Source organism: Pinus tabuliformis, chromosome J (assembly GCF_031772625.1).
Source record: "Pinus tabuliformis cultivar Carrire ecotype Pingquan chromosome J, CPIR1, whole genome shotgun sequence".
Taxonomy (NCBI): domain Eukaryota; kingdom Viridiplantae; phylum Streptophyta; class Pinopsida; order Pinales; family Pinaceae; genus Pinus; species Pinus tabuliformis.
Window position 1 is genome coordinate 1,057,356,861 of NC_142295.1, and position 72,089 is coordinate 1,057,428,949.

Sequence of the window (72,089 nt, forward strand, 5' to 3'; positions counted from 1 at the left end):
TTTGGAAAAGAACTTTTTTCCTGGAGCATAACGTTCAGCAAGAAGTGGCTGTGCGATATTGCCATCAGTCGTCCGATTGAAAGCAAAGCTGACCACCGTCGATTGAAGCCAAAGGTTGTGTACAAGCCTGCAACATGAATATTGACGTGAAGTGAAAGTTTTGAGTTTGACCGCCGGTTTGCGAGTAAAACAATTAATGAAATTAATTGAGGTCGTAGAATGGTTGGTAAAATTTTAATTTTAATGTTTTTATTTTTCACGGATGTAGTTTTGTTATTGTATAGGTAAAAGCGTATTGTTATGTTTTTGTTTTTGTTGCATATGAAAAGTAAGAAATGCGCAACAGTGTGTGGGGAATGATTTTTTGTTGTTCAGTGAAATGAAATGTTTTTACGCACAACAGTGCAGTGAATGTAATTTTTTTGTATATGAAATGTAATGAAAAGAGGGCAAAATGCAGCAGCATGTGAATGTAATTTTTTTTTACACACAGCAGTGTAAAATCTCAGGAGAGACAGAGTATTTTTTTTTATTGCATCTGAAGCAGTTCTCTTGGTGAAATCCCTCTGTGAGAGGAAGAATATTGTATCAACAGTCTTATTAATAAATAGAAATATTTTATCTGTGTGTGGAAAAACTCTGTCCTCTGAAAACAATCTTTTTTTCTTCCCTGTGTTAAGATCCTGTGCTTAAAAATAGAGCATTTTCCTCTGTTTATGTGTTTGGAATTATCAGAAATTCCCAACATGGTATCAGAGCTTGTCCAGGCTCTTTGAAGGTCAAAGAAGCTGAAGGAAGGGTTTTTTGCTACAGCAGCTTCTCCAGCAAAGTGAAGACTCAGTCAAAGAATCCAAGGTATTTCTCAAGTTAATTTTTTGTGTTACTGCAGAAGACAGTCAATTATTTTAATACAGAGTCAAGTATTTGAAGCATAGTTAAGAGTGCAAGAATGGCTGGAGCCAACACTAGCATGGGTATCTTTAATACCTAGCTCCCACAATTTAATGAGAAAAACTATGACTATTGGGCAATAACTATGAAAACTCTGCTTGCTTCCCAAGACTTATGGGAATTTGTTGAGTATGGTTTTGAAGAACCAGCAGATGAAGATGAGTTTAATAACTTAACTCAAGCAGAGAAAGAACTGTTGAAGAGCAATAAGAAGAAGGATTCTAAAGCCCTCTACTTTTTGTATCAAGCAGTGCATGAGAGTGTGTTTCCAAGGATAGCAGTAGCAAAGACATCCAAAGAAGCATGGAAAACTCTCAAGATAGCCTATCAAGGCATGGAGAAAGTGAAGACAACAAAACTACAGTTGTTGAGGAGAGATTTTGAGAATCTTTGCATGAAGGAATCAGATAATATTGACTCATTCTTCACACATGTGATTGGTCTGGTCACACAGATAAGGTCTCATGGAGAGATTCTTGAAGAAAGGAGGATTGTGGAGAAACTATTGAGGATCCTGCCCTCAAGGTTCGATGTGATTGTCACCACCATAGAAGAGACAAAAGATCTCACAAACTTCTCAGTTGATGAACTACATGCATCACTGATAACACATGAGCAGAGATTGAGTAGGAATGAAAACTCATCTCTAGAACATGCCTTTAAGACCCAGATGTTCTTTGGAAGAGGAAGAGGTCAAGGTAGAGGAAACAAGAGAGGAAGAGACAGAAGCCAAAACAGAGGTGGAAGAAACAGTCTAGCAAATGCTCAAGGAAGAGGCAACAATCCAAATCAGAACCAAGGCCAAGGCAGCAGCCAACAAAGTGGACAACATCATTCTCAAGGACAAAGGTATGATAAAGCCAATGTCCAATGTGATTATTGTAAAAAATATGGGCATTATGCAAATGAATGTAGGAAGAAGCAGCATGATATGAGTAATAGAACTAGTGAAAATTTCACTAGAGATAATATCAGCCAAAATAATTTGTTTTTAGCTTGTAACATGGCTGAAGAAAACATTGAAGATGTATGGTTTCTAGACTCCGGTTGCAGCAACCATATGACAGGAAACATAGCCATGTTTTCTATGTTAGATCAGAATGTGAAGTCACAAGTCACATTGGGGACTGATAATAAAGTTTCTGTTATGGGAAAAGGAGAAGTAAATGTCTTAACAAAGAAAGGTGAAAAGAAAACCATAGCAGATGTTTATTATGTTCCTGGAATGAAATGTAACCTCTTAAGTATTGGACAGCTTGTTCAAAAGGGTTACAATGTTTTCTTTGTGAATGATGTATGCACCATCATGGATAGAGCACCTAGCAAACGATGTATTGCTGAAGTGAAGATGACAAGGAACAAGATGTTCCCTCTCAGAATGAAGGCAGATTTGAAAAATAAAGAAGTAATAGCAGCAGTGACACAAGAGGCTTTCCAAAGCAAACCAAAGGATGAAAATTGGTTGTGGCACTTGAGATTTGGACATCTCAACTTTGGAGGTCTTAACTTGTTGAACAAAAAAGGAATGGTAAGAGGATTACCATTGATAGAGAAACCAGACAACCTTTGTGAAGGTTGTATCTTGGGGAAACAACACGGAGAAAGTTTTCCATCTGGGAAAAACATAAGGGCAAAAGCACCCTTAGAGATTGTCCACTCAGATTTATGTGGACAGATGCAAACTCCATCACTTGCAGGTAGCCAATATATATATTAACATTTCTTGATGATTTTACTAGAAAAATTTAGGTTTATTTCCTGAAGAACAAAAGTGAAGTGTTTGAAAGATTTTGCAATTTCAAAGCACTTGTAGAAAACCAAAGTGGGCTGCATATCAAAGTTCTAAGAACTGATAGAGGAGGTGAGTATATCTCCAAAGAATTTCTACGTTTTTGTAGAGAAAATGGAATTCATAAGCAATTTACCACTAGGTACACTTCGCAGCAAAATGGAGTTGCCGAAAGGAAGAATAGGACAATCATGGATATGGCGAGAAGTATGTTAAAGGCAAAGCATTTGCCAAATGATTATTGGGCTGAAGCTGTACACTGTGCAGTGTACATTTTGAATAGATGCCCTACAAAAGCAGTCATGAACAGAGTGCCGGAAGAAGCATGGAGTGGGACAATGCAAAGAGTCACCCACATGAAAGTTTTTGGATGTGTGGCTTATGCACACTTTCCAGATCAACTAAGGAATAAGTTGGACAACAAAGGGGAGAAATGTATTTTCATTGGATACAGTGAGGAATCTAAAGCTTACAGGTTGTATAATCCATCCACCAAGAAGCTTATTGTGAGTAGAGATGTTCAGTTCATTGAGGAGGAAGATTGGGATGGAAGCATAGAGAAAACAGTGAATGTTAAAACCTCTTTGTCACATGATGAAGATGATGAGGAGATGGCTGAAATACATCCCCAAACAGCAGCACCAACACAAGGGCAGCAAAAGACACCCTTGAGGAGAAATGAAAGTGCTTCTCCAAGCACACCAGAAGGAGAAATTCAAGTGCTTCTTCAAGCACTTGTACACCAAATGAAAGAGGTAAGAAGTTCAGAAATTTAAGTGACATTTATGAACAAGAGGCAGCAAATGAATGTATGAACTCTTTGTTTGCTTTATATTGTCATGTTGATGACCTTGTTCATTTCAAAGAAGAAATTAAGGATAGGAAATGGATAGAAGCTATGGATGAGGAGATCAATGCCATAGAAAGAAACAAGACATGGGATTTAGTTGAATTACCAAAAGGAAAGGAAGTCATTGGAGTTAAATGGGTCTACAAGACCAAGAGTAATGCTGAAGGCAAAATAGAAAGACACAAGGCAAGACTGGTTGTCAAAGGATATAAGTAGCAGTATGGGAGAGACTATGAGGAAACTTTTGCACCGGTTGCTAGAATGGAAACCGTGAGAGCAGTGTTGTCCATAGCAGCACAAAACAAGTGGAAAGTTTACCAAATGGACGTGAAGTCAACATTCCTAAATGGAGTATTAATGGAAGAGGTTTACATTGAACAACCTCTAGGCTATGAAAAGAAAGGCCAAGAGCACAAAGTGTGCATATTAAAGAAAGCTCTTTATGGGCTGAAGCAAGCACCAAGAGCATGGTACAGTAGGATAGATTCCTATCTACTGGAAAATGGATTTGAAAAATGTGAGGGAGAACCCACCCTCTACATCAAAGAAAAGGATGGTAAATTACTAATTGTTGTGTTATATGTTGATGATGTTATTTTCACAGGTAATGATGATTATCTTATTGGAAATTTCAAAAAAGTCATGAAAGAAGAATTTGAAATGACTGACATGGGTTTGCTGAGATACTTCTTAGGAATAGAAGTAGAACAAAATGGAAATGGGATTTTTATCTCACAAGTGAAATATGTTAATGAAGTGTTGGAAAGATTTAATATGCAGGAGAACAAAGCAGCAATCACTCCCACAGTGATGGGATTAAAACTCAGCAAAGAAGACAGCAACAAGGATTTTGATCCTAATTTGTAAAAGAGCATAGTTGGCAACCTCATGTATTTGACTGCAACTAGGCCGGATATAATGTATGCTGTTAGTTTGATTTCCAAATTCATGGAGAGGCCAAACGAAGCACATTGGCAGGCAGCAAAAATGATTCTGAGGTATGTTAAAGGTATTAAAAGGTTTGGCATTTTATATACTACTTCAAAATGTTCAGATTTAATTGGATACACTGATAGTGATTGGGCTAGAAGTGTAGATGATCGGAAAAGCACATCCGGTTATGTTTTCACATGGGTTCAGGAGCCATTTCATGGGCTTCTAAAAAAAAGCCTATTGTAGCATTGTCTACAGCAGAGGCAGAATATGTGGCAACTACAGTGGCAGCATGTCAAGCAATTTAGATGAGAAGGATGTTAAGGAGTTTATGCCAAGAGCAAGTAAAAGGAACTGTGATTTTTTGTGACAATAGCTCAGCTTTTGCATTATACAAGAATTCTGTGTTTCATAAGAAAACGAAACACATTGACACAAAGTTTCATTACATCAGGGAATTGGTAAACAATGGAGAAATTGTTTTACAACAATGCAAGACTCAGGAGCAGGTTGCTGATATTCTGACGAAACCATTAGGGCAGAAAAGTTTCGAGTTTTTGAGGAAATGTTTGGGTATGACTGATAACCCAGCAGTTGAAATTAAAGGGGAGTGTTGAAATATTAATTTCAACTGCCGTGCAACATTTAATTCAGAAAACCGCTGAGCCTTCCCGCACAGCTTTTCACAAGTTGGTGGTATTTTCTCAAACGATAGCGATAACATCCATCGATCGACACGTGGATGAGTAGTTTTTGGAAAACAACTTTTTTCCCGGAGCATAACGTTCGGCAAGAAGTGGCTATGCGATATTGCCGTTAGCCGTCCGATTGAAAGCAAAGCTGACCACCGTCGATTGAAGCCAAAGGTTGTGTACAGGCCTACAAAATGAATATTGATGTGAAGTGAAAGTTTTGAGTTTGATTGTCGGTTTGCCACTAAAACAATTAATGAAATTAATTAAGGTCGTAGAATGGTTGGTAAAATTTTAATTTTAATGTTTTTATTTTTCACGGATGTAGTTTTGTTAATGTATAGGTAAAAGCGTATTGTTATGTTTTTGTTGTTGTTGCATATGAAAAGTAAGAAATGCGCAGCAACGTGTGGGGAATTCTTTTTTGTTGTTCAGTGAAATGAAATGTTTTTACGCACAACAGTGTAGTGAATGTAATTTTGTTGTATATGAAATGTAATGAAAAGAGGGCAAAACGCAACAGCGTGTGAATGTAAGAAAATTTTTACACACAACAGTGTAAAATCTCAGGAGAGACAAAGTAATTTTTTTTTATTTCATCTGAAGCAGTTCTCTTGGTGAAATCCCTCTGTGAGAGGAAGAATATTGTATCAACAACCTTATTAATAAATAGAAATCTTTTATGTGTGTGTGGAAAAACTCTGTCCTCTGAAAACAATCTTTTTTGCTTCCCTGTGTTAAGATCTTGTGCTTAAAAACAGAGCATTTTCCTCTGTTTATGTGTTTGGAATTATCATAAATTCCCAACAATCCGGTTGACTGGGGTGATAATCTTGTTGCGTTAGCTGAAAGCTGTTAAGCAACGAACTGACTGAACCTAAACTACCACATGCTCATATATAACTAACTACCACCAGTAAAAAGTCCCAAGGTACACTGAGCCTCTAAACCAAACCTCTAGAATAGAGGAGTCGAAGTCGATAAGGGACGGTCCACTGGCAGCGAAGTATAAAGGAATGAAAGGGCTGTCTATTATATATGTTGCTATACCATTCCTTGAAATCTCGACCCGAGTATGAAGCTATAGTGGGTATCATGCCTTGAAATCGCGACCCAAAAGGAGAGATTGAAAGGTATGAGCTCCTGTGAGCGGGCTTGTGGGGTTCCTTCTTTTTGGGGTCTAATCATTTCTCTGTGAGGCCTTCGATCAAACACTGGTAGCCTGACTTTGTTTCTTCCCAAGAGCTCACTTTCGATAGAAGGAAAGGGGAAAAAACTGGTCTTTTATAACGAAATTGTAGTATTCTCTAGGGTGAGGTAGCGAGGTTACGACTTAGTGAGGTAGGCAAAGGCAAGTAGCAGAATAGTAGGTTCAGAAGCACAGAAGAGGTTCATGTAGCTTCTGATGACCTAACCTAACTATCTATTTCAAACATCAATGTATTGGTAGAGAGGGTGTAGCTGATAAGACCTAGGGGTTCAAGGCAGAAGGAAGAAAAGGGGTTCAGGGAAAAAGGAAGAGAATGTGTGCATCCGACAGCTTTATCTCTCTCTCTCTCCAGTTAGACCAGCCCAATAATGGAAATTCGACATCGAGCAAGTAAAGTTACACTTCAATGGGCCACGTGCCCATCAAGCTGTCAATCTCAAAACATGAAACTAATTATATCTAAGGTGGCTTGGCTTTTGAAATTAATTATATCTAAGCTGACATCTAAGCCAAGCTCGCACTTGTGCCTGGTTCGAAACCCTTATTTGTTTTTACGGAAGACCCAGAAAAGCCTACTGCATTAATGGAAGTTTTATAGCCATGGAATGATGGATTTGTCCTCATGGTGTTTAGAGCAGTGGAGACAACAGGACCACTCTTTATGATTCTTTGTGCATCTATAACCTTACAAAATGGAAAGATTCTCTCAGCCCTCAACTTCAATCTGAACTTCTTTCGTGGTTGTCATCAAGGTTTCCGGTATCTGGGCCACCACAGGGATAGAAGAACAGGTCCAGATCGAGGTTCGATTCTGGACGGCCATGGAGAGAAGAACAATAAATTCGGTAGTGCACGTGTAATGTATGCAGGTGCATCTCGCCATGGTCACCACATTAGTTTTTGTTTCATGGTGTCTTTTATAAAATAGATTTAATATATTTAATATCTTTAAAAATCAATTTATCTATTGCTTTACGGGTTGTCGATTAAATTTCTTTGTGGGATAACAACAAAAATACGATGGATATAGGTAGGGGCAAGGGTTGGAATACATGAGATGGAGGCACACACTCGTAGCTAGAATCACCTATGCTCGGAAAAGTCCCATTCTAGGAGAATCATTGCAAGGGCTAACTAGGTGAACTAGGTTTTGCTGTAGTTGCTTAGAGTGTGTGAGCAAAGGTTGAAGTCGCTGATTCAGTTGATTCACCAATAGAAAAGGCAGAGACACCACCAGATCCAGATTTCATATTTAGATGCACAACGCGATTGGTTAACTCAACAAATCTAAAACTTTGAGACATGGTATTTACCTCGTTGGGCTCACTGTGATTTCAACAAATCAGAACAACTTGTTGTTAAACAAAGGATAGAAATGCATATTGTAACATCAAAATGAGGAACACAATATATTGGATAGAAACCTTAAAGATTGGGGCCTTAAAACCCTCTGAATCTAAAACCTCTTAATTGAATGCATAAGAGGGTACATTTGCTTTTGTTTGAGTTCTTATAAGTGGTAGTTCGTGCAGATGTATACATTGCGCATGCCACACATATGATAGAGCACAAATTAGTTGTGGAACGACTAATAACGATTATGCAATTGGAAGCATCCATATTTCTGGTTTATTTCTACCAAAAGGTCGAGAAGGATAGACAAAAGGCGCCTCAATTGTCCATCTATTTAGAATCCGTCGGAATTTTCCGTCAAAGGTCCTCAGATTATCACGCAGTTGTTCTCAGATTTATATAAGAAACTCCCTTATCGTATTACCAGGTTTTTCACCAGAAACGATCCCAAAAATCTTAGGGTGTGGTCGCTGCAGATGCATGGTCTTTCTTTATTAACCATCATTACTCCACTTAGATTTGCCTATAGCTACCACACAACCGGGAGAACTAGGTTTGAAGGCTGACCTTGCGATTTATATATATAGAAAACCTTGTTGTTCATTGCGGTTCTCCATTTTACCTAGATCATATTATCTAGGCCATTTTGTATCTTCTTCGGCCTTCCTGGGAGTGTTGTACTCCATATTCAACACTTTAATGTGTTTTAAGGCTGCATGAGATTCATCCTAGCTTTATCTATCTCTGGATGCTTCTCCCACTGGGTGGTTTAATGATGGAACATAAAATAACAGTGAAAATCGCTAGCTTCTGCTTAGACAGGTTAAAGATTCCATAACCCCTCTTTTCAAATCTCACAGGGTCAGTTTCTTTAGTGTCTACGAAAGCTACAATCCAATTGGAATACGTTCTTCTCTTCATAATATACGAGGCAGTTTCCCCGAAAATAAATAAATTACCCTTTGCCTAAGGGAAACTACTTGCTTGTCTCATAACCCAACATTTGGAGGTTTCCTAGTGAGGAGGCTTTCATGACTACGCAGACGGATTATGTATACGTGTTAGGTTCAATAATAGAACAAAAAATAACAATGCAAATCACTAAGTTCTGCTTAGACATGTTACGATTTCCATAAACCCCTCTTTTTAGAATCTATAATCTTTTTTTTAGTTTCATCATCAATGAAAAAATAATCTTCTCTCTAGTATAAATTTAGAATCTATCATCATTTTTCTAGTTTCATCATCAATGGAAAAATATTCTTCTCTCCTCATTGTTTGTTGGCTTCGTCTTCGTTTAATAAATAAACTCATAGTTTGAAGATCTAATTCATACATTAGTGATCATGCTTGTAGATTAGAGATATAACACTGGTCCTTAGATTTATATACTAATAAATCATATTTTTTTGTTTTGCATGTCTTTCTACTAAAACAGCCCATTGGCGACTTGTTGAAGATTTACTAGAACAGGTTGCAACATGTTAATAGACATTGACATATGCAGTTTAACAGGTACACAATATACATGTTAGCATTTATGTTCCATTGACATAGTAAGCATAGGCATCGCCATGTATACATCATCTCAAGAACAGAAATTGGAATTTGTATTAGAAAAGAATAACTTGTTTCGAATATTTTTTTTTTCATATGTGATTGGAGACTGCTTGTTTGATAGTTTACAACTTTTACTACATTGTACATATACATCAATTGAATTAAGAAGATGAACAGTTCAATAATTTAGAAAATGTTTAGCATAAAAGGATAAGGAAGCAATTATGTCTTATCAAAATAAGCTCCATGAAGAGTCGTTAAAAGAAATGCACAACATTAGTAGTTGTGATTTGTATTTAGCAAAAATGTCTAAGTCATCTTTGATTGAAATACCTCTAGAATCTCGAGGACTATTGGGGGAAATTTTTTGCATACATTAGCTATCAAATTGGTTGAAAATTCCAATTAGAATTTGGTCTAAAACAAAAATGAAAATGTATTTGCACTTTAATTCAACAATAGCAACCAATACTTATGACATACTATTTCATGATGAGAATCCTATAAATGGCCATTTTGAGCCGTTGCTTCACAAAAAAGACCCTATCATGGATTCTGCATTTTGGCTTCAAGTGAACACTACGTATGAAAAAATCAACCTATCTATCTTTGAACATCAAACATTTAGAACCATGATGAACCTTGATAGGGTGCCCATGTTCAATAGCATATATGGTGAGAGTGCATTTGAAACAATTTGTTATCTTCTAGATAATGAATATAGTGTGCCATGCCTTCGACTTACCATTGCACAAACATTTTGCAATGCAGTTGTTAAAAATGACCCATTTGCAAATAGGTGCATAACAAAGCATATATACTTTAGTTGTATAGAAAAGTACAAAATAATAACTACTTGGCAGGAATACATAAAACAGTTAGCATTTCCCTATAACAAAGGAAACATTGAAGGTGATCTATTTGTCTTTGCTTGGCTAGCCAAAATGCTAAACATAGATCTTGTCATTTGGTCTGCAGTTACAATGTCCATATTGAGGAAAATATCTAGTTCAGAAACATTACTTAGAACTTTTAACATATTGCAATTTGAAACAAGTATAGGTCATGTCTACTATGAACCCTTACAAGAAAAAGACAAAATTGAAAACCAAATAATAACTGAACTTGGGGAAACCAAATTCAAAGCATCTGAAGCAATAGTTGATCTTGGTGCAACCAAATCCAAAGCATCTGAGACAACAGCTAATCTTGAAACAATAGTCGATCTTGGTGCAACCTAGTTCAAAGCATCTCGTAGCTTAAACAAGGACAAGAAAACTCTATCTTTGCGTCTTGTTAAAGACATTATTCGAAGGAAGTTGAAAACATAGAAAATCCAACTTTCCTATAACACAACAACAATGAAACAACAACCTCCTCTGGAAGATTTAGCACATCAATCCACAAAAAGGTCTCATGTTTCAATTGGCATTAACGCTAGCGATAGTGCCACCATTGAATCAATGCATTGTTTGAAAAAAAATTGTGCGAATAAGTCTAAACCAATAAATCAAGTAATTGTGCACAAATTCAAACCATCTTCTTCCATAAAGAAGCAAAAGCAGAACTTGTCTTTACATCTTGTTAAATGTGTTATTCGAAGAAACTCGAAAACACATAAAATAAAACTTGCATACAATAGAACAACAATGAAACAACAACTAGTGGTAGAAGATTTGTGTTAGTTAAGATCACAAAAAATATCAAGAAACAAGTCAACAAAATAATCGTTCTCTGAACAAAAATATTGAGAACATATAAATGATACACCTATATTTCATTGTTCAATATGTGAAAGAGCTTTCTTTAGAAGAGATGTTTTGCCAATGAAACAAGTGAGCCAAAAAAACATGCAGAGAACATTAGCAAATCGCTAGGCTGTTCCCATGAAATTGAAAAGCCCACATTTAAAAATGTCAAAAATAGAAGTTTCTTTATTTGTAGATGTTGCAAAAAACATTTTCAGATGACACAATTCCTAAATATGCAATTCCTGCAAAAATAAGACGAAATAAAGGCACTACAACACTTAGGCAACTTACTGAACTAGAAGAAAGACTAGTGGCATTACGATTGCCATTTTTGCAAATAAAGGAAATGAGTTATCGACATAAAATACCACAACTAGGTCTAACTGGAGGAGTGATCAATGTGCCAACTAACATATCTAGAATTCAATTTGCATTGCCTCGTAACATAAAAGACACTGACACAGTGGCAGTTGTGCTAAAAAAACATTTAAAATTCAAAAGTGCCTATGCATTTGGTTGGGTTCGAGTTCACATAGTCATGAAAGCATTAAAACAATTACACAAAACAGTGCTTTAAAAATTACAAAATGCTAACATAAACGAAAATTGGAAACAAGTGTTCATAGATAACAAAGAAGCATACAACAATACATCTAACATTGAAGACATTGAAAATGATGATCAAGATATTGATCAACGATCACAAAAACATTGGTTCATGGTTTCACTGATCCACATACTATCCATGACCTTGTAAATAAACAAATTAATATTGCACCTACTACAAGCTATATGCCATTAGGTATATTCCAAGATAAATACTCAGAGGAAATGAGTTTTCCATCATTATTCTATGGAAACAAATGCCCAAATGATATGTTGAAGAACTTTACATATCAAAAAATCTGTCAATGGGAAGTCCTACATAAAAATCATGACTTTTCTTACCATACAACCAATCTGTTCTATAAAGCAATTCACATTATCATAAACCAGGTATTGAATATTATGTGGATTAGAATTAGAAAAGGTCAGTTGAAAGGAAGAAAACTACTTGCAAAAGATGTCAAATCCAAACCAAATTTGGATTGCATTTTGAAATCTGACATTGGCTATATGGACTTAAAAACAATTCGCACTTTGCCAGACTATCATCAACAAATGCGTAAAAAATTGTATGCGATGATTCAGCAACTAGGTCTGCCTACTTTTTTTCGTGTCCTTTAGTAGTGCAGAGCACCTTTGGGAGCCTTTAATGAATGCATTAAAACATATAAGGCAAAACACTATGAGACCAAACCAAAATGATTTAGAAGAAAATGAGCCACACTCATTAATAAGAAATGATCCTGTAACTTGTGCACGTTACTATAGATCTAGAATGGACGCTCTACATCAATTAGTAGTTCATGATTACAAGTATTATGGACAAATTGTCGACTACTTCTACGTCACGAAATTCCAAAATAGAGGCAGTGAGCATGAACATGGTTTATTATGGATAAAATCAACACCAATCTATGGTAAAGACACAAACATTGATGTCGAAAATTTTGTTGATAAATACTTATCAACTGATTCATTAGTTCTAACAAAATATCTTAGAACCATCCAACATCATCACCACACAATAAGTTGTAGGAAACATAAAAATTCCAATTGCAGATTTAATTTCCCAATACCTCTGATGAAAACGACAAAAATACTTGAACCTCTTGAATTTGATAGTGCAAAAATGAAAACAAATGTGAAGCTAATATTTGACACGATAAACAATGTCAATTATGATGAAAAGGATACATTTGATAACTTTTTGCATGCCATTGGATTGACAAATGATGAATACATACATGCTATCCAATGTACATTGAATCGCACAACTTTACTTCTGCAAAGAAAGCCAGCTGACACCTGGACAAATAGCTTTGCTCGACACATCCCGTCAATGTGGATTGCAAACATTGACTCCCAATTTTTACTCGATTCATATGCCATTGCAATGTACTGCAATTCCTATATGACAAAAGAAGATAAAACACTTACATCAACTTTTAAGAACATCCGTGAAAATCACCTTAAAACAAAATCTGATATCATGAACACTCTTAATTGTCCGGGGAAAGCTTTAGTAAACATGCAACAAATGTCTGCACAACAAGCAGTGAACATTGTGCTATCGCTTCCACTAAACTGTAGTTCACGAAAATGTATTTTTATTAACACATCTCCTATAGAAGAACGTGCATTTGTTTTGAAAAGAAAAAAGTACATCCAAAAAGAACTAGATGACTTTGAGGACATTATGTGCCCATTAATTATTGACTATTATATTCTATGACCTGTAGCCATTAATGCCATATGTTTAGCAGAATTTTCATCTAGTTATACAAACAAATGACAAAAACGCAAACATGCAGCTAAGCCACATGTCATTCAATTCGTGAGATATAACAAGAACAAAGACATTGGAAACTATTGTAGAGAACAATTAATGTTATACTATATGTATCAGGTCAATGAGACTATGATCAAGCAACACCACCGGAGTTGGCAATCTCCATATGTTGCATTAGAAAAAACAATTAGACAAAATGAACAAAAATTTAGATTTGTTACTGGACCTACATGGGGTGACATAGATGATGCAATCAATGCAATAGAAACACAGATTGAACAAATATTTGACATAGATAGCCTTAAAGCAAATGAAACAAAGAATACAATAGTTGACAAGTATGTTAATGAAACATACGAAAATTATGATTTTCAAAGTGATTTGCAACATTTTCAGCATACAAAGAACTTGACTCTACTATCTACAAGACCGTATGAAATTGTCAAACAACCAAATATACTAGAAGACATAGAGTATTATAAGTTAATGCAACAATTAAACCTGGAACAAGCAAAATTAGTAGCTGATGTGATAGCAAGAAAACTATGTAGGCCAGATGAACCAATTCATTTGCTCTTGATGGGAGGTGCAGGAACAGGAAAAACGTTCACAACACTGGAAATTTTCCAGTCATTGGTATGCATACATAATGGAAAATTGCCTTATAATCCATCACAACTAAAAGGAATAATCACAACATACACAGGAAAAGCTGCATTCAACGCAGGTGGTGTCACATTGCATTCTGCATTCTGCTTACCCTTTAACAACAGTGATTGTTCATCACTAAATAGTGAAAAGTTAGATACATTATAGCTTCATGTAGTTCTTATAGATGAGGCGTCGCTTGTTGGTGCAACAACGCTTTATCAGATTGATAAGCGACTCTGTCAAATCCTGCATACACCAACTTCATATTTTGCTAATGTTGACATGATATTCTCTGGTGATCTCTACCAAGTAGGCCCCGTAAAAGACTCTCTTATCTTTGAAAATCCAAGAATCAACAAAAACATAGTTCCATATGCCTTTTGGACAGAGAAAATAAAATGTTACAAACTATATACATCAATGCGTCAAAAAGACCCGATCTTCATCAATGTCCTAAATAGGATGAGATTAAACACACAGACTGATAAATATATTGCATACATTAATGACAATTGCCATAGGCTACCACCTTTAGATCCACTTTTCCCATATATTTTCTACCAAAACAAGGATGTTCATAATCATAATACAAAAATGCTTTCACTTGCACATGGTCAACAAATAACACTAAATGCTATTGATGAACATGAAATTGCTCAATCAAATTATTTTTCTTTTGAAAAGACAATATCATTACCATCAACAATAATAGTCAAACAAAACATGTTAGTTGAATTATATGCTGGAAACTACAATACCAATGATGGATTAGTCAATGGTGTTGAAGGCATTCTCAGATGCTACTCATCCAATAACAATGGAAATGACATTGTTTGGATAGAATTTCAAGATGTCAACATTGGAAAACATCAAAGAAACAAATTCAAGGAGTTGTATGACATAAATATCTTGTCAACCTGGACACCAATTTTTTGAACTGCAAAAGCATTGGCAATGTCTCACAACAAATCACAAATCACAATACGAAAACAATTCCCACTACAATTAGCTTGTGCACAAACAATACATTGAACACAAGGACTAACATTGTATCAACTTGCATCTGACCCAACGGGTGTCACTAAACACGGGCTAGTCTATACTGCATTATCACATGTTAAAACCATTGAATCGTTATACTTGATCAATAAGCTAGCACCCCAAAACTTTCATGTACAAAACAAGATCTTAGATGAAATGAAACGACTAGAAACAATTGCTTCTTGGAAACTAAAATTTACGAAAAAAAACCTAGCAACCCAAATATTTTATCAATTGCAAGTCTAAATACACGCAGTCTACATGCACATCTTAGTGACATCGTCCATGACCCATACCTATTGGACAATATGATTCTATGTTTTCAAGAAATGCATTTGCACATTCCACCCAAAAACAAACAATTCCTGCCATTCAACTTTGCCATAACAAATTACGTCCATGGCATCCTTACTTGTGTAAACAAGAAGATATTGATCAAAGCAACAAAAACATTTGACATATACTTCCAACAACCAATTTGCTTAATGAACATTTACGCAATGCCTTCTGAACAAGTGTGCACAATAATAGAACTGATTAGAAAAGAAAAATCACAAACCACACATGTTAATTGTGTGTTCTTAATCATTGGCGATTTTAACATTGATATTCAATTAGAAACAACTCGCAGTCAGGCTCTTACAGAATACATGAAAACTAAGAACTTGCAAGAAATAAGGAGTAAGTTATGTCCACGATAAAAAACAACAATAGATCATATTTGGACAAGTTTTCCTATTAAACAATGTGAAATCAATATTGCAAATGCATATTGTTTAAATCATAGCATAACATATGCTTTTCTACAACTCTGATCAAAATGATAATTTATGCTTTCCATCACTCCTTCGCAACAACCCAGGTATAATAACTTGCCTTGCTTTAGATTCATCGGTACATCTGATTTGTTCTTTGTCTTCTAATTTCATTGCTTTCTATTTTCATTAGAAAATTTGCTTTGTCAAAACTAAAATATGTTTAAGTTACACAACAATGTTTCAAATATCTAGCTCTTCTAAAATGTTTTCAATAACTGACTTACAATACATTTGTTTCCTTCTTGTGTTTTCACACATGTACCAATAGAAAAAATGTCAACTCGTAAAGCAAATAGTGCAACAAGCACAAATGAATGCATTCAGAAAATAGATAGTGCAACAAGCACAATGCCAAAAGAAAAAACAACAAAGTGACAAATAGTACCATCGTCCATAATGGACATTTGCATGGGAAGTGTAACAACTATTTTCGAAGGCGATGTGTTAGTGTTATATGGTCCTGCTTCGACTCCAGTACCCTCCTCACCACCGAAGACACAGGTTGTGCACGCCGACCTTGTCGATCTGCATGGCCAACTTACAATAACCGTCAACATAAGTGATAAACTGATCTCTCAATTTGCCTCCTATTTCTCTGTCGGCAAAAGTGTTCGCATAACAAGATTCAACATTACTAAGAAAAGCAAATATGAAAGAGGTGATGCTAGCCACTGCATCTCATTGAATTCAGCATCTCTCGTTGAAACAATACCTGTGATTTGTCCTCAATGTTGGCTTACTCCAGACACTACAATTGCTACGCTTTTAGAAGAAAATATAGATTATTCGGTTGGAAGCTTCGTAACACTTGTCATAGGATGCCAGCAAAACAATCGTCAATTTGAACTATATGTCAAAGATGGTGAAACAAACAATGACTGTGCCACGGTATTGTGTCAAATCTTTTGCTCTATTATGCTTAGCATTTTATATGTCCATTTTTTCTTTCTCTTGCAAAATTTTGACTTGAATTTTTTTCAACTGTATTTGAGCATTTATGTTTTAATGCTTTTTCTGTCACAACTAACCAAAATTTTGACTTGGTTTTTTTTCAGGTGTATCTAAGTGAACAACACAAACAAATATTTGTTGAGCTACAGCAAGATATAATAAGAGGAAACACAATGTTTCTTCTCTTCAAAAACATGGTTTGAAGCGGGCCAAGAGAATCCCATACCATACGTACATGTTTATCAAGTTTCTTTGAACCACTTAATGATCAATTGACAAAATCTTATCTACAGACTCTTGCCAAAACAAACGTTCAGGAAAGTGTTCATTTGCTTTTGAACTACTACTCATTTATAGAATATACCAAAAACAAATGTTCATTTGCAGATGCATTTGAACTTTTTATAGGCATTTCTCTATTTCTTCTTGAACTATTCGCTTTTTATTTTACTATTTTTTCTTTTCCTTAGGTTGTTCATCTACTATAAACATAAAAAAAATATTTGTATCCCATATTGAACTACTGCACATTATTGGAATTCTCAAACCAGCTGATCTGTTTTGTCCACCATACAAGCCATTTTGCAGCGAATGTAAACAACTGATTAGAACAATGGATTGTCCAGTCAATGACATGCTTTATTGTACAAACTGCGGTGACAAAAAGCTATTTTCTTATGAACACAGTCTACAATGTACAATAAAAGATGAAGATGGCAAGCTAGACTGCATGCTTCCGAAAGATCTTCTTCAAATCTTCTTTCCAAGTCTTCTGCAAATACCTTTTGTAGAATATAAACAAAACATCTCTGCAACTGTCTTCATGTTACGTGCATTTTCACTAAAGGGAACCTTCACAATTTCGATGGACAATGTCATTCTCGATATCAAGCAGATCTGATACCTTTAGTTACTATGTAAATCTTATTTTTGGCAATATGCATGTTAACAGTTTTACTAGCTCTCAGTTTTTGTAACATGCATCTTAACAGTTGTAAATATGAAACAAATATTTGTTCAATCAGAAATTGTACATTGCCTTATTTTTGTTTTGAGCTAGTCATTCACATGCTGTGCAATATTTTCTCTTTGTGTATATGTTTTGTTGTAAATATTTTGAACCAGTGCATGGTTAAACCTAGACAGATTCATTGGATTGTTGCAATGCATGTGCTTCGATATTTGAAGGGCATAGTTCATTATGGCTTGAGGCATGTGACAGATGGTGGGTTGACTTTCATTGGATACAAGATGCAAGTGTTCTTTAGGGTTTGTTTGAACTTGATGTTAGGGTGCCTATGCTAGTTTAATAGGAAGTAGGCAGTAGTTGCAGTCAATTCAACAGGTGGGCAGTGGTTGGTAATCAAAACTTTCAGTAATATTCCACTTCGGGATCTTTGTAGACTCTGGTACATCTTTCTTAATGTCTAAGACATATTCATTGGTTTGTTGTAATGGATGTGCTTCGATACCTGAAGGGCATAGTTCATTATGGCTTGAGGCATGTGGCACATGGTGGGTTGATTTTTATTGGATACAAGATGCAAGTGTTCTTCACGGTTTGTTTGAACTTGGGGTCGGGATACCTATGCTAGTTTAATAGGTAGCAGGTAGTAGTTGCAGTCAATTTTGACATACTTTTTTACCACTATTTGGTCTTTCCACAACTCGAGTTGTAGTCCTCAATGTTTTACCCATAGAGAATGGACCTATTTTTATGCAACAAAGGTCATAAGGCAAGAAAAATGCCAACAAAAATTGCTCAGGATCTTTTGAATTTTTTATCATAAAAAAATAGATGTTATCTGCCACCTTGATTCTTTTTTTCCATTTGGAATTATGCCAACTGAATCTCAGAGCTAATACTTTCTTCTGTTTCTTATACCCTTCCCTTTTCTTTCAGTTAATCAATCAGGGATGTCCAATAGTGATCCTTGGCCCCAAGGATTTTGGATATCAATTCGATGTCCAAAGAATGGACTTCTTCATTGTGGACTCAGCATTCAACACCTAAATACCCATGCTTGACCTTTCTTTCTTAAAAACAGAACTCAAGATATTTTAGTCAATTGTACTGACTTAGTCCTTTTCCTGTAAGAGGCATCAAACTTCAGACTGAATCTGTATAAGCTCAGGAATCATGCTTGTTTATAACAGTTTCAAGTTTGAATGCTAACCAAGCTAAAGAAATGGTAAATGGAGTAGGTCAATCAAGTCATCGAAAAAGACCAGTGATGATAATATCGGCGATATATCGCCGAATATCGAAAATATCGCGATATTTTCAGCGAGCCGAAATATTGTCGAGAAAATATCACGATATTTTTGGCTCCCTAAAATATCGCGATATTTCCGAGATATCGCTGATATCTCGGCAAAATATCGTGAGACTACGTAAAATATCGCCAAGCATGTTTTGCCGCAGCTAGAAAAAAAGAAAATCATTTTTTTTTCTTCATTTTTGTTTCTGAGTGTTGGAGAAGGAAGGGGAAGAGTTTTATGGTGGTTGTCAAGGAGGGTTTGAGGATCAAACAATGATCATCACCACCAACTAAGATTTGTTTTTGGATCAAAGATTGAAGAATAATGAGACAAACTTCATTTCTTCCATTAACAGGTATGTTCTTAAAAACCCCTATGTTAATGATTTTTTCATAGATTTAGGGTTATGCTTGCTTGCCTCTTTGCCTACCAACATTTTGTTTCATTGTTTTTTTTTTCCATTTGCTATGATTTTCATGCCCATGAGCCAATGCAAGGGTTTTCTCCATATTTGGACAGCAAGCTTCATTTTTTTTTTCAACTTTCTTATGCACCTTATTATTGCCATTTTTCATTCACATTGCAAGATGCAAATAATGTAGTAATTTTTTTTAAATGAGGTGGTTATTACTTATTATTTTTTGTGTTGGGGGATTTAATGCCAATATTTTTTTTTTTTGTGCCCTAGGTTTGAATTAGTTCACTACAAATGTCAAATATGCCAAAAGCCTTTGACCCATTTTGGGAGTATGGGGAGGCTATTGGTGGGGCAAATCGGGCATATATATCATGCAAATTGTGTGGGACCAAGATGTCAGGAGGGGTTACACGATTGAAATACCATCTAGCTAGACTCTCTGCATATGATACAGATGTAATGCCTTGTATGGTTTCTAGTGCAGAGGTTATACGAAAAGCTCTTGAAGCAATTGTTGAACAAGACAGAAAGAAAGCTGCTAGGGAGAGGCAAATGGTCTCAGATAGATAACTGCTAGTTTTATTTGTTTTGCAACTTTTGCTACATATAAGTTTATAACTCATGATGATCAAATACTTTTAAAGTTTTATATATGTGATGTTATTTTGTTTGAGTACTTCATTGGACAATTATCAGGGATCGACAGGATTTGGTATCACCTTTGAAGTTTGATGTATCATTTCTATTTGACATCGTATATATTAGTGCTTTCTTCATATTTATGTGTCAATGTGTTTATTTCATGTTTTTATTGCTTTATATGTTTAGCAATCTGAGAAAAAAAAATGAATATATTATGCTTTTTTTATGCTTGCCGATATTTGCCGATATTGTCGATAAGATGTTTTCTGGACCCTCGCTGATATTTTTCCAATACGATATTTTCAACACTGAAAAAGACACATCTACAGCCACAAACAGAGCTATAGATCTACGCCTCCACCTTCTATGTAGGTCTTCATTCTACATGCTTCAAACCTTAGTATAGTTAAGACCAGAACACTGTTTTCATTCAATGTTTTCAAACACTGATCAATGCTGTATGAAGCAATGCTCTATGCAACAACCTGTTTCATTCAATGTTTCCAACCACTAATCAATGTTGTATGAAGCAATGCTCTATGTGAATGATGCTTTCAGTTGTACACGGGTTCAAATTCGAATCACTCCTCATTCGGGCTAATAATCAACGCCATTATATAGAATAATCTAAATTCCACCACCACCACCACATAGATGTTATCTGCCACCTTGATTTGTTTTTCCATTTGGTATTATGCCAATCGAATCTTAGAGCTAGTGCCCCTTTTCTTTCAGTTATTCAATCGGGGATGTCCAATAGTGGTCCTTGGCCACTCAAGAAATTCTGGTTTCTCGAGTGGCAGCAGCAACATTTTTTTCTCAAGCATTTTGGTTATCAATTAAATGTGCAACAAGGTGTGGTTTAATCCATCAAGTATTGAGCTTTCCTTCTTAAAAATAGAACTCAAGATATTTTAGTCAACTGGACTGACTTAGTCCTTAGTCTGTAAGAGGCATCAAATGTCAGAATTATAGCTCCCTTGATTTCTGTATAGGTCTTCATTCTGACATATGATAGACTACTCTTATTATGATGATCAGGTAGACTGAATTTGTATAAGCTCAGGAATCATGCTTGTTTATAACAGTTTCAAGTTTGAATGCTAACCAAGCTAAAGAAATGGTAAATGTTTCATTAATGCTTTGAGAACATTATTTTCTACCCAGGTGGAGGTCATATTCTATAGTGGGGCACCCAATCAAGTTTTGTATAGTATGTTGTTTAAGCAGTTGTTTAGCCAGTTGACTAAGCACCACCAGCAGGGCAGGCACTGAAGGCGGTTAGGGGATTCCTAGCAATGGGATAGGTCAATCAAGTCATCGAAAAAGACACATCTATAGCCACAAACAGAGCTATAGACCTACGCCTCCACCTAGTCTTAGATCTTGACCCATCCATTAGGATCCTTAACCTTCAACAACCTACATGCAGCTCATACAATTTCTGTGTAGGTCTTATGAAGAAATGATTAGGCTTCAAACCTTAGTATACTTAAGACCAGAACACTGTTTCATTCAATGTTTTCAAACATTGATCAATGTTGTATGAAGCAATGCTCTATGTCGAATCGCTCCTCATTCAGGCACTTAATAATCAACGCCATTATTATAACATAATCTAAATTCCAAGTTCTTACTCTGGTGTGCCTATTTGACATCATGCAAATTATTTAGAGGCCCTGCAGAGGTTGAACTAAACCATTATTATCCAAAATCACAATACAATCTATTTGACACTAGTAGAGACTTGCTTCTTCACAGCTCGCCTTGTTTATATTTTGAGAAGACCGAACGTTTATTTCAAAACTAATTTTCTGAATTCGATGTAAGTATTCGAGTTAGCTAAAATGTCTTTTTTTTTTTTTTTTCCACTTGATAGAAATTGCGAGCATATATCTTTCATTAATTAAAACGCGCTTCTTCAAAAGGAATGTCACTCACGATCGTTGTTAGTCATTTTGAATTAATGGGACCTTCTGTTCTACACCACCTGTTTACAAACAATTTTATTCACTTCCTTCATGGTTAAGCTTTCGAGGATTTTTAATGTGCACGGTTCATTTTGTTTCGTCCCTGACTGGGTGATATATCTTTTATTTAAAATCTTTGATGTTATATTATAATTATTTTTGGTTCAATACTTTTTAATTTTCAAATTTTTTTATTCATTACATATATTATTTTTTATTTATTTAAAAAAAATTAGACATATATTAAATGAAATTTTAAAATAAATTGTTTTAAATTTTAAAAATATTAGATTTTTAGGCTTCACAGATATCAAGATGCAAATATTATTTTGAGTGTAAAGTTTAAGAAAATGTTTACATGATTTTTTATTTTTCTAAATTTTTGTTAGATATAAAGTTAAAATAGATTTATAAAGGTTTTGACCAAAAAAATAATAAAATGTAAAAAAAATTATTATTTTCATTGCTTTCATATAATAGATACATAGTTAACTTTGGAATGTTTTATTTGTGATTTACTTTCTCTACATTAAAATGTTAATGCATAATTTTTTCATATTCAAAAGTAGAAAACATATCTCATAAATATAAATATATTTTAAAAGGTTTTTTATATATATACATACCCCAAGTACCAAGTACTCTTTCTCTATTTATTTTTTTACATAAAATTGATAAAATATTATGTTATTTAAAATTGATAAAAAAAAACTATGTTGTTTAGAATAGATATTGAAATATTTTTTTTATGGCTCACACTATTTTTTTGTTATTAGTATTTTTTGGTTTTAAATTATTAGATGTCTTTTGTCGTCGCAGCGCGGACTATTGACATCTCTAAGAGTAGGGACAGTCAGGGGAGCGACCCCAGGACGCTGGATCTGAATGATACCAGAGGGATTCGACATGAAGGATCGACTCTGGAGAAAACGACGGACTTAGGGTTACGAATGGACGCATCAGGCCATTTCAGTTTCGATCCGCCAGATCTGGAGATCAAACATATAGATCGGGGCTTGGACAAGGTTGATCCATCAGATTTGAAACAAATTTTTATCAGATCTGTAGAAGGAAGACACCTTTGTATACAGATCAGGGAAGGGATGGACGTCTTAGAGTTAAAAAAGGAGCTCCAGAACAAATTGGGAATTCCAGCTATATATCAAAATCTCTTATTCTCCGGAATCTGCATGCAGGACCACCTCACACTCCAGCACTATGGAGTTGCAAATGATTCAACCATCATACTCAACCTGAGACTAAAAGGAGGCTGCAAGGGAACCAGCTCAAAAACTACAGGATCCTTTCGCGATGCAGTCAAAGGAAAGGAACCACTGAATCACAGATCAGCACCCACATCAGAGCTTCCAGGACCCTACATAGTGGAACAGAAGCTAGAATCGCCTTTACTCACTGTAACACTACCGGAGGTAACAGATCTATACTCAGATCTAATCCATAATGCGGTTATATGCAGATTTAATGGTTATTGGCCCAAAGCTGATGCACTGCATCAATGGGTCTTTACATCATGGTCTACTAAATGTGAAATATATCTATGCCCTAAGGGCTTCTTTATAGTCAGATTTAGCACAGAACTGGAACGAGACAATATCATAGAGCAGGGGCCTTGGTTTTGGGGCAATGCTGGTCTCTTTATCACCCCCTGGTTCCCGGATTTTGATGCCAACACCATGGTCGTCTCAACGTTACCAGTTTGGGTAAGGCTGCATAACCTCCCACTGCATTTTTGGCACCGAAAAGCCTTAACGGCCATTGGGAACTCCTTAGGAAAACATCTTAAAATAGATGAAGACAGAGCCATGCGAGGAATTTTCACATATGCCAGAATATGTGTAGAGGTGGACCTAAGTCAAGGACTCCCAGAACACATCACATTGAATTTTAATAATTCACTGTGGACGCAAAAACTTGACTACGAGAACACGACATTCAGATGCCGCAGCTGCATGCAGACAGGGCACCTTCAATATGCATGTCCATTAACTAGTAAGGAGCCAAAAGGGATCAAGAAACAACAGAAAAAACCAAAAGGTTGGCAGCATACGGAACCACTGGAGGAGGAGGCACTGAACACAGAATCCACAGATGAACAAAGGAGTCAGGAAAAAGAGCATAAAGAAAGCACTGATAGGCCAAATTTGGAGTCACACAGCTTGGTACAGCAGCAAGAATTACAATTGGAAATAAGCGGTGCCAAAAGAGCACATAGCCCCGAAGGATCGGACTCAGATAAAGAACAACCAGTGTACACAGAGGAAAACCAACTTGCTATAACTGTTCCCTCCAACAACACTGGAATTTGGCGCAAAGTAGAAAAGAAAAAGGGCAGGAAAATATAGGCCTGCTGCCACAATTTTTACTATTATCTGTTTGACTTCCTGTCATTACAGGAATCAGTCTTTTGATATTTTTGTGCTTTTTATCTGCTGCCTTATTACAGGTTCAACCATTTGCATATGCTATTAGCATCTACAAAATGTAATTTTATCAACATGAATAAAATTACGATTTTTTCCTTAAGGGAAAAAAAAATAAAATTATTAGATGTCAACTAATAAATTACACATTATATATTATCAATATTATTATTTTTACACACAATCTATAAACTCCATATAAGTAGAGAAAAAATTATATGTTTCTCTCATATTAAAAATAAACAATTATTTTTTTAACTTTCAATTATTTTTATCTCTCTATATAAAGTTGATGTAAAATTAAAGTGGAAATTGAAATATTTTATTTATTGTTGAATTTGAATTTTTTTGTTACTACTAATGTTGTTTAATTTTGTAATACAAATATTCTTTTATTAGTTTAAAATGTAAGGTTATATGACTAGGATGTAGAGAGCCTCTTCACACACCGACTATTTTCATCTCATTTAAAAGTTATTTTTTATATATGTATAAAGAGTAATTTAACTAGGCAACAATTTAAAGAGTAAAAATAAAATAAATCGTTTATATGAACACTTGTGATACTAAGCCCAAAGAATTAAGCCACCTTTAAATCACCTTTGCATGCACTTGATGATGGAAACTATGCACATGTCTCTGAATAAACAAGTGGCCATTGATTCCTAGAACACATTGTTTGATTCCAAGACATATTATCCATATTCAAGGTCTCCTACATAGGTAAAGGGAATTGATCATGTCGCGGAGAAGTTTCTCCAAACATGCTTACTAAAATGAAGGATATTTCTAAGGATTTTGTTGGTAAGACTATGAAGAATGTTGTCAAAGAAACTTACCTCAAGTGGTATGGTTCATGATTAGTGTCCCATGTGGTGTGGATTCAAGCCTCCATAGACATGTTGGCCCTTGTCGCATGTATGAAATATTAGGTCTACCAGGTGGAATAGTGGCAATTGTTTCTATGAAGTTACTGATTGTACCTAGTGGAATGTAATCATTACTATTAAAAAAAGACTATGAAGAATGTTGTTGTTATTGTTTTTTCAAATTTTGATGATTCATAGAGACAAGTGACCAATGATGTTGGTGTCATTACTGTGTTGAATTTGTTGAGGCCATGAATGAGTTCATTGTTGTTTTAAGTCATTTTGGACTTGATAAGATGAAAGAGAGATATTCTATGTCACTTGAAGAGACAATCTTCAAAGTGAAGTCCACTATCAAAGATATTCAATTGGAAGTGAGGATTTTGATAACATAAAGGTAAAACACTTTGTGTAGGAATTCAAGAAGAAACACTATTAGATTGAATGTCTAAGATTAGGGGGACACATAGAAAAGATTATCTAGCACTTCCTAGGTTTGGAAACTCTTTCTTATTCTCTTCCCTTTCGAGGAACTTTTTTTTATACTCCCATGTTGGAGAACTCTTTCTTAATTTACTTCAAATTTTCATTAATAAATAAAGAATACATTAATGAAAATTTTTTATACTTCCATTTTGGAGAACTCTTTCTTAATTTAGTTCAAATTTTCATTAATAAATAAATAATACATTAATGAAAATTTTCACTGATAAATAAAGAATACATTAATGACAATTTTCACTGATAAATAATGTGCATATTTCTATTATGTGTTTTCTGTCTCTTTGGTCATCATTTGTTTACTGTAATTCAAACTAAAACTGTCATCAATATCCTTCATGATTTGGGGCCTTCTCGAGGGTAAAATGAAATTTCAATCTTCTGATTTGTGTATGAAATAACCATTTGGTTTGACAAGAACATGAGTTACCTCATAGCAAGCATGTAAATAAAAAACAAATATGTGTTCTTTCTTAATTACTCTTCAAATATAGATTTGCTACCTTTTCTACCCAAACTTTATATTGGGTATATACTTCATATTTTCTTCGTATTAAATGAAATACGAATAACGTAATTGAAGTACAATTAATCTACATTTTATATGGGAAAATCTTTGGAACAAAAATATAGTCCATAAACTTAGACGAAGAATTGACATTCGAATATGAAAATTATATTGAGAAATTAAAATTGTGGGAGTGACCTGGACTATTTTTCTAAAAACTAGTGACATATAGAATCAATCCCAAAATGTTCTTAACATGTATATCTCAATAGTATCTCCATGAGATATATAATACCAATAAAGGAAATGGATAAAGTATTTTAACTATATAGCAACTAGAAAATGATATACCATGGGTGTATGATTATGATAACGATATATAATATATGTATAACAACAATACTTTGGAAAATGATATGCAAGCCTGTTCCCGCCTTCTTCGTATAGCCATAACTTTATTTCGCCTGAAGATTAAATTACCCTAGCTGCTTACATTAAATTTGAATTCATGAGGCTTAATTTAAAAGAAATGATAATAGTAACATGAAAACCAAAATATCCCAGCTGCTTACATTATATTATAATTCGTGAGGTTTAATTTAAAAGAAATGATAACAGTAACATGGAAACCTACCAGCTTGACTGTGTTGGAAGCAATAATTTTGGCAACAATAGTACCCCAATTTTCGATGCTAATAACTAAAAGCCTATCTTTGCTACCAACACCTCTATTCATGCAGTAAGCATCAGAATTAATTCTGAACAATGGTTAAGGATCAAAACGTTGTTGTTAGACCTACTCTTCTGGTTGGTCCAAGGAGTTTTTTAGTTTTGAAAGCATACGATTTAATATATGACCATCGAAAATGGAACAAATTAAAATGGTTTTGGGAACATATTAATATGAGTTCGAGTATCATAACAATGAAGGAAAGCATGGTGTTTCATTTACGAAGATGATCTTTAAAGAAAATCTAAATGGATTTATGAGTTTGAATTGTACAACAATGGAGGAAAGGAGTAGAGATTGTAGCCGAAAGAAGATGAAGAAAATATATTTTGGAGTTGCTCAGCAATAACATGTTAGACTTTAGGAAACAATTTTTTCGCCTTAATGTAAGAAATTTGCTTTTAAAATTTTAAAGTTAAATGTTTGTTTTCATGAAATTATTTTTACATAATTAATAATCTTAATTTTAAAATAATTGTATGTGAATATTATTAATCACATTAATGGGAATGTAATTGGTAATGGTATCAAATGTTGCAAAAGAAACAACGTAAGTCGATAGCATAGATGAAGAGTGATGTGATATGTTATGTGGTGTAAATGTAGCGTAATTTGAGTAAAAGAGAAATCTTAATGCTATTGCCACTAGGGTAATCTTTTATAATTAAGTGTCCATCCATTGATCATGTACCCCAAATACACTAATGATTGCTAAGAAAGTTCACATTTCCTATTGTTTTTTATATATTGATGTTTTTTCAAATACCCTAACACCTACATGAGATGTTCCCCTCTTAGGTAGAGATATAAAATAATATGGTTTAAAACTATTGGTGAATACTACTTATATCTCATCAACCATTGCCAACTTCCCTCGCCGCAAGGCATCACATTTGGTCACTACATAATCCATTTGGACATAATAAATGGTTCATTTTGTCTCTAGAAACCAATACAACCTTGAAGACATTGTATTTTTATGAAAGGAAATTCCATTATCAATTTTAGATAGGACGTTCCATCTACATTGCAAAGGATGGTAGATTTGAATGTTGTAAACAACTGCTCCAAGAAGAAAAGGTTTGGGGGACTAATATGAATCATATCTATGGATGATTAATCATAACTATGTTGAGTTTATGAAAAAAATTTCATGCTAGTAGAAACAAAAGCGGCATATTTTGACAAATATTGGAAGGTATATAGAGGGATTGCAAGTTAGTAATCAAACATATAGTGCACTACAATGTTAAAAAAATGCGAATGTTTATGAAAATAAATGATGAACATGACATTATGTAAATAGAAGGTGCATGTGTGTTACATATATGTATGGTTTGGACCATAGGGAGTTTGAAGGAACAAAGGAATATTGTTACTGGCATGGAGAGTTACTAGTGTATTTTCAACTTTCAACTTCCTGTTTTGTGGCCTTATGGTTTTCTTCCTATCAATTTCTCTGTGCATTACAATGACATGTTATATATGGTTGACTACCCATCTAATATGCACTTGAATTCCCCATATTAGAGCATAGTTTAGGTATGATCTTGACTTGTGAAAGGAACCCACATCATTATTTATTTTTTATATGCATGATTTTGGGACATTGAAACCAATTGATCCATTATTCAAATTATGAAATTAGCCTTTTTTTTAATGATGGTCTCTTAGAAAACAAGCTATACACATATGTCTTGAGGAATATGGGTAGTTATTTATTTGAAATGGAGGTGTTGTATGCAAACACAGATGTCCCAAATCCCAATTAATAAATAAATCCCCAATTATGTTGTTTAGCAATTAAATAATGGCGTAGTTAATGCATGTTGAAGTAATAACTTGGGATTTACTTATCATTTGGGAGTTGGTACATATGGGTTTTGGTTCTTGTTCATGGTGTCCCTTATTGTTGCTTCCAGAGGTAAGTAAAGGAATGTATTGTTTGCTGAAGGTGAAGATTAAAGTTGGTCATGAAGAATCATCCATGGAACTTTGTAGATGCCACAAGGTCAATGAATGATTATCTTCAAACCCAAGTTTTCTTTTCAATTCATTACTGCCTTTTCTCAACCATGCAAATGATGGAACTAGGCCAATTTATTGCATTGTTTAGCTGTAAAATTAGGGTTGTAATGTTGGAAGCCAATATATAATTTGTGATGGCAAGAATATTTTGTGCCTTGAATTTGTGACATTTCATGATTTTTACCAATCATACTTTGAATTCTATTTGCAGCAACAAAACTATATTACTGTATGCAAAAGGGTTCATTCTATGCAAATTGCATTTGCCTTCCTTTACATAGCATTTGGAGGTATACTAGTTTTTACTTAAGCCATATTGTTTTCTCTGAGAGGTAGGTAGTTAGTTAGTGCACCTAGAATTTAAGGGGCCATGCATTCAAACTTTAAGGGCTATTGTGAAAGACATGCCTATTTATAAAAATTAAATCGAAAGAGGACATAGATGTGCCTTGGTTCTTCCCTATTACCATTGTTACATCAAATTAAACCATTATCACATTAACTTAGATTGGAATAAGTAATTGTATATGGTTCAAGACCTTTGGGCATGCTCATGAACATATTATATGCTTCATTAATCCTCCCAACATTACAAAATCATATATAATAACATTGTAACAAGACACATGAATATCCAACCCAAAAGTTCTCAGTTCATCACAAGCTTCCAAAGCTTCAGCATGCATCCCCACTGCACATTAGATTTTCATTAAAAAGTCTTGAGTACCATGTGGAAGCCCATTTTTACATGAAACATCGAGCTACTCTATTTCCTCTATTGGAATGTCTCCTCTCTTCAAAATAATGCCCACTATTTTGCATGTAGTCTCATTGGGTGAAACCTTAAGTTTTAACATTTTATGAAAAACTTCAGCAGTCTCTCTCAACCTTCCATCTACAATGAACATGCTAATGACACTATTAAAAGAAATAATGTTAGTAACAAATCTCGATTATAACATTTCCTTTGGAATTTCAGTGGCTTCGTTAAGCCTTCCATTCCTTTTTTATAAGGACAACATCATGGCAAAGGATAATTAATTTGCATGCTTTTTTTCCTTCAAGAATTTAGACAATTCTTATGCTTTAGTTACCATATCAACGCGAGTATAGAAGTCAAGCATACAACCTAATAAAAAGGCATCCATATCAACACCCAATTTCTATATACATTTGTATGTTTCTTCTGCTTCCTTTAAAATTCCATATTTACCATAAACCTTAATCAAAGAACTATACACCACAAAGTTCCATGCAAAACGAGTGTTATAGACCATTTTTTCAAATCTCGTCTATGGACCTTCAAACATGATCATTCACATCCTTTGAACACTTTATCATCCTCCCTGCACAAAGCCCAAAGCACAACACTTTCTAATCCGTGAGTTTTTGCCTGAAACTACTTCATTTCAATTTTTTTAAGGACCAATGTACCTTGGCCCCTAATTGGCCAACGTTTACTACTGGGTTTCCCTACTATGCACCTACAGTGATCACCCGTAGGTTGCTCAGTGTTGGGGATGTGCTAATTCTAGAAATTTAGGAAAACAAAAAACAATCTCGAAGCTTCCTCTTCCAGAAGCTTCTAAGATATGTTGTAACTATTTATCTTGGATAAAAGTCTCAGATCCTATCCTTTCCTACCTTCGAGTTTTCATCCCTTATCCCTTGAGCTCATCCTCCCATCAAGAGTGGATCTCAAGCCCATATTGGTAAAATGATAAAAATTCATGAACTACCTCCTTCAACTATATATTTATTACCATCCATAGGTAAGGGGATGGATTTTGGAGAGTGATTATACCCTTAGGTTGTTGATGTGAGAGATATCATTCCATGCATTAGGGTGATTGGAGGTGAACTTTGTGGCAAGGAAAGGACAAGTCAACTTGGAGGAGGTATTCTACAAGATCAACACCTATTTTTGGTTGACACTCACTCCATTTATATTAATGCAAAGAGTTATTTCTTTTCCTATATATGTTGTTATGGTTTCATGTATTTCAATACCATGTTGATCTTTTGAATACAATGATTAGATGATACTACAAAGATCCCGTAGATCGTTGGCTTGTGTTTTTTGACTGCGTAGATTCTAATTATAGAGATTAGAGCTAGGATTGGATCATGCATTCCAAAAAAGGATCGAAGCAAATGGCAGATTCCGGGTAGGATTCATCCCGTTATTTATTTACTTTAAGGAAAACATAAGTCCCTTTGTATTTAAGATACTTCTGTCCGCGGTCATAGGTTCTCTATAAGAAATTGGCGCCCATAATGGGGAACAGTGTATTTTCCTTGGTGGTTTCTTTTTCCATTGTGCTTGTCTTACCTCTTCTTAATAACTTTACTATCTTATTCAGTCAAGAATAGACCTAGTAAGACATTTCGGTGAGTCTCAATTGGAATCCTTATGTCAGAAATCCACATCCCTATACAAATGCACCCTCCGATATTGTGACAAAGCATTGCACCCCAGTTGAGTCGTCTTTGTGTCTGGGTTGCATAACATTGGTTCCTCCTTTGAACCCTCGTTGGCCCCTATTCATGCAAAAATTTACTTTTGTCTTGATTGTTTCTCTAATTAGCCTTGTTCCAGCTGCTCTTCCTTGAGTTTTTTAGTGTCGTGTGGTCTCTCTAAAGCCTCCATTTGGTTTTCTTTCATTTTTTAGTGCCTTTGGTAAGGATTTGTTTAGATTTTCCTTTGTTCTTATCATTAGGTCATTTGCAAATTGATTTTTTTTTATCATTCAGTGCTTAGATGAATTGGTGTTCTAGTCATCATTCCTAAAAATCTTGTTTGAATCAGTGATTAAACTTTTCATCTTAGTTTTCCTAATTTTCGAAAATTAAGTGACTTGAAAAGAAAAATAATTTCATTAGCATTTATCATTTTATGGAACAATTACATTAAAAGGGAATTGTACTTTACACATTGTTTGCTGCATATTATCTGTTGCATACTCTTTGTCCCTTCCCTTCCTTAGATAAATTGTCATTGGATGAGAAAGTTTTCATTTTCTCATGCTAGTTCACATTTTAGGATGTTCATGTGAAAATCACGGTGATCCCCAAAACTGAAAGTTAATTGAAGATAAACATTAAAATTTATTGAATCAACCTAAGGAGCATTTGTAACATTAATGCAAAAATTTAGAGGTCTAGGCTAGAGACATGTTTCAACGTCGTTAAATGTAGGAGTTGTCATTGTTTGCCAGCGTTGTATCTTGGGGGTGAAATCCCATTTGACGTATGAGATTGTATAGGATCGTTCTCCACATACGTTTGGGTATATTTGATGACACTCAACACACGCAAAATATATGGGAATTCTCTCATCTAATGATTACACATTAGACAACACTATTATGGACTACACTTTGACGTACCGTCGAGTATATTTTGGAAGTACCCTATAGGTTTCTATCCTCGCCATAGGTAACCAAGTCATCCTCCTTGTGTACCATCATACACGAAAAATAACATTAGGGGATATTGCTTGCACGTATGTTGAGTCCATGGTTCGCCAAGGTGCATATTGCAGTTCACAATTGCTTGGTACTCCTTTATGCTTATATTACCCTCTTTTTTATTTATTTGTGTTAATTTCTAAGTTTTACTATCCAATGTTGAAGAACAAAATCCCCCATTGCAGTTTTCACATAGAATGAAAAATAAGCTTCCTCTTCCACTGAAGGCTAGTCATGGTCGTCGCCAAAAGCATTAGAAGATACAAACTACCGAATTGGGAAAATTAGGAATTACTTCTGGTCCTCCTCCTAAATCTGATCAACCAAAATGATCTTTCCCTTTGAGTACTGAGTTCGAGATCACCTCTATTCTCGCTGGTGAATATGACACAATAGAAATAGAATTACTGAAAACCTTATTGCCTGAGGTTATTGAACCTAACTTTCCTTAGTCATAAAATTTATTTCCTGTGGTTGTTGAACCTAAGGAACCTCAGCCATGTTCACCTGTTACTTTAGGACCTTACCCTCCTCTTCCTTTGCCTCATATAGAACCACCATCCATATATCTTGGACCTGACGGTGAACCTTGTCCATATGGTCTTGTTAGTATTGAAGAGATCCCACAAGAATATCCTCGTTCTTCTACTCCTATTGATTGGAATGGACTCCATTTTTATAAGACCGACCCTCTTCCTCCGCTTGAAACTCCAACATAAACTTTTTGCTTGGTTCTTTTGACTCACCTGCGGATTTCTCGCGGCAATGTTCTTTGGGATTCTTAACCATGACTAGGTCCGATATGACTTCCCAACCTATGTCCACCACTAGGATTGAGAAATCTAATGTTGCTTCCTCATCCATATATTTGTGAAATCACCCGAGGCACATCTGTATGGTGGCCGGCTTGTTCCACCAGGCTATCAATATTTATCTGGTACCTTCTATGGTGCAGCTGCTAGTCCTTGGACCTCTCCCATGTCATCCATTTCGGGAATTCAATTTTCCACTTCCCTTATGAACGGTACTCATCCTGCTCCTTCTCCTTCACCTACGCCTACAGTTGAACAATAGGATGTCCCTTATGTTGGTGGGAAAGGATATCATCAACAACCTAACTCTCCCTATGTTGGGTTCCCACCATCAGGGGTGTAGTTTCCTCCAGCATCCACTCCTCCTATGGTAGGGGGAAACCTATCATTGGTATAGCTCAAATTGGTAATCAGCCTTATTATAATCCTCCTTATCTTGGGATGGCTTCTAGTGTTTGGAAACCTACTTTTCCCATCCAACCTGGTTTGATTTTGGACCAATTATTGAATTCTCAACCTATGTCGTCTTCATCTCAAACTCCTACCCTTCAACATGTACCTCAACAAGATCAAATACATGTAATTCACCCTTTACAGGTTTCCATTACATCTCAACCTATTCCATCGGTATTTGGTACCCCTCAAGTTCCACTTACCCAACCTTTACAATGTACCTTATAATATCAACTGCTAGGTCAAGGTATTCCTAAAATTCCAATAGGACAGACTCTGTATGGTATGGCACCACCTCAATCGAATCCACCTTACACTGGGATGATGTAAAATTCAATGGGGCGATAGGATAAACCTTATCAAGGTAATCCTCAAGTTCCTTTTCAAGGCCAACACATCTAAACCCAGTCATTCCAGCCTTTACAGGGTTATCCTGGAGCTGGCCAACAAGGTTACATGTATGATGGTTATCAAAATCCTCTTTATTTTGGTTCCTAGGTTCCACTTTATCAGAACTCTCCTTATCCTGGAACACAAGTACCTGTTGGTCAGGTTATTCCTTCCTATCTAGGCTATCCTCCACCATATTTTAATTGGCAGTTACCCTTTGTGGAAATTCTCAAATTTGCAGACTTGACTTGACTCACCAATGATCATACCACTCATTCGCCTTGGTGGCCAATAATTCGTACCAAATTTCCTTCTGATATCCCAAAATTCAATGGGAATCCTAGAGAATACACATCGATCCATGTTATGACGTATCGTCTGTGGTGTTCCTCAAAATCCCTTATTGACGATTCCATATGATTACGTATTTTCGAAAATACTCTTACATGTGTCACTGCTAATGGTACATTGAGTTACCTAGATCTTCGTTTCATGATTTTAGTTCCTTAGCTGCCATCTTCCTACCACATTTCCAGTTACCCATCCGGTATGAAACTGGAATGGAATTTTTTACCAACTTTAAAAAAACTAAATCTACTCACATCTGAGATCAAATTCAAGAGTGGTGGTGTCATTGCCGATTGGTTAATACCTATGTTTTGAATCAATTGTTAGTAGCATCATTCGTGAAATCAATGTTGCCATATATCATAGAGGATGCAGCTAAAGGCAGGGCCGTGACTAAAGAGAAAGTGATTGCTCGTGCCTAGTATTTGGACCTCATATATACCCAATCTGGCACGCTCTATGAAAAGATACTATATGCTTTGAGATCTTCCAATGTTGTTCCTCCAACTCCTAGTAAAGAATCTCATGCCACAGATGGCATCATTGGTTTTGTCAGTTCACAAACACTGAGTAGACCATCTGGTGCTGCTGTCACTACATCTACCCAAAACCCTTCATCTAATCCTCTTACGAATTCTTCTTCCGAGATAAATGCCATTTCATTTGATAAAGAAAAATATCAACAACAACCAGGAAGTAAGAAGAAAGGAAAAGGAAAAAAGAAGAAATATTCTTCACTATAGGATAAATAAACAAATAAGTCCTTTGATGAGAAACGAAATCCTCTCTACCCATGCTTGATTTGCAATGAGTAGCACTTTACTCGTGACTAACCTCACCACGCAGAAGTGAACCAGTTTCTGAAATCCTCCACTTCTCCCGCTGTATTGACCAATATGTTTCCCAATCAGGAGACCCACATGGTTGCTCGGGACCCTTCTTCCTCTAACATGGTTTTAATGCTTTCCTCCATGAAGCCTAAATATGATGTTATGGTGGCTACTCGGAATAATGACTATGGTGTTGGGCCTCCAAAATGTCTACAAAATGACATCCACTTTCACCTTTATCACCACCATTTCACTCACATGTCACAACTCCATAACCATATAACCTTTCATTAGCCACCATTTTCATAAATATATGGTTTAGGATCCTCATTTCCCAAAGTTATTTATTTTATGTGTTTAAAGTGAATTTATGATTAAAAACTAGGAAATTAACATGGTTTCATGTATGTATATAAGTGGCTTGAGTTTCACAACATGTGTAGGTCATTTGGAAGCTTCCAAGGCACCCTTATGTGGCCTCCAATGCTCAAATTCGAATTCCCTTCAAAGGAGATTTGGATAAAGGTCAAAGAAGGATATGTGTCCTATTTGGATTGTAACTTTGTGAGGTGTCTCATCATTTCTTATTTGGATTAGAACTCTATGAGACACTTAGGGGATATGTGTCTCATTATGAGCTATTTGGTTGTAAATATATGAGATTTTAGTGGATCTTCATTAAATAGGGTAGCTTCTTATGTTTTTTGTATAAATAGGAGAGTCTTCTCATTTGAAGGCATGTGTAAATTTGGAGAAATGCTCATGTTTTTAATAGAGAATTTGGAGCTTATACTTGGAGATTTGAAGATTTAGTTTTGCTTGCATATGGAGCTTCTTCTCTTGCCATCGTCATACACCATTGGAATGGCCATCTAATGATTGTGAGATTTAATTGCTTTTATAGATTAAAGTTCATTTGCTTTTTTAGTATTAGTTTTAGAATGACTGTGTACTCTTTGATTTTTAAAAACATTTCAATAGGGAAGATTTATGTATTCTCTAATTGGATTAAGTTTGAGGCAAGGGCTATTAGTTATTTAGTTTCCTTTCATGTTCTGTTATTTACTTTCTTAGATCAAACTATCAATTCATTGCATAATTGAATAAAGGATCAGGCCAAGAAGGTGACTTCAAATTGGGTGATTGCATGTTCAACCTATGCAATCATTGAGCTTTACTTTTTCGTTCTTTTATATTTGCTTTTAAGATACTCATTTAGTTTCATTAACTGATATTCCTAAAGATCATTCTAAGAAATTGATTTAATCATATTTCAAAATTGAATGGTTGAATATTTAATACATGTAATTACTGAGTTACTTTCTGCACACTTTACTTGATTTTCTAGGACATTAGAAGTTAAAGTATAAATAGTTGCTTACACATCATCTCAAGAAGGTAACACTTCATAATTGAATGCTAGAGTAACTAAGTATACATTAGATGTTTTTGATTTCATAGGTTAGTTGAATTTCATTTTCATTATTTGATTTCATAGATTACATGAATTGGTTTTTGATATTTTGTAGTTAGATTGATCTAAACTGAAAGACAATTTCTAGCACATACAGTGCATGCACGCTTCACAAGTTCACGAAACCCACGAGTTGACAAATTAAATGATAGGCAATCACTTTGCCCCAACCTATGGTAATGTGGATCCTCCGAACAGTCAAGCTACTGATCAACCTACTAGTTTGACGTTACCTGCATCCGATTCTGCTCCGACCACGATTCCTATGGTGTTAACTATTAATCCTCTGAAGGGTTTTATTCATAAATTTTCGTTCAACCGTCGTACCAGGGTTGCTCAAAATTATAACATAGCTGAAGACTTGCCTCATTCCCCATTAGCTATTTTGACCCTCGAGGTGTTGCAAAAATGTCCCACCCAAAATTAGGCTTTGCTTTTAGCTATCATATGTGTGGATCCTTTGGATTCCAACTTAGTTTTTTTTACTCATGAAAAATATACCCCCCACATTCCAGTTCAATTAGCTTTCATAATCTAGGTCATCATCTGCAGTAATAACATTCATCGTTCTATTGTGGAAGAAGGAGCCTCAACCTGTATTATGTTTATGTCCTGCTAGAAAGTGATTGGTTATCCTCAACTAAGTCAATCACCTACAACATTGAAAGCTTTTAATAGGAGAACGTATAAACCTTATGGTATCCTGAACTCCTTACAGGTAGAATTGCGGGCCAAAATTGTCTACATAGAAGTTGAATTTATTGATTGACCTATTGATTATAATATTCTATTGGGTCGCACTTGGGTTTATGACATGGATGTTGTCGTTTCAACTTAGTTTTGTATGATCACCTTTCCTCATAAGGGAGGTATTGTGGCCATCGACCAAATCACTTTCGTCACCTTTGATTCTCATGTTATGGGAAGTTCCCCGCTTGTAGGGGAAAATCTACATTCTTATAAGCATGGCGGGGTTGGACTACTCAAGGATTCCTCGCTCATGGGAACCTTTTCACTCCCTCCTCCTCCACTTCCTGGCAGCTCATCATCGGTTGCCTATATCGATATGATATCATCTTCTACTATCCTGATTGATCCATGGATTTTACCATATTAAGTTAACATCCATAGTTTTGGAAACCGAATGTTGTGTAGCCCCATTGAGCTTGATTATAAAGGCATCTATTTGGCTTGTGCGACTCATACCTTCTCTTCGATCAATTGGGTGGATTGATCATTGGATTATCGTACATATTCTGATCCATTCCCTTATATAATATATACCTATGAGAGCATCATAGAGACCATGATGCCAAACGATGCACCATGGGACGATCATCGCCATCATTCCTCCTTACCATATTCCGTTGAGGATAATCTCAGCGATGCTTATCTACCCAATATCATAAAATCTTTTACGAATTCCATTTCTATTCACAAAGTCGATTCTTAAAAGAATCTCTTGAATATCGAAGAGATGACGCCTCTTGATATCTTTGTTAAACAAGTTATTGTCGAAAATTGACACATTGGCATGTCTTGCTCTCCATATGAGATTAAGACTTATAAAGCCCTGTTTCAAGCGTTTCAAGATGTCTTTGCTTGGACCTATGAGGAAATGCCAGGCATCGACCCAAATATTGTGGTGCAAGAGATTAAACGTATGCTAATGTTAAACCAGTCCGGTAGCGCCTCCGTTCGGTCCATCCAAAGAAGGTTGTTGCGATAAAGAGTGAAGTTAAAAAACTCCGTGTTGGTTTCATCTACCCCGCTCCTTTGACCGATTGAGTGTCAAATATTGTCCCTGTCATGAAGAAACAAAGGAAAATCCATGTATGCGTCGATTATTGGGATGTAAATCACACTTATCCAAAGGAAAATTACTCAACCCTGTTCATCAACCAAATTTTTGATGACTGCGCTGGTTGCGAAATCTATTTGTTCATGGATCATTTCTTCGAATATAATAAAATCAACCTTCTCCCACCGAATCATCCTAAAACTGTATTTATTTGTCCTTGGGGTACATTTTCATACTGGAAACTCCCATATGGTTTAAAGAATGTTGGGGCGACGTTTCAACGGGAAATGCATTACACTTTTCATGACATTAAACACGTCATGAAACCTTATTTGGATGATCTCCCTACTCATTCTAAATATCGAGTTGATCACTTAATGCATTTGAGGGCCATTTTCTTATGGTGTAGACACTAAAATATTCGATTAAATCAACAAAAATGTGTGTTCTGCATTAGTTCGGGTCAATTTTTTTGTTTTTTAATTTCAAAACATGGAATTGCTATTGATCCTGTGAAAGTACAGATAATCGTTGATCTTCCTGCGCCTTCTTCTCGCATTCAACTTCAATGACTCCAAGGGAAGGCTAACTTCCTGCAAAGGTTCATCTCTAATTACATTGATTTGACCAAAGGATTCACTCTACCTCTTAAGAAAGGGGTTCCCTTCCATTGGGACAATGCTGCTCAAATGATGCTTCATGCCCTGAAAGATGTACTGGTTGAGGCATCTCTCTTATACCCCCCTAATTACCAGCACGGACATTTCTTCTATCTCATTGCTGCCATTTGTACTATAGAGATGGTATTGGTCCACGAAGATGATGTAGGGACTAAAAATCCCATATATTATCTGAGTCAGAATCTCAACAATACAAAATTCAAATATACCCACGTAGAAAAGTTGGCTTTGAAGGTCATTCAAGTCGTTCAAAGGTTCCACCATTACATTTTGCTCTGGAAAGCTACGGTTGTTTCACATTGCAACCCTATGACATATATTTTGTCACGTCAATTTCTAGGGGGAAAATACTCTAAATGTATTGTCATTCTGCAAGAGTTTGACCTGGAGTTCATAAAATCCAAGTCAAAGAAATCCCTAGTTTTCGCTCACCTTATGTGCGACCTTATTTCCCCTAATTCTAAATTGACATCTAACGATTCTATCCTTGACGATTCATTGTTTCTGATTTCATCGTCTGATCTATGGTATGGATACATTCTGGTATATCTCCTAAACCAAACTTCCCATTCTGATACATTTCGCTTTGAGTAACGACGTATTCGATACCAATCCAAAAATTACATCATTATTGGCGACACCCCTTATTGACATAGTATTGATTTGATTTTATGGAGGTGCCTCACACATGAGGAGGCTAAGAAAGTCCTTAATGAATGCCACTTGGTGGAATGTGGTGTTCATTTTTCTAGTTCTACTACTGCGCAGAAGATCCTACGCGTTGGTTACTTTGGTCCTACCATTTTTCGAGATGGTATTCTTACTGTCCAAAAATGTCATGCCTACCAAATTTATGATCGTAAGGCCTGTGCTCTGCCTGTTGCATTACATCCCGCTATCACCATGAGATCTTTTTCCAACTGGGGTATCGACTCCATGACATGTAACCCTCTTCGGCCAGGGGGCATGGTTATATCATTGTCACAGTAGATTATTTTACTAAATGGGCCTACGTTATGCCTACATTTAACAACACTAGAGAAACGGTTGGGGTTCCACAAGCCATAGTTACAGAACCAAGAAAAAATTAACGGAATCATATGGTGTACGAACTAACTGCTAAGCTAGGAATTTCTCATGAAATTTACACTCCCTATTATCCTCAGGTTAATGGAAAAGTTGAGGCTATTCATAAAGTTGTCAAAACTATTCTTCAACATATGACAAGGGTCCATAAATAATATTAGCATTTTCTCCTTTATGCTTCCTTGTGGGCTTACCAAACCTCGGTAAGAGCTGCTACCGTATTTACACCCTTTCAGTTGGTTTATAGTCTACAAGCAATCCTTCCAATTGAATGCGATATTGTGTCACTAAAACTAGATGTAGAACCACTTCCCACTGTTATCCCCCACAATGTCCCAGGCTGCGAGGAATTGACGGAGGTAACCACAAACCAAGATATTAGTTTGGTAGCTAGCCTACGAAACCAGAGAGGGATCTATATATCAAATTACAATCAAAATATGATCGAGATAGAAAGGATTTTAGGCTAGATATGTTTAGATTAGGGTTTGATTTGATTTTGATTGTTTGCTGGATGAGGGCTTAGGTTTAAGAAGCTAGGTCTAGGCTTTGAGAATCAAATTTGTATAGATGTAATGGGGCAAGGTAGGCACACACTTTAGCACTTTAGGGTTGTCATTGTGTATTTGGGAGAGAGATAGGGTTTCAAAATGAGCATGAGTCTCATGAATTCGTTTATATCAGAAGAAAAATGAACAATAATGTGAAAGCTTATCCAAAACAAAGCATTACATGAATGAATTATGTTTATTATCTTAGGAAACAAGCACATGAAACATGGAAATGGAAATGAAATATACAATACATTCAAAATTATGATCACAGAAGGAAAAACATTGCTAAAACATATACCACAAGTATCCCACTACAATAGTTGCAAACTCTGTCTCTTAGTTCCTGCCAAATTCTTAATTACACTAGCATTCAAGGCTCAATTCCTCTACATCCAACATTTTTCACTCTAAAATTCATGAAATATATACATTTAGCTCATCCCTGGACTAAGGGAGTCGAGCTCAATCATCTCCCTAAAGGTAGAAACAATTGCATTAAATATGACACTCCTTGCTAGGAATAAGGACCGAATTTCTAAAAATAGGGGTCAAATATTAACTCGTATCTCTTGAATCATAACATATATTACAAAACTGAAGGATTTTTTTGTATATTAGCTTGTTTTTGAGAAAAAAATCTCTCAAGTTTCACCGATTCATCTCCATATTCACAGAATATGTGCCGCAAAATGATGACTATAACAGAAAATCATTAAATGTTTAAATCTGTAAAACTAGGTTGTAAATATCCAGTAAAATATTCCAATCCAAGACACCTGTGAAGAAAGTGAAAGAGGTTTTTGATATTTGGCTCATTCTGGACAAACAAATCCTTGCGTTTCTCAAAATTGTTTTCCAACTATTAGAAAAGCGCACCAAACAACAATTACTAAAACAGTGAAACAAATTCACAATTTTATTTTTTGAACATAAGCCTCAAATATCGATACATATCTCCCAAATCGTAACACCTGGGCATAAATTGAAGGAGGTTTTTGTTCTTTGTTCTGTTATTGACAAAATCCTCTTTCACTTTTGTAAAAACCATTTCCATTACTTCAGAAACGGATTTTGAAGTAAAGTTGTGCCCATGTGCAGCAAATGACCTCAAAAGACCCATGAGAATTTCTAATGATACTTTTGATGATGACCATGACCTTAGGCTTGTGATGAGAGTAGAATATACATTATACATTTATACATTAACTCAATACCCTTTTCCAACAAAGAGAGATGTCAAATTTAATTTGAAGATATTATAATTTGACCTAAGACCATAACGAATAGTGAAAATAGTAATTTTGATCACTAGTGACTGACATAACTGACAGGCACTAACATTGGCTCTAGCTGGGGATGGAAGATCCATTAGGAGGTGTCAATAACACCATAGAATAGGTAGACTTTCTCATTTGGCAATGGAGTCATTGCAACTAAAATCTTCAAACTAACTCAAATTAAACTGAAAGTTGAACTGTACACCGTAAACTGCAAACTCTACTTGAAATTGACACTGAAAAAGATGCTCATATTGTTGAGCTTATTTATCACACCTTATCTATTCTAACTAATCCATAACCTACTCACTAAAGTGATGCGAAATACCCAATGAAGCCAACAAAAGAGATGACCATTCATTGAAATTATGCTCACATCCTCTGTAAGCAGACAAAATGATGTACATGTAGGCAACTCACAATGAAAATTGAAACCAAGACTTATGATGAAAAACAAAACAACATTCACCTTCTCTGATGCTTTCAAAAGACTACCCAAGGGGTCTTGGAAATCATGAAGCATTACCTCTTATGGATCAACAAAAGGAAGGAAGATGATTTCAAATATAATGGATGATTGTTCTTCTTCATTTGGGTGATCCTTATTAAATGGAAATGCAGCAATTTCATCTTCCATATTGTTAGAGCCTAGATCGACCTTAGGCTGAAGGGAGGCAATCTTAGGATAACCACAAACCAAGCTTAACCTGGTAGCTAGCCCTACCAAGTCGGGAGAGGGCTCTCTTCTTGTCAATCTCAGTTGAGATGACTGAATTAAATATGGATTTTAGGCTAGATATAGTAGCTCTAGGGTTTTGGGTTGATTTTGAAGGTTTTGTTGTTAGATCAAATGGAGCAAGCAGCTTTGGGTCCGGGAAATCAAGTCAGGAATATAGGGTGTTCTGTGGGGTGAGGTAGGTAGTTGTTTAAGCACTTGGAATTGAGTGAGATGGTAGGTATAAGACTGGTGAGGAGTTGAGGAGGGCATGCAAAGATCAAGAGTCCTCTTCAAACAGCTGAAAATATCAAAAATTAAATGTATTCCCAAGGCAGAGCACTGTAACCAATGTATTCTACCTATCTATCTTGATTCATTTAGTTTAGAAGAATGAATTAGATTTTGGCACACATAACACATCAGAAAAACAAATGACAGAGGAGAAACAATGCAAAAGCACATTACCACAAGAATCCCACAAAAATAGCTGCAAATCTTGGTTTGTTTCCTTGCCAAATTGTTGTAGAGCTGTACAATATAGCTTACAACATCTATGCGAGTCCAACCTTTACCAATGACTGAAAAAATACATAATATAGACATCAAAACCACCTATGCTAGCCATCAGGGGTCGAATCCAAGAGATAAGGGAATGTTTCAACGATATCTAAACTAGGAACAGGAATATAGGCAATGGAACAACTTGCCTCTTTTCACCTTCCACACCTTGTGGAGATAATACTCGCTTGGCAGCTGCAAAAAGCTTCCTAGTGCCTCTCTCATATGTCACAAACACTGGCACTCCAACAGTTTCAGTATCTTGCACCTTTTCCTGTCCTGACGGTCCACCTTCTTCATGTGAAAAGACTTGAGGGATTTTGAACATTTCATGAGAAATGAAGGTCTCCTATGGTAGGTTAAGTAGGTTCAGCTGATGTAAAACAATGATTTTAATCACAGAGAAGTGGTAGATGCTGGTTAGCTACTGGGGGTATGATTTCTTCTTTACAATGAATGCCATCTTTTCTATGTTTCTGAATATGAAGTAGGGGATATTCATCATTCTCACCCTAGTGAAATGCATCAGAAATCTAATGTGGTAGGCATACAGTCTGGAGAACCTACCTTCACAAGTAAAGTACTTGATGATGATCTTCATCAATGGAGCAAACCTGTCCTCCAAGAATTTAAAGGGGAACACTCTGCTGAGTTTGTTATGATATTTAGCCTTAATGTAAGGCTCATAGTACTCCCTGTCAATGTACTGACCTTTGTTCCACTTTTCACCCACATTTGGAATACCTGTAGCCTCTAAAATGACAGTTGGTGACAAAGTGAATGTAACCCTAGCAAGGTTTACCTCATTGTTGTCCAAGTGTGTCACAAACAACCTTGCTAATTCATGATGAGATTTTACCCTTTCCACCATTTCACAAAAACTGAAACATGACTGATGTCTGAAACAAGAAAGGGCAAATGGGCAGGCTTGCAACTCCCTCAAACTGGTGGGCTCCTCTCTGATATGTTTTCCTCCCTTATGAGGCCTTCTGCCCTGAGTGTCTCTCTCTCTGGAACTGTCACTATGTGTCTCTTCCTCCATTTCATACTCACTGTCCCTCTCCATTATTGTATTATTGTTTGTCTTTGTGGTAAATGAGGAGTGATGGATTAGTGAATGTAGGTAAGATGAGTATGAAGAGATTTTGGATAGGAAAGTAAGTGAGGGTGAACAAGAATGGGAAAGGGATGTGGGGAATAAGTAGGGTTAATGAATGGTGTAGGGTTTGGGAGTATGGTAGGGTTTGGGGTATATGAGTATAGGGTTTGGGATTGTAAGGAAAAGTTTTAGGGAGGGAATTATGTATGGGAGGATGGGTTGGGAAACAGTAAAAATGATATGGGACAACAGCAATGAGTGTATTTGAGAGACAGAAGTAATTAGGGTTCAGCAACAATTAGGGTTTAATGTTTTGAGAGACAACACAACCCAAAAGCTTATGCAACAATTCTTGTCTGCAAGAAAAGAGATGTTACTTGCTATGGAAGAATTTGGGTGTTTTGAAGCAATTTGATGAAATATGCAGCTATTTTTGGCCCAACTCCCAGGTGCGTAGTGCAGCTCCTGTGCGTAGTGCCCGTGAAGAAAAACACAGGAGAAAAAGCCCAGGTGCGTAGTGCTTGGCAGTTTCCTCCAAAAACACAGCAATTTCTTCCCTTTGCTCAATGATCCCTTAAAATTGTGATTTTGCTCATCAACTTCAATTCAAACAATGAATTAAGTTGAGAAAGAAATGACCTTTATATGGCTTGGGCACTTTTGATTTTTCACTCTCCAAAACCCACTTTATAATGTCTTTTGGCTTGCTCAAATACTCTAATTTTTTTGGATGCTTGACTTTTTGCTTAAAATAGGTGAACTAATATTTGATGATCTTTTGCTTTTGCAGTGGCATGTATTTGGAAATATCAGTAGGTGACCAAGAGCAACATGAGACTTATTAATTACATATGAGAAATGATGAAATTACATGAAATTTACAAATAAAAACCAATGCTCTGTTTTCACCTCAAATTGGTTTTGAGGTGAAAAACTTATTAAATTTACAGATTATGAAATTAAAAGTTTCCTAATGATTATTGTCTTCCTCATGTGTCTGCTGACCATTATTGGTCAACGGTTATTGAAAATTTGACATGGTGAAGCCCTAATACCTAATGAAACTGAAACCCTAAGACCTAAGACCTATTTGATGAAATAGACTGAAAATGAACCTGGACCTGAACCATTGACTGAAACACACATGAAAAGTGGTCAACAGATATGTGTCATGAGGGAAAAAACTAAAATGTGCCTACCATCAGTTGATCCATGACCTAATGGAATGCAACTCATTGAGAATTGGACTCCTAATATGAATGCAAAAGAGTGAATTTTGATCACTGATGGCAGTGTGAAGACACTGACACTAACACATACCATCCAGATCAGAGACAAAATTTGTATGTTCTTGCAGATCTTCAATTAATGTAGCCAAATCAACATCAACACAAATATCTACAAGTGGCTTTTCGTGTATATCAGAAAGATAATTCTCTAGGCTTTGAAAAATTTCTATATCTTGATCATTTGAAGGCTGCTGAACATGTTCATCAAACTCAAGACAAAAAACTTGTTGTAAATTGGTTCCGACCTCAATGGATAAATCATGACTCTCTAGAGTTTCTATATAAGCAAACTCAAAATTATGATCTCCACATATTTATTCCTTAATTAAAAACTCAGAAGAGGAAAGGAATGAAGGGCAGCTGGAAAGAACATCTTTATTTATATCTTGATCACTTGAATATTGGCAAGACTACTGCAAATTATTATCAACTTCGTATGATGGAAGATCACTGTCATATTTTGAATAATTCTGCTCAAGTTCACTATCATCCAGGGTAGAATCCATGATCTTATCATGGTGGTGAAAATGGTTTTCATTCAAAGCATCTAAGAGTTCATCATCCATAAAATCTTCATCTCCATAACCACTTTCCAGCTCTTGAATAAAATTATCAAAGTGATCACAACAATCCTCAATCAAAAGCAAAGAAGGATAGGCTTCTCTATACTCATCAAACAATACTAAGTGAAAATCTTTGAGAGAATAAATATAAGTAGGAGGTAAGCTTACATACCAAAACCATGTTATTTCTTCTAATGTGATCATGAACATATTCTTTAAACAATCTTCATGAAAATTAATCCTCAGCTTATGCACATGCATATGAAATCTTATTAAATGAAATGTAGCATCATCACCTTTTCCATCTCTGAATTTTGGCAAGTATGTTTGCCAATCTACCTGTGGCATACGATTTGGAAAGCCTAGAACATGATATCAATGCATAGGAGCATACCTTCTGGATTGAGAACTCATTTCGATTTCTAGATCCTGCTACCAGTGGAGCCTTTGAATCAAGTTGGAGTTGTCAGGTGAATGTTTTAGCCTTCATATGTGTCCAATTGATGTCCACCATAAACAGATCAGATCTTATCCTTGTCATTCTTTCCCAGGGAATAAATGATCTTTCATTCCCCGGAAATGGTGCGAAAATGTTGTCCCCCACAATGTCCCAGGCTGAGAGGAATCAATGAAGGTAACCACATACCAAGCTTTTAGTTTGGTAGCTATCCCTACCAAACCAGAGAGGGCTCTCTCTATCAAATTACAGTCAAAATATGACTAAGATATAAAGGATTTTAGGCTAGATATGTTTAGTTCATGGTTTGATTTGATTTTGATTGTTTGCTGGACGAGGGCTTAGGTCTAGGAAGCTAGGTCTAGGATTTGAGAATCAGATTTGCATAGATGTAATGGGGAAAGGTAGGCGCACACTTTAGCACTTTAGGGTTGTTATTGTGTGTATGGTATATAGATAGGGTTTCAAAATGAGCATGAGTCTCATGAATTCGTTTATATCAGAAGAAAAATGAACAATAATGGGAAAGCTTCTCTAAAACAAAGCATTACATGAATGAATATTGTTTACTATCTTAGGAAACAAGAACATCAAACATGGAAATGGAAATGAAAGATAAAATACATTCAAAATTATGACCACAGAAGGAAAAGCACGACTAAAACACATACCACAGGTATCCCACCACAATAGATGCAAACTTTGTCTATTAGTTCTTGCCAAATTCTGAATTACACTAGCATTCAAGGCTCAATTCCTCTGCATCCAACCTTTTTCACTTTGAAATTCATGAAATATATACATTTATCTCATCCTTGGACTAAGGGAGTCGAGCTCAACCATGTCCCTAAAGGTAGAAACAATTGCATTAAATTTGGCACTCCTTGCTAGGAATAGGGATAGAATTTATGAAAATAAGGGTCAACGAGTAACTCATATCTCTTGATTCATGACATGTATTACAAAGCTAAAGGATTTTTTTGTATATTAGCATTTTTTTGGGATAAACCTCTCTCAGTTTTGATAGATTCATCTCCATCTCCTCGAAATATGTGCCGCACAATTATGACTAAAACATGAAATCATTAAATGTTTAAATCTGTAAAACTAGGTTGTAAAGATCCAGTCAAACATTCCAATCCAAGGCACTTGTGAAGAAACTAAAATATTTTTTTGATATCTGGATTTTTCTTGACAAAAACCTTGGTTTTCTCAAAATTATTTTCCAGCTGTTAGAAAATTGCGCCAAAAACAATTACTAAACCAGTGAAACAAATTCAAATTTTGATTTTTTGAACATAAGCCTCAAATATCATTGCATATCTCCCAAATCATAACACCTGTGCATAAACTGAAGGAGGTTTTTATCTTTGGTCTTTTATTGACAAAAACCTCTTTCACTTTTGTAAAATTCATTTCCATTACTTAAGAAACTGATTTTTAATTAAATTTGTCCCTGTGTGCAGCAAATGACCTAAAAAGGCCCATGAGATTTTCTGATGATACTTTTGATGATTACCATGACCTTAGGGTTGTTATGAGAGTAGAATATACATTATACATTTAGGCATTGACTCAAGACCCTTTTCCAACCAAGACATATATCAAATTTAATTTGAAAATATTATAATTTGACCTAAGACCATAACCAATAGTGAAAAGAGTAATTTTGATCATTGGTGACTGACATGACTGACAGGCACTAACACCTACCACTTTAGCTAATGAAGCTCATAAAATATGCATCAAGGCACAATACAACAAAAGTGTAAAGCCTCGTGTCTTCTCCGAGGGAGACCTTGTTCTTTTATATGATCAAGAATCTGATAGGTTAGGGTCAGTAAAGTTCCACCCTATGTGGTTAGGTCCATATATTCTCAAGCATATTCTTGCAAAAGGGGCCTATGAGTTAGTCCATTTTGATAGAATCCATCGACACAACCTATAAATGGGTTGTACCTAAAGAAATATTATGCTTGATCTAATCCTTAGTAACATTGTGTGCATATTGTGTATAGGCGTGTTTAGTTTGTTTATAGTGTGTTTCTTTAAAGTTTCCTACAGTTTCTATTGATCCCTTTTATGTTTGGTTTGTAGATGTCAACGTCCCTTGAACTCTATTTTGGTTATGCTAATGGTGCTAGTCGTAGTACTCGAAACCTATCCTTTGCAGCATGGGATATCTTTGATCCAAATGGCGAGTTATTGAGTCTACAAGGGATTTGTATTGGTTTCTCTACCAATAATATCGCTAAGTATAATGTAGTGATTGAGCTATCATTTGATACTATTTCACATGGTATCCGCCATTTAGTCATCAAAATTGACTCACAACTTGTCATGTTACAACTCGCTAATGTTTATTTGGTTAGAAGTCCTACCATCCTTTGCATGTTCTTAAGGGTTATCCTTCTAGAAAGACATTTTGATTTCATACAATATGAACATATTTCTATAAATCTAAACTCATTAACAGATGTGTTTGATAATCATGTTTTAGATAGACATTTGCAACGTATGTAAATAAGTTTCAATACACATCACATCTATTGAAAGTATAATATGAACACGGAAACATTGAATATATCTATATATATATATATATATATATATATATATATATATATATATAGATATATAAAGATTGGTTTTACAAAATCTGTGCCCGAGGCACATATGGCCAGATAACCCATATCAAAAAATACATGCAAATTTCTAAGTAGATGAATCAAAGTGCTCATGATAACATGCCACTGCATGAGCTATCATGTGTAGTAACCGACCAGTATCGCTAGGGACTTTGGTAGTGTGTTGCTGAAGTCACATTGGAACTTTGTCGATTTTGGTCTCATCTATCCCATGTGTCAACCCCTCCATGTGGTGCTCCACTTCTGTTAGGATATTGACTACATCAAGATCCTATAGTGCATCCCATCCTATTGTAGAAAATTGTATTCGTTCTAATGCTACGTGTAGCTACTCTCTTGTATGACGGAGATATGAAGCACCTATCGGTGAAACAGGGCCAATGTCTGCATGAAGAAATAAATAGTTTAGTCTCAGAAACATAAAAAACACAAAAGAATTGTAAAATTTTCAAAAATTCAAATGGTTTAAATGTCTTACCTGTAACACCCCAACACTGACCCTGAAGAAGCATGAGGTCAGGGTCGTCATGAAAATCCACCCCTGCATGCAAACAATCATTTATCATAATGAATTGTATACATAGCCATCCAAAGAAGGCTGGTGAAAAATTGATCGCCGATGGAACTGCATGTTGGCACATATCATCTATCGACGTCCTTATCGATGGAACCCTTGGATCAACGTGATCGAGTGTAATGTGCTGATGCTGTAGTAATGGAACCTGTTCTAGAGAAAAAGAGACCAAGATGGAACTAGAGCCAAAGTTTTTCAACTTTACCTCTCTTTCTTTAGACATCTTTTCATTCATATTGACCAACACTCCCTCAATCTAGTTGAAGATTGTTGGCTCCAAACAATCCACACCACACTACATGTATGATCTTCTAGGTACATGAATGTTAAGATACCCACCATTCTAGCAATAATGAATAAGATTGTTCTTAAAGGAAAATGGGTTACATATTTTATGATAATATTTCCATACCTAGTTGGTTTGGCTCGAGGTCTACAATAAGTTAAAAATATAAGCTTTCATCATTTCTCCACCCCTTCTCCCACCTAGGAGAGATATTGGGGCACCTCTCATGGATAAACCTACCAGAAAATATATGTCCTTGAAGGGATTCAATAATAGAGTTTAGGATTCTGTGATCCATATCAAGTTAGAGAAAGATTCTTCGGCGAAAATCACATGGAATCTCATTTGTCAACGCGTTTCGAACCAACTAGTGTGGTTCATCGTCAGGACAAGTTGAAGAAAGTGCTAGATCTGTTTCTTCAACTTGTCCTGACGATGAACCACACTAGTTGGTTCGAAACGCGTCAACAAATGAGGTTCCATGTGATTTTCGCCGAAGAATATTTCTCTAAATATATGTCCTCTCCCACAATCTCGAGCAGATGTTCCCCAAATCCGAATGCATGTGCTTGCACATCCCATGAATGAACAAGATACGCTAGTAATTCTATCTACTGCCTCATACCATGAAGCCAGAAGGATTTCAACAATCCATAGTTTTTCACTGCTTGGATGGTAGCAGGACCATTAGCTACATTCAAATCATATTATTCAAGTTCTCTTTCTCTCTAAATAAAGGCCATTTTGTGCTAATGAATACCTGAAACATCAAGAAGAGATTCATTAAGATCCATTACATGAAAGAAAACTGAAATATTTTGAACGAGAATTGGAAAACACATTTTGAAATTGTGCCCAACACATCCCTATGAGGAGAGATAGTGTGTTTCACCCTTCCCTTGTAATGTATGTTCACTTATGTGCAACACACCTTTCGACTATCCGGGGTTGCATTGGCCGTAGGGAGAATTATTTGAACCCTAGGGCCCTTAAAAATACCTAAAACTTACATGAAAACACAAAACGGGACCATGCATTGAAAGATAAAGGTATTAGCTCCTACCTAGAGGTGATAGTTCTTGAAACGATCCACCGTATTGAGTGCAATCAATTGTAGAAAATCGAGGGAAAAAACTACTCAGAACTCTTACTGTTGAAGTTAAATGTGTAATGGTAAAGATGAATAGTCATTTTGAATATTTATGGTTGTTTCTTCCATTATTGTATTCATATTTAATGTTCTGACCTAGTTACAACCCATTTTACCATGAAACAGGCATTTTTAATCATTTTTGTGATGTTTTGTGCATGTCGACAATTGTTTGATGGGTTTTGTCATGTGTTGAACAAATTATTTTGACTAAGGAGCATACTTTTATAACTTTTTGGGGCTCCATAAACTTGCAAAAAAGGAACCCCATGGAGTCCTCTTTTAGCTCTTTTCAGACTCCCAAAAAATTAAAAGATTGTCGAGCACTTGTCTTTTCGAACTCATTAAAGTAAATGAAAAGATGTCTACTCAGTATAATTTTGACCCTTTTCTAGACTGAGATAAACTATTTATGAAAAAGGAATAACTTATTCAAATATGTCTAAGATGTTCTCTTGGGTATTATTTTCTTCCTTTTCGGACCTAAGGGACTATCTATGAAAAGGAACATCTGGACTTTTCTTTTTTTGCCTATTTTTCAAACTCTCTAAACATGAAAGATAGGTTGAGTTATACCTTCGTTGGACTCATTAAAACATCAAACAATGATGGAATCATCATTCATGGCGAGACCGAACCACTCCTTCTCTGGGTTCGCTAAATATTCTCAGAGGGATTCATCCGAAGGATGAACTTACAGATCAAGCATATGTTATCCTCCTCAAACTTGTTAAAAAATAAAGAGGTATTGGCCAGTATGGTTGGGGATATTGGGAAAATAGGGTACTCCACTTTTCTAATGGAAGTAAGTTGCTCTCGAACATGACACTCTTCGACTTCATCTCCATGGTTGTCGGGTTGGGAAATTTGCTTGTATTTTGGTTTATCATATCATTTCAAAGCCTTCATTTTTTGGTTTTGGTTCAATGCTTCCAACTCAATTCAATGGCATCGTTGTAATTAAGAGAAGTCACTCAATCAATATCTGGTACAATACTCTTAAGCCTTCATTCCATATCTATCATTCTTGGTCTAGTTTTGTATCAACATCATTTTGTCTCAAATTGTTATACCTGTTTTGTGTCGTTGATGGGGGATACTTCAAGGCCCTCCTACAACAGGTCACTTCCTCTCGAAATCAACTCATTATCCAGGAGGTTGACTTAGAAATAATACCTTGGTACCTTGGTGCTTTCATATGTCAATGGAAAGTTTCCTCACTCCCGATGACCAGTTTACATCATTGGCCTTTCAACAAAAGATTCTGTGTGGTTTTCGACATCAACTCATTTATTCACACCATATGGATTGTACTGCAATACCTTGAGATCCATTAACATCATCAGTGGTTTCTCTCACATCTATTAATGGCTTACATCATTGGACGATAATCAGATGGTTTATACCATGTTCGACCTTAACTCATTGATTCACATGGTTAGAATCGTAAATTGGTTGGTCGTGTGAACGAGATAGAATACCTCGAATCTAATTTCATCCATCTAAGATGTGACTTCATTACTAATACAAGATCACAATGTATGATGACTATGATCATACAGACAATCATCAAGTAATGGGTCCAACGTTTGTCATTTGTGGACATTTATTTTGATCATTGTACATGTAATGTTAGCTTATGTGTAAAGTATGTGTATGCATCCCTCAACAAATATGTCATGATGTAAATGTATTGTAACAGATGATGATCTCGTTGGTTGTTCTTGATCTTGACTTGTCACAAGGTAAAGCACCGTAGTCATCAGTTGTCATTTTTGACTTTGCGCTTTAGTAGGCAATATGTTATGGGCCATTTTGTCACATCTGGTCTATAGGTCTTCAAAGAGGATCATTCATATCCTTTGAAAACTTTTCATCCTCCCTACACAAAGCCCTAAGCATGAGTCTTTCTAATCCCTGATTTTATGCCATAAAATTCTTCATTTTAGTCATTTTAAGGACCAATACAGCTTGGCCCCTCATTGGCCAAGGTTGACTACGAGGTTGCCCTACTTTTCACCTATGCTAATCACCAACAAGTTGCTCAGTGTTGGGGGTATGATGATTCTAGAAATTCAGGAAAACAAAAAAGAATCTCCAGCCTTCCTCTTCCAGAAGCTTCTGGGATCTGTTGTAACTATTTACCTTGGATAAAAGTCTCGAATCCTATCCTATCCTACCTTGGAGTTTTCATCCCTTATCCCTTGAGCTCATCCTCCAATCAAGAGTGGATCTCAAGCCCAGATTGGTAAAAGGATAAGAATTCATGAACTACCTCATTCATCTATATATTTACTGCCATCCATAAGAAAGCGGTTGGATTTTGGAGAGTGATTCTACCCTTATTTTGTTGATGTGACAAATATCATTCCATGCATTAGGGTTATTAGAGGTGCACTTTTTGGCAAGGAGAGGACAAGTCAACTTAGAGGAGCTCTTCTACAAGATCAATACCTATTTTTGGTTGTAACACACTCCATTTCTATTAATGAAAAGAGTCCTTTGTTTTCCTATATATGATGTTATGGTTTCATGTATTTCAATACCATGTTGGTCTATTAAATAAATTGATTATATGATGCTACATAGATCTCGTAGATCATTGGCTTGTGTTGTTTGACTGTGCAGGTTCTAATTATAGCGATCAGAGCTAGGATTGGAGCATACAAGCCAAGGAAGGAGCGAGAATATGAAAGATTCCAGGTAGGATTCATCTCATTATCTATTTACTTTAAGGAAAACATTAGTCCCTTTGTTTTTTTGTTGTTTTAGGTTAGTCCATTAGGCTTAGGGAAGACAGTTCTATCTGCAATCATAGATTTTTTATAACAACAACATCTTGGATTATTTGAAAGTCGCGTACAACTTCTTCCAAACATCTAGCTTCAGCAAATACATTTATCAAGGCACCATAAATAAAAACATATCTCTCCACACCTACATTAATCATAATTTTAAACATCTTCTCTTACATTGTTTCTCGACCCAATCTTCTATTGGTGGCAATAACAACATAAAATGATGAACAATTGTGCACAAACCCTGTATCCTACATTTTAATAGTAAATTGTTTTGATTCATCTTGAAGTCATGAACTTGAAAGCATGTGAATGAAAAAGGCATATGAGCATCTGTCACGAAAAACCCATTGAACTTCCATTATTTCAAACAACTTCGGCCAGGCCCTTTCCAGCCCTTGAGAAGTAGAAAGCAGGGCAATCACATCAACTGTGTGTTGTTTTTCAAGAACCTCATGCTTAGACTATCATTCCTTGTCTCTCTCCTATGCAACTTCCTCAGAACCTTGTTGTAATGTGAGGGTTTGATCCTTTTCATTCACGGTAATTTCTAAGGCCTATTTTTCATAATCCTCGAGCTCTGGACTAGTTTCTTTAGCGAGCTTTTGGGCCTCTTCCAGGTCTCACAATGTTTGAGCCTTTGGAGTCTCAATAATTTCTAATTGTTTTTTTTCCTTTTTTAACTCTTTCTGGGCTTGATCCAACTATTATCTCACACAAATACTTTTCAGTAAGTTAGATCTTTCTACAGTTTGAGATGGAATTTTGGTTTAGCAATTTTCTTCTTAAAACAACTATGTAGATTATAACATAAATTTTTTTTCAGAGGAAATTTACTAACAACATGATATCCCACTGTGAAAACATTCATATTTACTTTGATATTTTATTTATTTATTTTCATTTCACTATTTAATGTACTAGCAATTTAAATGCTTTCCTATGCAATTACTAAAACAGAGTATCGGGTGTTCAAATTTTACAACAATAAGAGCTGCTAGGATTACCTTGTGTTTGGATTTTTTGATAGGTTTATAATGTTAAAGTGAATAATAAATGCTATTAGTTTCATTCTTTGATATATTCCATTGTTTGGAATGCAACTAGGTTTTTGGACAAAGCAAAAATAATGGTGCAAACTTGTTCTGAACATAAAATTGATCATACTAATGGATGGATTAAGCCAAATTTGTGGAAATTTTGCACTGTATCTCAAATAGAAGAAACACAACTTATATTGAGAATGGTTCCCATCTGGTTATCTTTCTTAATATTTGGAATAGCAGTTGCACAAGACACAACATTTTTCCTAAAGCAGGGCACTACCATGGATAGAATCATGGGTTCCCATTTGCAAATGCCACCATCTTCTCTTCTGGAATTTTCCACCATTTTTACACTCATTTACATAGCTATATATCACCATTTAATTGTACCATTGTCCAAAAAATCAACAGGCAATGATCATGGAATAATGGTTTTATAGAGGATAAGAATTGGCATGTTCCTCTCTAGTCTCTACATGGTGACCACAACTCTAGTAGAAAAGAAGAGAACCCATGAAACAAGTACCCATGGCTTGCTTGGAACCCCTAATATTGTAATCTCTCTCAGTGTCTTTTTGTTAATTCCTCAATTTTTTTTGCTTGGAGTAGTATATATGTTTGAACTGGTAGGGATGTAGGAATATTTCTATGATCTGGTCCCCAACAACATGAGAATCTTGGGAATTTTCTTTTATATAAGTGCTATGGGAGTTGGAAGTTTTCTCACCATTCCTCTCATCACCATAGTTGATAGTGTGAGAAAAAGAGGAGAACATCCAGGATGGATTGTGAAAAATCTAAATAAATCACATTTATATTATTGTTATTAGTTTTTAGCTCTTGTTATTAATCCTAGTCATTTACTACAGTTACTTTTTGGAAAGGTTGAAAGTCATTTCTTGGAGATTTTGGTTAAATGATTGAAAAATAAAAGAGCAGAGTAGCCTAACTAAGCTTTCAACTAACATGCTATACTCTGTAATATAAAGAAGCATGGAGACCTAAACCTCCCACCTCTTAATCAACACATTTATTAGACTTGGATTGCACATGTACAACTCAAAGTTCCACAATTGTATGTTGAATCCCACTATAATCATCTCTATGTCAGATTCATAGTCCCCTGCATATAAATTCCATATATAGTTATAACCCATTAATATATTGTGCAAGAGTTGAATTTAGCAAGAGGCTTACTTACTGTGCCATTGCCTCAAACTTCATCATCTATTTGACCATTGTATTGCATGAAGGGGTTGCAACCTCTGCTAAAAAATTCAAATACTGGACAGGGGCCACAACAGTCTTTCCCTTGCTTGGAGGTTTCATATCAGATGCTTATACTGGAAAAATCATTTTCTTGTTGCTTTTTCTTTAAGACATTGCTGCTTGGGCTGGTTTTGGTTATAGTGCGGATGCTTTGGTTGGCCGCTTCTGCTATTCAAGGGACAGTAATCGACAACAACATTTTAGTAAAGTGTGGTTTAAAAGAAAGAAAGTGGATAGATGAAGAAGATAAAACTTAGATAACGAGGGCTTATAAAACACTACTGGACAAAGGATGAAGATAAAACCTCAGATAATGCAGGTTTCTAAAAAACAAGTAGACAATGGAAGAAGATTAAACCTTATATAATACACTCATGTGTGATTTATGCTTGGAATTTCTGGGTCTAAAACACTACAGGTCTACCCTCAGTAGACAACAAATTTCCTACATCTTTCAATGCAACACTAATTATTTCTACAATTTTCCAATGAAAAAGGCATTTTATACAATCTTTCACCATTTGGAACACATTTGAACTCCTAAAAGTAGAAATCATTGTGACAAAAACATTGAATGAGACCTTTCGAAAAAACAAACCACACACCTATTCAGAAAACCTACAAAAGTGATTTGATCCATTGTGGTGAATCTTTGGCCGCTGCCAACGAATAGAGAGGAAGAATGTTTCCTTCAGTAGGGAAAGGGTTAGGTTCCATAGGTGGTAGTAACAACACAAAATGATGAACAATTAGGCACAAACCCCATGTCCTGCATTTTAGTAATAAAGTGTTTTTATTCACAGTTCTAAACTTGCGAGTGTTTGAATGATAGAGGCATATGTGAATTTGTTAGGCAAAACCCCTTGAACTTCCATTATTTCAAACAATTTTGGTTAGACCCTTTCTTGCTCTTGAGAAGTAGAAAACAGGGAAACCACTAACATTGTGTGTTTTCTTTCAACAACTTCAAGCTTAGACTACCATTCCCTGTCTCTCTCCATCCCAACTTCCTTAGATGCTTGCTATAACACGAGGGTTTGAGCCTTTTTCATTCTTAGTAATTTCCAAGACCTTTTTTAGAATCCTCGAGCTTTGCACTAGTTTCTTCAATGAGCGTTTTGACCTCTTTCAGGCCTTGCAATGCTTGAGCCTTTGTGTCAATAATTGAAAACTATTTTTTTTCCTTATTTAACTCTTCTCGAGCTTTGGCTAGATGTTGTTGTATTTTGAATGCTCTAGTTGGATGCTTCTACTATTTAAGAGTCAATCAGCAACCACAATATTTCAATAAAATGCAGCTTAAAACAAAGAAAGTGGACAAAGGAAGAAGATAAAACCTCAAATAATGAGGACTTCTAAAACACTAATCGACAAAGGATGAAGATAAACCTTCACATAACGTGTTTTTTTAAAAACAACTGGATAGAGGAAGAAGATAGAACTTGAGATAATGGGCTCCTATGAAATTTATGGTTGGAAGTTCTGGGTCTGAAACACTACGGTTATACCTTTAGCACCCAACATATTTCCTATGTACTTCAATGCAACACTAATTATTTATATAAATTTTCAATGAAATGGGCATTATATATAGTATTTCACCGTTTGCTGAACATTTGAACTTCTAAAAGCATAAAACTTTTTGAAAAAAATGCCCAATGAGACCTTTCGAGAAAACAAACCACATGCATGTTTAAAAAACCTACCAAAGCGATTCGATCTACTGTGGTGAATCTTTTGCCACTACCAAAGAAGAGAAACAAGAATGCTTTCTTTAGCAAGGCAAGGGCTGGGTTTCCCAGGAAGGGCATCGAGCATCCTCTTTCTATTGATATGGTTTCAAGGACGGAATATCCGCATTGTTTCAACTATGACAAGATCTTTGATCCAACAGTAGAAAACATTTGAGTCTACTAACATCATATAAGAGGGATCATAGAAAGTTAGGTAAGATGAGAGGGGAGTTTATCCCAAAGGGACCGCCTTATGATGTAACTAGATATAAATATTATGAACTATACATATGTGAGTATTATTATTTACATTAATACTATGATAACAAAACAACATAATAAGTCAATTTTCATGACAATGTCTACATCTAAAGGAAAGATTGCTTAATCTAGAGTTTTCTTGGGAAGAATATCCGTGGACTATCCTCATAATAAATATTTATTGAAATCAGAAAAGGGTGGAATAAATTCATATAAATACATATATGATCATATGATGTATACCTCCCTCTTTTAGTAGCATCCTAGACCATGACAACGTTGTCAATGGAATTTCCTATGGCTTCAATGGTTTCCTTCCCCCAATATTATTTTGAAAGAGGTAAGAGTCCAAACCATGCTAGGGTAGCAAGGAAATATTCCTTCTTTGGATTATAATACTCCAAAAATCTCAAGAAGAGCCCAACATTGTTAAAAATATACAACCATCCTTCAAAGACCCTTGATTTATCTTCCAAGATAGACAAAAGGATTGTGAAGAATCCTTTCTCTCCTAGCACCAGTTTTATTTGACCCTAGAGGTTCCATTTATTTTGGATCCACCTAATCAGATACTTTTTAGAGGACCATAATTTAATGAACTTGCATATCAAAGCATGATCCTACATATATTAGAGATATTCTCTAATATTGCTAGATTTGACCTCATATTTTGGATCATGTGCCGCTTTTGGTGGACAATGCCTTGTAATTCTAACTTGCCAAGATGCACCTAATAGAGGTTTCTCTGAAAACCAAAAACCATCTTTTACCATCTACAATATGAAAAGGATGTCATAGATGAGGAGATTGAAAGGGAATACCAATAGCTCCAGAATCTTTACTAACTCAAAAAATAGTTTGAATGATGTAGGGGGTAGAGCCCCTTCTCCCAAAGTTTATTATCGATGAGTATGTAGAAAAAATCTTAAGATTGCAATGCCTAAATAAAAATATAGTTATAATGAGATTTTCAATATATAAAACTTTTATATTATTTTCGATTTAATTAGAATCATATTTTTAATAAATGTTGATATAAAAGTAATTAATTTTTTTTTCTAAGTTATGCTAATTCTATTAAGGTAAGAAAAATATCATACACAGAGGCCGAAGCCTGTACTTAGCTATGCCAGAGGAAAGGCATCAACCAGCAAAAAAGCTAGATTTGAACTGCCCAGAAGGGAAACTAGTTCTTAACTGAAGTTTCTCAAAAATATGATCTTGCTGCCCACGTAGGGGAAACCAACAAATTAACAAGTTTTGCATCATTGTATCTGAGGAGACTAAAAAGGTAAACCCAACTGAAGAGCCTAAAATTTTAGTGTTCCCCAAGAAAAAAACCATTAAAAAACAGAAACTGAAGAACAAAGTCCCAATGAACCTGAGACACGTGGCAGCTGAGTGGCAGTCTACTAGGCAGGCACGTGGCACGTTGAATGGCAGCAAGGTGGCAGACCAGGTAGCGAACACACGACATCGAGGTGGTGGCTAGGGACGTGGCAGCGACGGAGGGTGCTCCTCCACGATGAAGCATCTGTACTCGTCCATGGCGCCACTTGCCAGTGGCGTAGTCTCCGTGTCGCCCGTCTGCAGCTCCAGTTGCTCTTCCTCGATGATGTAGCAGTATTCATCGATGACCCAATTCATCTACGGAGCTGTTTCCACTTCCTTCCCTGTGCGTTTGGTTGGCAGCTCTGTGCTTCGCTCCGTTGCACCCTGAAGACTCGACTGTGCCAGTTCTGTTTTGGCCTTGGGTTGGCTGCTTCCCGCAGTGGTGCGTCCTCCCACAACAATGCCTGAGAGCCTCATTGCTTCAGTGCGGCCATCACCCATTGCTCTGTATTCCTCAGCTGCCATGATTCGATTGCCAACCTCAAAGTCTTGTGCCTCCGAATTTTGCTTCTCGTGATGAAAACTAATGGTAATGGTGGCAGTGATGAGGGGTTGGTTCAGGGTAGAGCGAAAGGTAAATTGAGCGTTCTGGGAGTGTGGCTGAGGAGCTGGTGGAGTGCTTCTGGGAGAAGGGCCGAAAGTGGAGGGAGGCGTAGCAGAGGCCCTCGAGTGGAAACAACCTCTACCACTACACGTATTGGGGTAGTGGCCAGTGTTCTGCTCAGCCAAAGAGGAGGTGGTCTTCGAAGCAAAAGAGTGCCTAGAGCGACTCAGGCTCCCTCGGTTCCCACCTCTGCGGCTGTGCATCCTATGGCGCACCATGCTTTCTGCAGTTAGAGGCGAGTTTTGATTCAAATTAGGCGTAGTGGGTTGCAACATTGCAGTGGAGCTAACAAGCAATTCTGTAGAGGGATGAGCTACCAGTGGCGAGGGGATGAGAATTTGCAAGTTCAAGCTGTGGGTGAAATAGATGCTCGAGTCAAAATCGATGCAGCAATAAAGATTACAACGTCTCCCAATGGTTGTGCAGGAGCTAGGCGCTGCCACTGCATGAGGGCAAAGGCATTGCAGGGGCCGAGGTTGCAGAGGAAGAATGGCAGGAGCAGAAGTGGTATTTTCCCAAGAGCCCATCGTTTCTTTGAGCCAAGGTTGAAGTCGGTTATCAAAGTGGTGGCAGTGTTCATTCGAGGCGCATTTATGGTGATGTTTAATGCCATATTTGGATCTCTATGCTGCCCTGTGGGAGGCCATGTGGTCTCTCCACACGCCAACCCAGTTGGCAGCCACCTCAGCATCCACTATTTCCACCTGCATCCGGGAAAAAATAATTAATTTTAATTGAATTATTAAAAATTAATAAGTATGCCATTATATATATATATATATATATATATATATATAGAAAGAAAGAAAGTTTGTATCTCAAGAATTTTGATTTCTCTTTATGCTTGGTAGATTGAAAAATAAGATGGATTTAAGGCTTGAATGATTAGTTATAAATAATTATAACTAGCATTTGCACCTAATGTTGCAAAGGAAACGCCATAAGGCATAGTGTGTGGAAGAATATTGAAATGTGAATGGGCTTTTTTGAAAGCAAGGGTCGATGATAATGAGTTTGAATTGAGGAAGCCATGTCGAAAACCCTATTCGGGGGTTAAAGTGGCTATGAAATGGAATAAAAGTAGTCAGACATATCCATTGAACTTGTTTAGATACCTTAAATATTGCCTAGTTGAAGGTGAAGTTAAACAAATGAATTCACATGAACAACAACTGGGTATCCATATCGATATACAAAATTTTAAGGAGAGGTATGTTAATCTTTTCAAACAACATTCTAATGTATTTGCCTAGAAATATGAAGACCTTAAACCATGTCACATTGTGATGAACTGAATCCCTGCCATGATATATTCCTTATGACGCAGAGAGGCTATAGGTGGTTGATAAGGAGGTGAAAACAAATGCTTGGGCTCATGAAGGAGCTCTGTATTGTCCTCCAGCCCACACTGTTCCTATGCCGATTATATTCCATGGAAACATTGTACACAGAGACATCTCTTGCTCATATCTCCATTGGTACTACCCAACAAAACAAAGGAGAAGGAGAAGATTAAAATAGAAGATATAACTTTTAGACAATGATTTTGAAGCTCTTCCAAATTTGGAACCAAATGAACGTAGATTTCCATTGGACCTCATGTGGAAGAGCAATATTAGTAGTTGAAGATATGGAGCTTGAATGTAAGGACACAATTACTTATCATAAAATTATGGTTGAAGGAAATCTGTATTGTCCTCCAGTTGTTAATCTTTTCAAACAACATTCTAATGTATTTGCCTAGAAATATGAAGACCTTAAACCATATCACATTGTTATGAACTGAATCTCTGCCAGGATATATTCCTAGAAATATGGCATGGTATTAGGAAAACAAATAAAAGGCATAGTGTGTGGAAGAATATTGAAATGTGAATGAGCTTTTTTGAAAGCAAGGGTCGATGATAATGAGTTTGAATTGAGGAAGCCATGCTGAAAACCCTATTCAGGGGTTAAAGTGGCTATGAAATGGAATAAAAGTAGTCATACATATCCATTGAACTTGTTTAAATACCTTAAATATTGCCTAGTTGAAGGTGAAGTTAAACAAATGAATTCATGCGAACAACAACTGGGTATCCATATCGATATACAAAATTTTAAGGAGAGGTATGTTAATCTTTTCAAACAACATTCTAATGTATTTGCCTAGAAACATGAAGACCTTAAACCATGTCACATTGTGATGAATTGAATCCCTGCCAGGATATATTCCTTATGACGCAGAGAAGCTACAGGGGGTTGATAAGGAGGTGAAAACAAATGCTTGGGCTCATGAAGGAGCTCTGTATTGTCCTGTTGTGCCCTACAACAACCCCCCATTTCATATCATCTGTATTTACAAACAATTAACATATGAAATGGGTCCCTTTTAATAAATTAATTGGTATTAATGAATTTGTTCGGAAAAGGTATGATAATCAAAAGTGTTTGTGAATTGGAGCCTTTTTCGAATAACAATGTTTCCAAAATAAAACAATCTTTTGTTATTGCGATAAAGCGATCGCAAGATCGCGTATCGCAATGACAAGAGAGATGCATTTAAACGGCACTTCGGACTTTGCCGATGCGATATCGCTATCGGCGATCGGCGGTATTCAACGCATACATAAAAAAGAGCACATATCTTATACCCCGATGCGACGCTATATCGGTGATCGGCTATTGGCACTGCCTCTTGTGGGAAAACGCTTTAAGTTATAAACCCCGACCCGATGCGATATCGCTATCGGCCGTCGGCGGTATCCCATGCACTTTCATAAGGCGCTCAGGTCTTTCCCCAATGAGATGCGATATCGCTATCGGAAGTCGGCAAATCACTTAATATGCATCTGGTAATGTGTTCACATGCTAGTCCGATGCGATATCGCAATCGGCGTTCGCCAGGGCTACTTTCAAATGATAGTGTAACTCTTTCCCCCATGCGATGCGACATTGTTCATCGGTAATCGGCATTTCCAAAAAAGCGATTGCTTTAAGCTTTAAAGTTATATTTAAATCCGGTGGATAAAGCGCAGATTTCAAAATGTCGTTAAATGCAGGGATAAGGTAATGCATGCGTATTTAATAACTTTGCCCCTTCAATTAACGAATACTTGCGTCTAAGGCATTATCATATCTATTGCACGCGTTAGGAGGTCATTCAACTGAATAACAGTGTAAAGGTCATTTAATGGGTAGCAGGCCTTAAAAACACCATTAATGCATATGCGATCTCTTACCAGTGAATTGGATCCGCAGCCACTTTTTGAAAATTAATAGCGCCATGCTTCAAGTGATATATATCTTTCCCTTTATGCTTTGTCTTCATTATTTCTCGTGTTACGATTTCTCTTGCACTTGTGTAGAGTTCGTTTGTTGAGAAAAGCCTGAACATGATGGGGAAGAAAAATAAGAGGAGTTCTGGTTCTACTACAACACCTGTTGCAGGTCAAGCTGCTTCAATTTCGAAGAAAGGCTTAATCTCGGACACTACGTGCACTGGTCTTGCTAGGACCACATGGTTGGGCACATATAATCTGTTGGAGGCCGAGCAACCAAAAGTGACAGTGAGAACAGCTAGTGTTGATGTACTAAGGAAATCTGATGCAACGCTCAAAGACTTGGCCGACTCCTTTTTACACAGTATAGCGGCCAGAGAGCAGGTTCTCCCTTACACAGATGTGGTGCGCTGGGCAATTGAAGAAATCCCTATCACTGATAGAACTTTCCATACAAGGGACGGAAGGATTTTCGGGTCATTCAATCCTGATGACCTGAGGCGAATGTATCATCTGCCTGAACCGGAGCTAGTCTACAACAGAGCCTTCGTGGAGAAATTCGCAAAAGAAAATGAATCACCATCCGAACCCCTCCGAGATTGGAGGCAGAACCCAGCCAAGCACAAGCATGAAAGTTCGGGTAAGTACTCCAACGTTTCTTTGGCTTCTCCCTATTGCTATGCGGGGATTATGATGTGTAGATTGTGGGGATTACATGACTCCGTTAATATCAATATTGACATAGTTCCCTTAATGGAAGCGGCTATCAATGCTATAATCATGGATTGGGCCACTATTCTTTCTGATAAGTTGGTCGTAGCTGTTCGTGAATTTAGAGCCAAAACTATAGTCACCGAAAGGAAAATCCCGCCATTTTATTATTCTGCTTACATTATGGATACCCTGTGTCTTAATTCTGAGTTTCCTGTCCTCGGTTGGAGATGGACCACCCAAGATCCAACACCCATTCATTTATACCATCAGAAATTGTGGAAGTCCTCTTACAAGGACCATTTGTACCAAATTTGTAATGGTTTCATGGTGCCCATTTACTATTCTATTTATGACAGACCCATTTCCAGAATTTCCTATGAAGCTTCTTTTGACTTACCAGCCGTAGCAAGTTGGTTCGGGGAGGAGTATTTCACCTATATTAGAGTTTTCGGGAGTAAGGCTAGGCCACATGTCCTCCCTTTATATATCCCAGACAAGCTGTTAGCCCGGGAAATCTGCTACCAGATTATGGCCGAGAGTGTTACACAAACTCTCAAAGAGGAGAAGAAGAGAGGTTGGCCCTCTTTTCCTTTAAGAATTGGGGTTTTTACTCTCCTTAATTACAAGCATGCAGAAAAGGAAGCGACAAAACTCCAAGCTTTATCCCTGGCCACTCTCCCAAGCAGACTCTATGATCCAAAGCAAACTGCCTACACTGCCCTAGAACAAGCAAAATTAACAAAAGTTGATCATCAAGAGGATATGTTTGATGACCTGTTCGCAGGTACCGAGACAATAAGCCAAGCCAAACAGCTTGCAATAATGAAATACAATGATGAGGCGTTGACTGAGTTTAATAAACTTAGGGAACAGAGGTTGCAAACTCTGCCCCTAGAGTTATTATCCACAACCCCAGCGTCTTCCTCAAGCGAGCCTGGTCGGCAACAGATACATTCACCTCCTGTTACAACTAAAGAACAGGATAAACAACAGGAGGAAAGGTAGAAGAAGCTGCAGGCTGAGAAGCAGAGAAAAGAGCAAGCAGAAAGGCAACAAAAGGCAAAGAAGGAAGAAGAGCAGAGGAAGAAGAAGGAAGAAGAAAAACTGAAGAAAGAACTAGCAGATAGGCAGAAAAAGGAATTGGAGGAGCAGCAGCGGAAAATGCAAGAGGAGCAACAGCGAAAAGCACTTGAAGAACAGCAGAAGTTAGAACAAGAAAAAGAACGGAGCAAAGCCCATACAGAGCAACATAAGCAAACCTCCATCGATCCTAAATTGATTAAACAATGGAACCAATTCGATTCCATTATCAGTGGTAAGGAAGGCTCCAAAGACACAGGCTCCTCTAAAACAAGCGATGCGCCCGATACCACTTCTTCTCAGGTTCTAGGAGGAACCAGCGGCCCACCCATTTCACAGGATGTCGAGGTAATCAATAAGGACCCTTCCGATCAAATTGTTCTCCAGGTGGAAGAAATTCCTCCCCTGGATATTTTCTACAGCCCAAAGCATAGAGCCGTTATTAAGCGCTCTAAGAAAAGACGAAGGCTTGATCAACCTTCTATCTTGCCTGAGCAAACAGTCACGGGCAATATGGTCTGGAAGGAGGATTTGGATCCCTCCGATGATCTAACAAAGCTGTCTCAATTCGCGGGAGCGTATTGCGCAGCAACTATCGACAAAGCATCGGAGGTGAGTCTTCTGTTGAAGACTAAGGACCATGAAATATATGCATTACAAGCAGAGGTAATTGAAGCGAAAAACAAAGCAGCACAGGTGGAAGAGCAGTTGCTGGCTCAACAGCAGGAAAACAATTTGTTAACCCAGCAACTGCAAATTGAAAGACAAAGGATAGACCAAAGTGAAACTCAGAAGGCAAAAGAATTGTCGGAGGCATTGTCACAGTTGAAAGCATCAAATGAGCTGATGATGAAATCGAAAGATGAGCGAATAGCTCAACTATCAACACAGCTCGAAGGTATCAAGAGCACACAGAATGTGAAAGTCTTCAGAGCAGAGGCAACTCAAATAAATGGCGCATTACTGTCTCAGATCAGACTTTTATGTCAAAAACTTGCTAAGGCTGAGCAATTATGCGAAATATCTACAACAGTGTGTGAGCAAATAGAGAAGGCCAGGAATGAGCTAGATCAGGCCGAAGAAGCAATATCCGATTATATTGAGTGGCAAGACACTGACGAAGGGAAAGCGGCGAATTTGTCCCGAATCCATGAAGCATACAAAGACATCCTCTTCACGGAATAGAACACTCAGGTAATGAAAGCAGAAAGGGCAGCTTCCAGGTGTAAAATAATTGCCAGCAATATGATCGACCTAGTCAATGATACACTTTATTTGGCAAACATGATCTCCAAGTGCACACCTGGAAGCATAACAACAGCAGATATGCTTGAACAAACAAATTATCATGACTTGGAGGAATAGAGGAAGTTAATTACCGGAGTAAATACTTTAACCTCTGATGCATATTGGCTCTTTCTAGTCAAGCCACATACTCAAAGGTCTGCTCTCAAGTGTTTAACAGATGCCCTCGGATGCCTGATCCCCGACATTCAAGATGCTACATATGATGCCCAGCTAACTTCGCGTCTCAACACTCCACCAGAAGTAGAGCCAATGCTGGCGATATGTCAGCTAAGGAGTAAAGGCAAAGAACCCACCGAATGAAGCATTGCCGCCAACTGCCAGATTGCCAAGAAAGATGGAAAAAACATTTATTGATGCCAATTTAATAGCCTTTCAGTTGTTTAGATATTTAGATTAGTATAGTATTTATAGACCCTTTCATTGTTTTGGAAAGGGTCGTAAAATTTTGTAATAGACTTAAAGGCTGAAGTTTGCACTATTGTGCTTCAGTCTATATTCTTTTGTGAAACTCGACCAACGGTTCTGAATTTTGATTAGAAGGCTGTTTTACACAATTGCGCACGACTGTCTGTTGTTTGGAATGCTTTCTGATTTAAAGGAAGGACTGCGACATAGTGATTAATATACTGGATTGATCGAGCAGCTTACATGGTACTATTATCTGTATCTGTGTTCTTTCTTATTATATGAATTACTGTGTTATTATCTTTGCTATTGTTGAATGTATGTATGCTATATAACAGCGAATCTTCATTTCGTTTCACTATTGAATGTTTTGGTGATTTGTTATCTCTTTCACTCATGCATGTATCAACGATATGAATGATTAAGTGTAGTAATTCGCTCTAATCGCTCTGCATAACTAATTATGCAGAGCAATGTTTAAATGGTTTAAACATCTATGCTTAAAGTGTTAGAGTCATCTATATGCCTGCCTTAAAGCACAGATCATCAAACGCTACGCTTTACCAAGTGATAAGTCCCGGGATTAAATTATAGTTATTACATTTCGCTTATAGATTAGCTGTTCGCTTATTACCATCTTATGTCATAAATCACTCATCCATCCCGTTTTACTTATAATTCTTGGGAAACTGGTCCCATTATCCCCAGTCGGAACCACTATTCCAAACGGAAAAGGAGCTGCACTAAGGTTCGGACCGGGTGGTTTCCCCTTTGTTTTGGCAGCGATTTTCGAGGCCTCAACAAAATTGGCGCTAGAAGGAGGGCCTTAACTGTGAATGGCAAGCCGACCCAAATCGGCAAGTCATTCTAAGAGTAATTCTCCCTCCAAATCTCCTCGTTCTTCTCAATTACATGCTGGTTCGCCAGCCCATAACCAAGAAGAAGAGGAATCTACCACCACTGCTCAATCCCATCATATCCCAGAACAGCTAAGCCTTGAATCTCCTGAAGTTCAGTCTCTAATCCATAAACTTCAGAGCTTCTCGATCTCACCACAGAAATCTGAGATATCAGAAAGCAGTGCGACTTCGCAGTTCAACCTCACTCATCCTCTTACCAGACTTCAGAGCGAAAAACTTGGTATTGAACCTACTGAGTTTCCTTTACCCAAAAGGAAAAAGCCAAAGAAAAATACTGAAGGATCTGATAGTGGGGATTTTTCTTCCACATCCTCCATTTCATCTCCTCATCTGCAAAGTCAACCACCCACTCCTCCATTACATATTGTCGTTCACCAGGGAACAAGAGCCTCGATATCCCAACCTATTCACTCTTCATCTTTGATACCTCCCCAAACATCTGGAATTCCAACAGTAGTCTCAACCACTGTCGCCATCATAATGGCAAACCCATGGACTAGGCCGGGTGCAGTCAACATGCCTGGACCATTGCATGATCTACCAGATGCTCCCGAAAAATGGTTGCCTAAATTTAATCCAGATAATGGAACCCAAGCTGAAGAACACATCAACAACTTCATGCTAGAAGTTAACCTAAAAGGAGTGACAGAGCAAGATGTCGTAGTAAGACTTTTCCCTTACACTTTACAAGGATCAGCAGGATCCTGGTATTTTTCCTTACCCTCTGGTTCGATTACCAGTTGGAATACATGCCAAGAGCAGTTTCTCACCAAATATGGAGATGATAGGTCCTTAGCAACTTTAATAAATGACCTCTCCAATTTGAGAATAGAGCACAGGGAACCAATAAAGGAGTTTAATGCCAGATTTAATAAACTACTGAATAAAATCCCTACCGCTTCTAAACCAAGTGAGCAAATCCGAAGCGAATGGTACATCACTGCCCTACCTGCCAACATAGCTATCTTTGTTGACAGGGCTGGCAAACCTACCTTAGCTGAAAATATGAAAGAAGCACTTGCCGTTGAAAAGCGCATCAATGCTCTTGAAAAGAAAGCTGCTCTAGAAGATAGAAAAGCTAAAAAAGTCTCGTTTAAAGAAGATTCCAAGAAGAAAACCCCAAAGGACCCATATGACATGGAAGGTTTACAAAAGGTCCTTAAAACATTGTCTAATGAAATGGTTGAGATTAAAAAGCAGGTGGCCGAAACTTCAAATAAAAGACCATTTAGGACTTTTAAGAAATCCGAATCAAAGCCACCTAATGTTATATCTAACGCCGATTCAGACCAAGAAGAAGAGGAAGAGGAAACACCTTCACAGACCGATGATGATGAAGAAGTAGCTGAATGTCACGGAATGTGGGATTTTATACTCCCAAACTCTGATACTGAGAATGAAGAAGAAGCCTTTCCGGTTACTACAAGAAGTAAAATTACTTCTGAACTTCCCCAGGCAACTTCAAAGAAGAGGAGCGCAGGTGCTGCTACAGCAAAGGAAAAAATTCCCCCCAAAAAGTCACCTGTGGTAGTTCCTCAAAACCAGCCTTCAACTTCTAGTTCTCCTTCAACATCCAAGACTCTAGTGGTATCCGATTCAATGGAATATAACATTGTTGATGATATGAAGAAAACCAAGGCAAATATAACCATGTTTGAACTCAGTAAACTGAAGCATCAGCAAAAGCTACTTCTCAAAGAGTTAAATGCTGTTCCCTCTATTCCCCTTCCCAGTGCAAGAGCTGCCAACGATTCAGGCCAGCCTCCCGCAGGTATGGTTGAAATTACCGATTCAGTCTTAATCGGAGATAAATCAAATTCTCACACTCCACCCTTCCTGCTCACTTATGAGATTTATAATAGAAACCTACACAACTTTTTAATAGATTCAGGGGCCTCATCTAACATAATGCCAGCTTCAGTTTGCTCTAAGCTGAACATTGAACCCCAGAAGTCTGCCATTCATATTGTACAGTTGGATAGAACTAAAGTGCAGGTTGTGGGAGAAATTAATTCTGTAACCATCAGGTTGTCAGCCGACCCTAGAATTGTTCAAAGGATTGACATCCTAATCGCTGACATACTTGAATTTTATGGTTTGATATTGAGCAGAGATTGGTCCGAAAAACTGCACGGGTATATTTCTACAGATTGGTCACATATGTGGCTTCCTTACAAGGGAAAGCCAAATCAAATAAGAATCGATTGCGAGAAGCATATGACCCACACAGTTACTGAATTCGAGCAAGAAAACCAACCTGTGGCATTCAATAATAACATCTTGGGGAACTATTCAGCAGAATCATTCTTTGGCAACTTTGTTGCCCAACCATCTCCTTTTTCAGTCAATCATTTTACATCTCAAATAGAAAAATTTTCACAAACTGATAGGTCCAGGTGTTTTAATGATGCTGAGAAAATTGTAGATACTTTTGTTAATATTCCTTTATTTTGGTCTCTGTATTTTGATGGCTCTAAGTCCACTGAAGGCTCAGGAGCAGGTTGCATTTTGGTTAGTCCGCAAGGAGAAAAGACAATGTTGTCTTGTAGGCTAGAGTTTGAGTGTACTAATAACACAGCCGAATATGAAGCTCTGGTCCAGGGTTTATATAAAGCGATCGGCCTTGAAGTGCGATATCTAAAAGTGTTCGGTGATTCGGAAATCATTGTAAAACAGGTTAGAAATGCAATTCATTGCCTTTCGACTCACCTTAAACATTACCAATCACTCGTTCAAGAGCTTACCTCACACTTTTTGGCATTCAACATTTCTTCTATACCTCGATCTCAAAATTCAGCCGCAGATTTACTAGCCAATGTAGCTTCAAAGCTTCTACCTTCTGAAGACTACAGCCTTGATAGATTTTCTGTAGAATTACTTTTCAGACCCTCAATTCCTGACAATGTCACTAATTGGAGAGTATTTAATCATGATGATGATATTTTGCAATTTTTAACTTCTGAGAATTCTTATGATAAGCAAGTTATTGAGGAAGATGATCATGATTCCCAGATGAAAGAAGTGCTCAAAGAAAATTCGATCCCTAAACCAGTGGTAAAATTAGAAGATCTTTATGATATCAAAGACAGGTTTAAACCTGTAATTAACACAAAGCTTCAAAGTTCTACCCTTAGGTTTGAATTGATAAATCTAGGAACTAAAGAGTCTCCTCAAAACATCAATTTAGGAACAGGACTATCTCAGAATGAAAAGCAAGCATTTATTAAATTGTTAAGAAAAAACAAACAGGTTTTTGCTTGGAAATATGATGACTTAAAGACATATGATACATCTATTATCCAGCATACCATTCCTATGCTTCATGATCAGAAACCGATTCAGCAAAAGCTAAGAAAAATACATCCAAGTTTGGAGAGCCAGATAAAGTCGGAACTTAACAAGCTCTTGAAAGCCAAGATTATCTTTCCAGTCCGACATTCAAACTGGGTCTCTAATATGGTGCCAGTC